This window comes from Phaseolus vulgaris, chromosome 8, assembly GCF_051622355.1.
Source record: "Phaseolus vulgaris cultivar YP4 chromosome 8, ASM5162235v1, whole genome shotgun sequence".
NCBI lineage: Eukaryota > Viridiplantae > Streptophyta > Magnoliopsida > Fabales > Fabaceae > Phaseolus > Phaseolus vulgaris.
The window spans coordinates 5,397,010-5,467,597 of NC_143505.1; the positions used below are offsets into that span (position 1 = coordinate 5,397,010).

The 70,588-nt window shown below is 32.1% G+C and overlaps 7 protein-coding genes across 11 annotated transcripts; 5 read left to right on the forward strand and 2 right to left on the reverse strand.

Moving 5' to 3' along the window:
- Window positions 1-4,368: 4,368 nt before the first annotated feature.
- LOC137825784 (cysteine-rich receptor-like protein kinase 29) lies at window positions 4,369-7,505 on the reverse strand. 2 transcript variants are annotated; one of them, XM_068631570.2, is made up of 7 exons: window positions 6,598-7,505; window positions 6,355-6,480; window positions 5,910-6,040; window positions 5,603-5,813; window positions 5,261-5,498; window positions 4,991-5,141; window positions 4,369-4,897 (listed from the first exon to the last, which is right to left on the reverse strand). In XM_068631570.2, the coding sequence occupies exons 1-7, from the start codon at window positions 7,400-7,402 to the stop codon at window positions 4,553-4,555; spliced, it is 2,007 nt and encodes a 668-aa protein (XP_068487671.1). In that variant the 5' UTR covers window positions 7,403-7,505; the 3' UTR covers window positions 4,369-4,552. The 2 variants fall into 2 exon arrangements, with proteins under 2 accessions (XP_068487671.1, XP_068487670.1); XM_068631569.2 differs by having other exon boundaries at window positions 5,910-6,043.
- A 6,037-nt stretch (window positions 7,506-13,542) lies between these two features.
- Window positions 13,543-16,747, forward strand: LOC137823571 (putative wall-associated receptor kinase-like 16). Its single transcript, XM_068628758.1, has 3 exons — window positions 13,543-14,448; window positions 15,109-16,160; window positions 16,727-16,747. The coding sequence occupies exons 1-3, from the start codon at window positions 13,602-13,604 to the stop codon at window positions 16,745-16,747; spliced, it is 1,920 nt and encodes a 639-aa protein (XP_068484859.1). The 5' UTR covers window positions 13,543-13,601.
- A 2,140-nt stretch (window positions 16,748-18,887) lies between these two features.
- Window positions 18,888-26,935, forward strand: AN (NAD(P)-binding Rossmann-fold superfamily protein). The gene is made up of 7 exons (XM_068633526.2): window positions 18,888-19,587; window positions 21,769-21,922; window positions 22,021-22,151; window positions 24,834-25,607; window positions 25,768-25,815; window positions 26,021-26,134; window positions 26,628-26,935. The coding sequence occupies exons 1-7, from the start codon at window positions 19,030-19,032 to the stop codon at window positions 26,697-26,699; spliced, it is 1,851 nt and encodes a 616-aa protein (XP_068489627.1). The 5' UTR covers window positions 18,888-19,029; the 3' UTR covers window positions 26,700-26,935.
- Window positions 26,936-30,154: 3,219 nt separating this feature from the next.
- LOC137827255 (protein REVEILLE 6) lies at window positions 30,155-35,769 on the forward strand. 2 transcript variants are annotated; one of them, XM_068633528.1, is made up of 8 exons: window positions 30,155-30,491; window positions 30,824-30,881; window positions 31,914-32,037; window positions 32,361-32,537; window positions 32,664-32,792; window positions 33,653-33,762; window positions 33,888-33,950; window positions 35,170-35,769. In XM_068633528.1, exons 1-8 carry the CDS (start codon window positions 30,331-30,333, stop codon window positions 35,266-35,268), a joined length of 921 nt encoding a protein of 306 aa, XP_068489629.1. In that variant the 5' UTR covers window positions 30,155-30,330; the 3' UTR covers window positions 35,269-35,769. The 2 variants fall into 2 exon arrangements, with proteins under 2 accessions (XP_068489629.1, XP_068489628.1); XM_068633527.1 differs by having other exon boundaries at window positions 30,158-30,491; window positions 33,891-33,950.
- Window positions 35,770-37,612: 1,843 nt separating this feature from the next.
- Window positions 37,613-44,968, reverse strand: LOC137826620 (chorismate synthase). Of its 3 annotated transcripts, none has more exons than XM_068632660.2 (13): window positions 44,693-44,968; window positions 44,255-44,566; window positions 44,069-44,144; window positions 43,866-43,964; window positions 43,512-43,708; window positions 43,128-43,321; window positions 42,834-42,939; window positions 42,381-42,682; window positions 41,190-41,220; window positions 40,831-41,045; window positions 40,299-40,380; window positions 38,616-40,184; window positions 37,613-37,934 (listed from the first exon to the last, which is right to left on the reverse strand). In XM_068632660.2, the coding sequence occupies exons 3-13, from the start codon at window positions 44,128-44,130 to the stop codon at window positions 37,783-37,785; spliced, it is 3,009 nt and encodes a 1,002-aa protein (XP_068488761.2). In that variant the 5' UTR covers window positions 44,131-44,144; window positions 44,255-44,566; window positions 44,693-44,968; the 3' UTR covers window positions 37,613-37,782. The 3 variants fall into 3 exon arrangements, with proteins under 3 accessions (XP_068488761.2, XP_068488762.2, XP_068488757.2); XM_068632661.2 differs by having other exon boundaries at window positions 40,299-40,377; window positions 44,693-44,961; XM_068632656.2 differs by having other exon boundaries at window positions 40,831-41,220; window positions 44,693-44,961.
- A 6,511-nt stretch (window positions 44,969-51,479) lies between these two features.
- LOC137824232 (Ribosomal L5P family protein) lies at window positions 51,480-54,733 on the forward strand. Its single transcript, XM_068629769.1, has 3 exons — window positions 51,480-51,937; window positions 52,519-52,719; window positions 54,187-54,733. The coding sequence occupies exons 1-3, from the start codon at window positions 51,674-51,676 to the stop codon at window positions 54,526-54,528; spliced, it is 807 nt and encodes a 268-aa protein (XP_068485870.1). The 5' UTR covers window positions 51,480-51,673; the 3' UTR covers window positions 54,529-54,733.
- Window positions 54,734-55,743: 1,010 nt separating this feature from the next.
- On the forward strand, window positions 55,744-68,258 carry ATSTE24 (Peptidase family M48 family protein). The gene is made up of 14 exons (XM_068629488.2): window positions 55,744-55,908; window positions 57,124-57,271; window positions 57,428-57,512; window positions 57,588-57,683; window positions 58,010-58,075; window positions 58,205-58,303; window positions 58,507-58,620; window positions 59,156-59,266; window positions 60,298-60,360; window positions 60,923-61,015; window positions 65,833-65,946; window positions 66,949-67,020; window positions 67,236-67,301; window positions 67,839-68,258. The coding sequence occupies exons 1-14, from the start codon at window positions 55,878-55,880 to the stop codon at window positions 67,953-67,955; spliced, it is 1,275 nt and encodes a 424-aa protein (XP_068485589.1). The 5' UTR covers window positions 55,744-55,877; the 3' UTR covers window positions 67,956-68,258.
- Window positions 68,259-70,588: the final 2,330 nt, after the last annotated feature.

The window sequence follows — 70,588 nt, forward strand, 5'->3', positions numbered from 1 at the left end:
GTTGTACAAGTGGCTTGCTCGGAGTAGGGTCATGTCCAGGCAATGCGGCGGAGTGTGCTAGTAAAGCGACAGATCGTGTTTCACGACGAACAGGTGTAGGTGCTTACGGTGAGCGAGACGGCACAGAGGTGCAGTGTGATGGTAGTGACGGAAGACGCAGGGTGGCGCGTGCATTTTTCTACTGGTGCAGTAGTGACGGTGCGGTGCTAGACGTGGGGTGTGGCTGTTTTTCGCTGTGGCACAAAGTTAAGACAATTCAGTTACTGAGCACATTAATAAAATGAATTCGATCTTAGCCAGACTTATGTCAGTGGGCATTAAGTTCGATGATGAAGTTCAAACTTTACTACTGTTATTGTCTTTGCCTGACAGTTGTTCCGGAGCGGTTACAACAGTTACCAGTTCAACGGGATCTAATGGATTCACTTTTGAGAAGATTCGTGATCTCATTCTTGGCGAGGATGTCCGAAGAAGAAATTTTGGGGAATTATCTAGTGAATCGCTATATGTCATCAGAGGTAAGAAAAATATAAGAGATAGTGGGAGCAAGAACAAAAGAAGGAGTTAGTCAAAAACTCGGAATTGCTAAAGTGTAATATGTTGGAACTGCAAGGAAGTGAGGCATTTCAGGAATCAATGCCCAAATGATAAATAAGTCAACATTTCGGAAGACTTCACGAACGAGGACCTTTTAGTCTGTTACGAGGATAACAGTGTGAATTCCTGGGTCATGGATTCTGAAGCATTGCAGAATCTAGTTATTGGAGACTTTGGAAAGGTAAGACTAGTGGACAACAGAACTCTTGATGTTACAGGAATGGGTGACATAGTGTTGAAGACACCAGTTGGTTTCTGGACTTTGAAGGATGTTAGAGTTGTTCTAAGCTTGACGAAAAGTTTGATTTCTGTTAGGTAGTTGGACGGACAGGGCCATGAAGTGAAGTTCGGAAATTAGCAATAGAATGTCGTAAAGGGAAATCTTGTCATGGCCCGCGAAAGAAAGAGAGGTTTGCTGTATATGGTCGGATTACCGTCTGAGGGAGTAACCATCCCAGTTAAGAAGATAAACAAAGTCCGGTTCACAGAATCTCGTAGGCAGAAGAGGGTTGTTTTTACAAGAGAGAAACCCAGAGTCATAGGTCAGATTCAGGATGAACGAGCATGTAAAGGTTCAGGTAGACCAATCAAAGGTACTTATGGCAGTGGGAGCACGGGTCGTGCTTCAGCTGAGGTTCCTAGGCGACAGTGTGGGTTAGGAGAACCAGTATTCTAGCTGTTGAAACTTCTCCAAAAAATTTCTTGTTGAATATGGAGAGTGTTTGTTCTCAGGTTGTTCCAGGATCCGTGGGAGCCGGTAGGAACAGAGAACGGGTCAGTGACTGACGTGTTGAAACTCAGGGGAGTTTTAAAGAAGTCTTCAAAATGATTAAGAAGGCTGGTGGCAACTAGATTGAGTTTCGTCGACAGATTACAGAAGTACATGTACACAGTTGAAGCGCAAGTGAACATTGTTCCGTGACTTCAAGAGGGAGATTGTTGGGTATGAAGTCAAGACCAATTGGGTTGGGCTGACTAGACACCATGTTTAGTGAGTGAGCTTAATCGTTGTACACAATTGAAGCGCAGGAGAACATTGTTTTGTGGCTTCAAGTGGGAGATTATTGGGTATGAAGCCATAACCAATTGGGTTGGGCTGACCAGACACCATGTTTAGTGAGTGAGCTTAATCATTGTGTCCCTTTTATAATCTCTATTTAAAGAGATCATTGTACTTGTAATTGGTGTGCTACATGGTAGAATGAAAACCTAATAGTTGCCCGTATGGATATAGGTTGCAGTTGGCGACCGAACCACGTTAGATCTTGTGTCGTTTATTTTTCTGCAATTGATTCGTGATTGTGTGTGTTGCTTCCGCGTGCATTTTTTCCATCAGCTTGACCTCAATCCACTTAGTGAAGTAATCTACTCCAACTAAGAGGAACTTTGTCTGCCCTTTACCATGCTGAAGGGGTCGATAATATCCATCCTCCATACTACAAATGGTCATGGAGATACAATGTTATGAAGTGTCTCAGGCTTGAGATGAGATAAAGGGTCATGCTCTTGACACTCTATGCACTTTATGCACTTCTTCACGTACTTCCCAAGTGGGTAGGAATATAGATAGTGAATCACAACATTTGGTTCAGTTTACTTTGCTACAGTTTGATGCAAAGAGGAATCATGTGTGAAAAGGCATGTGGATAGCAATTGTATGGAGTATCTGGAATCAAAGAAATGGGGTGCTTTTTAAAGGAAGGAGGGTGGATCCAGACAAAATTTTTACTCTAGCACAGCTACAAGTAAGATTATGGATGAAGAGGAAAGTAATAGATTTCACCTTTGCTTATTCTGAATGGGTGATGTATCCTTTAAAGTGTCTACCATCTTTATGTTAGTAGGTTTATGCAAGACCTTCAAAGCTTAAGTTGCTGCTCTGTGTGTCCTAAACAGGTACTACTGAGGGGTTTTCTTTGTTTGATATAACATGTTAGTAGTAAATAATAAAAAGAAGGGTTAAGGATTAGAGTGAGGATGGAATAGAAGAGAATGGAAAACAGAATAGTGGAGGCAACAAAATCTACTTTGGAGTTGTGATTCAAGGTGTTGTCATTGCTTCAGCACCTAATTATGCAAAAGTTTGGGAACGTGCTTTTTGGCTTGAAGATCCGAGAATGAAGGTGCAAGATGGAGCCAATGGAAAGGATCCGTAGTGCACAGGTCTAGTTTATTTTTGCTAGCACGATATAGCACAACTCTTATATTTAGCTAAAGTTATATCTGTGTAGGAATGGAGATGCAGATATAATGTTGATGTTAGTATTTGTCTAGTGTTTTAAAATAAAACAGGTGCTGCTTACGGTTTTATTTATGGCTGCAGGGAGAAGAATACAATTTAGGTGGGAATTAACATTGCAACTATGAACATGTTAACATTGTTTTTCCTTTTTGTGATGTCTGTAATGAACTTCTGGTCTTGCAAGTTAGATGATGTCTTATTTTATTAATTCTTTGTTATAAAAAAAAAGTGTAAAGAAATAAAAAATTTCACAAAATTGAACAATCTAAGAATATTTCATTGAACTAACCTTTATTTTTATAAATTTCTCAAAAGCTTACCATACAATACATTGGCGATTAAAGGTTACTTCGATTTTTTTTCATAAAAAAATAAAAAAGAAGTTTTCTTTCGTTAATTAAAACAATTTATATATAATTTAATTTATAGAATTATATTATATAATTCTTTAAAAAAATAATTTTTAATTTATATATATAACCAGATTTCATTTTATTAAAAAATATTTTTATTTTCTTGAAATTACTTGTGGAGAAAACAAAACCTACGTAAAATATAAATTTTTGTGTTATTTAGATTAAGACTACTCAAAGAGATTACTCAATTCCAATTGGTTCTGATGTCAAATCTTGTCATTTGAAGTGCAAGACACTATAGTTGAAAAGAGAGAAAAAAGTTACATTATTATTTAATCACAAATAACATAAATAAATTAAGCTTATTGAGTTTTACAATAATTTTCTTAATATTGATACTAATAATTTGTACTCGAATTACTATGTAAGACTATTTTATAAATCAATGCATACATATTAAACCTGTAGTTCATATAATAATTTATTGTTTAAGCATCAGCCTTAAGAAAGTGGTTTTCTGGAAACAATTTTGTGTGTGTAAAATTTTGGTAATATATATCTTCCAGAAGAAATAATCTCAAATTGAAAAAAGAAATATTTAAATTCAAAATTAGTGATTGTATCATAGACCGGACGGTTATGAGAAGTCTCGGTATTCAGTATTAACTAAACAACGTGTTTAAAATGTAGTAAAATTAAAGAATGATTAACAAAGAAGGTTAAGTTGTATATGAAGAATTAGATAATACACTTTTGATCACAATGTGTTAATTTCAATTCAATAGTGTTATGGTCAATCACAGTAATTTAAATAGGCACAATAATTAAAAAAATATACGTTATTATTATGCATTTATGATATTGAATACCGAACACTTACTTGAGTGTCTCAATATTTTTTGGGTATGTTCTTTCAACCAAAAATCCAAGGTAGCAAACATGATGGAAGGAAGTTAAACCCCCGAAAGCAAAGGAATTGGAAAAGAAGGAATGAAACGTAAACGTTAATTGTTCAACTGATTGGAAGTTCTTTCAATCCTTTTGTAGTTTGTACGAGAATAGTGATCAAATTGAAATAAAGAAACAAATCATTTTGCAGTAAACTAGTGATAAAACTAATGCTGTGTGAGATGCTAACAATTGCATTATAGCATTAAAGAACAACAAGCAGCAGCATGAGTAGCATAATATATATAATCAAACCATGCAGTTCAGACCAACAGAACTTTGTCTTATATATTCATATATTATTACTTGAAATTAATCACAAGTTTCAAAGCATTGTAATGTCACATGATAATTGGTGTGACTTATCTTCATAGTATTTGATAATAAATGTAGCACTGACCAGAAGAATCTAACGAGGGTATAATTCAGTAATTGAAGCCTCATTCACTGATTCCTGAGCTGATCTACCACTGGATTGAGTCCCTCTTGTTGGCCATGAATCTTCCCATGACATGTTTGGAAGGCTTCCAGTTGCACTATCTATGAAAAATGCAGGTTTTTTAGGCACTGGGAGAGTGATAGAACAACTATTAAGCATGAGTGCAACGTTAGCCATGGTTGGTCTGTTGTTTAAATCTTCTTCAACACAGAGTAAACCAATGCCAATGCATCTTATCATTTCATTTTGTGAACTATTCTTCAATGTTGGATCTATAATATTTGTAACTGTCCCCTCTATCCAGTTTCTCCATACCTGCAACAATTTGCTCAAAACAAATAATTAACCACATCTTATAGTATTGGATTTCTTCATTAGTTTTGTAGTATTCAGAAAAGTAACACTCACAAAGCTTAATAGATCTTCCCCATTCTTCTCATCACGAACACCATGGTTCTTTTGGCCACTTACAATCTCAAGAACTAGTACACCAAAACTAAAAACATCTGATTTCACTGAAAACTGTCCTTGCATTATGTACTCAGGTGCCATGTATCCACTGCATAAGAATATTTTTTTCTCTCAATAAATTATCAACATTTGACAAGCTAAAATGTGAAATAATTAGTTGATTAATCTTATGATGATTAGTAAGCACTAATATATCTTAAAACTTACAAGGTTCCAACAACTCTGCTGGTATTTTCTTGTGTTTGATCTGCAGTAATTAATCTTGCCAAACCAAAATCTGATATTTTAGGAATCATTTCTTTGTCTAAGAGAATATTACTTGCTTTAAGATCACGATGTATAATGCGTAATCTGGAATCTTGATGAAGATAAAGAAGACCTCGAGCAATGCCTTTAATGATTTTGTAACGTGTATCCCAATCCAATTGTGCTTTCTCTGTTGGATCTGTTTGTGTCAAAGCAATGAGTTTCAGAACATTTAGTATAGTTGGTCTTTTTCATGAAACAGAGATAAAGTAAAAGAGAAAAAATGCTAATATTTAAACCTACCGAATATGAAGTAATCAAGACTTTTATTAGGAACAAATTCATAAACAAGTAGCTTTTCTCTCCCTTGCAAACTAAAACCAAGAAGCCTAACTAAATTTCTGTGTTGAAGCTTAGCCAGCAAAAGGACTTCATTCTTAAATTCCAAGTCTCCTTGACCAGAATTCCTTGACAACCTTTTGACAGCAATCACTTGTCCATTAGAGAGCTTTCCCTAAAAATATATATTAGTATAAGGTAAATTTATTTGAAGTTCAGTTTATAGGTAAATATACCATGTTTGATGAAAGAGGTAACAATGTTATCTTACCTGGTAAACAGATCCAAACCCTCCTTCTCCTAATTTATTAGAATCAGAAAAGTTACTTGTTGCAACTTGTATTGTGCTTAAGTTGAATTGCAATGATTCAACCATTTCAATTTCATCATCATCTCCATCTTCTTCTTCAAATGTGATACAAAAGCACAATATTATAGTTAGCCAGTTAAAGAACATCAGGAGATATAATTTATGAAAATTTTGCTTCCTTTTTTTTCTCTTTTCCTTTCTTTCAAATGTGGTGACTAAGTTCCCATGCTTAGAACAATATTATTGTAAAATTTTCCATTTTGCATTTACTTATTATTGTATTCATTATCTACGCTATGATATATACTTGAATATTCTAAATAGATTATATGTCCATTTACCAAGACTCATTTTGACATATAGTTGAAAATAGAAAGTATCAAATAACTAATACTTAGACACATACCAGCTAGAAGATTTTTTCTTGCTTTCCTTCTTAAATATCTGCTAATAACAATCAGCAGAACAAGAACAACGATAACAGTTGGCACAACTATGATGATTGCAGTCCGCAAAGAGTTGCCATGATCTTCTGCAAAAACCAAAAATCTTCTACTCCATTTAAACCAAAACATTTAAGAAGGAATGACTAGTTTATCATAAGTATTTGTGTTAGTAACTAGTATAACAGGGAAAAGGATAATGATACCTTGGTGAAGCGGAAGTGATGCAGGTGGTAGTGGAGGGTCTAATATGACGGTAGAGTTGTAGAAGTTGTAGATTTCAAACCTAAGATTACAACTGGGTAGAAGAACTAAGGCACCAACCTTGTCTTTGGCAAACGTTGGGATAGCTGAGATGCTCCAATCCAAGCAGTCACCGCAATCTTGCCTTGACAAGTCAGGTGTACACTGCATAAGACCGTGTATGGGTTGAAAATTATCAACAAATGCAGTGTCCGTGGCATACTTACGACGAGAGTCACCCCCTGCAGCTTTCTCTCTTAGATTTCTCAGTAACCCACCTAACACTTTATTGAACTCATCCACCTTCGTTGCATTCTCGTCGTTGTTCGTGTAATAGGGAGGAGAAGTCTCCATGGTGTGAAATATTGGGCGGTTGGAATAGCGCAGCATGCACTTTTCTTCCCACTTAATTGCCTCTTTCTGGTTTGGACAAAGCTGTCTGAGATTGGCTTGAGAGGAGTTGATGCAGCTGCGACACTCATCTACCTTAAGATCTCCTCTGCACAACCCTATGGCGTATACTTTGTCTGAGTTTTGGCCATGTGAGAAATTGTAGAAACCGTAGTTGATTTCTTTGTGGGAAGTGAGGGTGGATAAGAGGGTGTGGAGGTTAGTGCTGAAGGTGCTATTGGCTGTGTAGTTCATACTTGAATCACAGAACTTGCTGGTTCCGAAATCTGGTCCGAAGGTGGTTTCACATGCTGTCATTATTGCATGGAGCCAAAAGAGAAAGAAAAGCAAAGTAGAAGAAATAGTAGCCATTGCCATGGTAAGTAAGTTTTTTCTGTGACTAAGAACTTGTATCAGTGCCAAGGTGTTTATTTATAACAGGCATATTCATGAAGACAAAATAGCACAGAAAATTTGTTCATCGCCCATTGTCACGTTGACTGACCAAGAGGGTTTATCAGACAAGTTTTATCGATTGTTAGGTGTGTGGAGAAAATTAGCAACGGGACAGCTTACTTTTGTTTTCAATATTTCCACTACCCTTTCATAATTTCCACTCATTTAACATATTTTAACTATTTTTACTTTTAACTTTAATTTAATATATTATAATATTTATAAAGAGTTCTTGAATGGTGTTGAGTGCTAACATAACGTTTTCCTATGGGAAGACTCTCATGTTAGGTGAAGTTTTTGACATATCAAATATCACATTGTCACAATTTTTTCATAATAAAATTATATTATATTGATATAATTTTTTTATATTTATAATCGTTCTTGAGCGGGTTGGAACTAAGAGAACGATTGTCCTTCTTTTCGATTTGTCGATTAACTTCTCATTCATTCTTTTTTAGACCGTTTTCGTGTTCTCCTTTTACTCCCTTGCTTTTCATCTTTGTGAACTTCAAACTCGGATGGTACCTGCAAAAGGCACTCCGACTTTCAAGTGAAATTTTGATGTCTGACATTCAGTGCTATCAATACTGAATGGCGACTTACCTGGTTCTTGAAATTTGTGTCTATTTATATGATTATCATGAGTTCTTTGTTATGGGGTCGAACTAGAGTTTTGGATCGTGAGTAAGAGTGTATTACCTAATAATTGACTACTGATTAGTTTGTTGATCTTATGTTTGAGCATAATGATTTAGTCGTGTCAGTCGGCCTTAATTGGGTGTTGAGCCTTTAAGTGTGGTACGGACCCCGACCGGTATAATAATATTTTCAAAACAAATCTTATTTTAATAAATAAAATATTTATAAAAATTACTAAAAAAACATCTGAATTAATATGGAATCCATATACAAATAAAGTTTATATAAAAAATGAGAAAGAGATTAATACAAAACATTCCTTTTTAAGTAAACGTGTATTATTAGAAAACATCAAATCTGTCCTGCCTTATAATTATTCCCAGAAATTTAACAAACCGGTCGTACACACTAAAATGTAAATGTTCATGTGTTTATTGAATTTTTTTTAATCTATACATTGATAATCCATTTTTTTATCTATTATATAATTTTTAATACTACTATTTTAGTAATTTTTTACATAATCTCATTACAAATTTATTTTTTATTATATATTTTTTTTAAAACTATCGCATGTTATATGCAACTTAATTTATATACGGCTATGTGGTTGTCAAAATATAATTTTTTGTTTTTTCCACTAATAACCGAAGATTAAAAAAATAATCTAAATGCTATTTAACAAGGATAACATTAAAATTTGAATGTGGGTCATCTGAGAGAGTGCATTTTGGAATATAAAGTGTGCACTTACAATAGTAAGCATATATTTGATAAAATATAAAACTAATTACGATCTCGATTATTTATTTTCTTTTAATAATTATTTTACATTTTATCTTTAAAATGTATTTTTGTCACTTTAATTGTGACGTTTTAAATTTTTTCTATTTCCAAAACACCCGTTATTTTTTACACTAAATAAATATTATTGTCAATTGGGTTTAGTAAATTTGTTCATTTTCCAATTATTGAAAAGTCTTTTTTTACAACTTGTTGCATACTTTGAAAACAAAAAGTCCAAGTCAAGTCATAGTTAACAACAAAAATTCATATAATATTTTTCCACAAGATTTCAATATTCAAATCCTCAAATTTATTTTCTAAGAAAAACTAAATTCTAATACAAGAAAACAAACTATTAGCTTCCAAATATTTGTGTGGGTCAGCAACGGACGTTAATATCGTCGGCTAAAATGACGCAAAAATGACGTACTTGTTGATTTAATTTTTTTTTTTTTAAAAAAATCAGTTTGCGTCAACCGCGGCCCACGCATGTTTCACGTTCCCCACATTAATAATAATAATAAGTATAATACAAATCATATTATGACAAAAGAATTTGTTTGGTGTAGTGGTTAAAACTTTTTCGCCACCGATTTTGACTCACTCTATATCCTTATTTTCTTGTAGTAGGATGTCAAATTATTGATAATATAATACTAGAGGAAACTACAACAATATCCTTTACAGTTTTATTGTAAATACACTTGCACCTCACAGTACTGTTACCTTACCAGTCAACTTTGGAAAATAGTTCAAGTGTACTTCTAAGATATGAACAGAAAATAAAGATTAAAAAATATGAGAAAAATCATACACACTCAATAATATAAGAGAAAACTATACTAATTAACTTTAAGAGGTTTTAAAATTCTCTTCGACATCTCTTCCTTTTTTAATTCATACATTCATTCTTTTTAATTATTTGGAAAACATCATACTAATACTTAATATACATTATATTTATTTTTTAAGATATTTTAAAAATCACATGCGTACACTTTAAAAAGAAACATACGAAAAATTAGAAAACTATGTGCAATATATTAAGAAACTTTACAATAAATTTGTGTAATTTATTCTATTATAAAATATGTCGAAGGAAATAGAGAATTTAAAATAAAGGGAAAATGAATTAAAGGAAAAATAAAATATAATCAATAATTATAAATATGGATAATAATTTTAAGCAAAATAAAAATAAAAATACATAGAAACATATATTAATTGTATGAGTGTTTTACTTGTAAATCTTCCAAGAAGAAGGTGTGATTATTTGTATATCCTCATTTTTAGTTTTTCTTATAATCTTTTAAAACTTTTGATATATAATCAAAAGTGATTTTATGTATTTCCGAGACACTATACACTTGTGGTTAATCTTTCGACATATTTAAATACTTAGTTAGAAATGACAAGAGTAAGTTTATATAATTAACTAGAAATGACATTGTTTAGTTATAAGGAAAGATTAGTGGATACTCAGAAAAAGAAAAAGTGACTTTGTATGTTATTGTAAACATAATAAATAATGTCAATATTTATAATTATGTTTTGATTAATAATTTGTAGTTGAAAAAGTATTACAGTAAATGAAGATGAATATTCCTTGTCTGATGTGATGCTTTAATGTAGCGTACGTAATCGTAAGGAAGAAAGAGAGGTTTTGATGAATCCTAATTGTAGAGAAAAATAAATATAAAAGAAATTTGTATTCACTTGTATATTAGAGAGTAAAATACATGATGTATATATAAGAAAAAGATAGCTGAAACAAAAAAAGAAAAGTTGGATCAAACAAACAAAACCCAATAATTTAAAATAGAAAATTAAATATATTAACAAAAAGGATAATTGAATGCAACTAGGACCGATATAAACTAAAGTATTCATTAATATTTTTTTACATGAGTTGGTTATTTTTTGCAATTTTTAGATATTTGCAAAAATATTGTAAACTTATTTTTAAAACTATCATAGGACTCGAGTGTAATAGAGTTATTCATAAAAGATTTTTTAAAATGTTTTATCAACTATACTCAAACTCCAATCTTTCTGAAGTTAAACATTTACAAATGAGCTCAAATTATAATTTGACATGTAATTCAAAGTTTGATAATAATAAAAGATAGATAAAATAAAATCTAGTGAATAATGCATGTGACATAATCAACTTTCAATAAATGTTAAAATGTGTGTGTTTGCTCATCACTCCAACCAAATAGACATTTAATATTGATCAAAAATAAACACAAATAAGTAAAAAAAAAGAGTTAATTAGTTAATAACATTATATTTGTGTCTTACATGCAACAAAATCTAAAATCATTGATATTAATCTATTAGTGTCGACTTTTGAAGGTAGACATTAATTCATCACCAATTTTCAAAATAATTTTTAGTTAAAGTAATTTAGTATTGTTTAAGCCAAAATTAATACATTTTTTTAATTTAGCATTCATTCGACGCTGAAGAAAATCTATTTAAAAAATGTTTCTCGTACAACATTTCTATTATCATCTTCAATAAAAGTAAAACACAAAAAAAAAATACGTTCATGAGTTGAATTGAAAGAAGTGAGTGTGAGTAAATTTATATGAAAAAAGGAAAATGTGTATTTTGGATGATTAAATCAAACTCACAAATTGCATTACATTTACCATTTTTAAATCTACACATTTGGATTAAGAATAATCTATGATTCTTATTCTTTGTCACGAAGATACACAAAATTCATAACATATAAATAAAATTAGTGTGAATTTTACACTATAAGAAAATCATGAAATAGAAACTAATTTTAGAAACAAAAAATAATTAGTTGCTATAGTGACTAAATTAGAGATCATTTTATAGACTAAATAAATTTTTGGTTTCTAAATTAGTTTTTATTATTGTTAAATGATTTCTAAATTGGTATCTAATTAGCCACCAAAGTTTTTGCTACCAAATTTAGAATCTAAATAATTGGTAGATAAAACTTTGGTTGCTATTTAAATACCAATTTAGAAATTATTTAATAATATAAACTAATTTAGAAATCAATTTTTTTTAGTTTCTAAAATGGTCTCTAATTTAGTTACTATTGCAACTAATTATTCTGGTTTCTAAAAATTGATTTCTATTTGATAATTTTCTTATAATGTTACTGACTTAAATATATATTAAAGATATATTATATTAATGTCAGCCTAATTGACGCTAACTAAATAAATAATAAAATAATCAAAATTAGTGTCAGTTTATCCTATGTCAATTTACATGAATATAATTGTTAAAATTAAATAAGATTAATGTGATTTATGTGGGAGCTAGTTAGTACTAAACTTATTATTTATTTCAAGTAATATCTTATACTAATACAAATATTTTTACTTATTAAAAATAATTAACATCATCTTAGAGTTAGCTAAATTGGCTCTATTAGTGTTTTTATATTAAGCATACATTCGTTATTAGGTTGTTCAATTGTGACATTCTATAGTGAGCATCAACTTAATTGACGTATACATTTTACATAATATGAAAATAAATTTAAACATGATTATATATTTTTAATTTTTTTATAAAAATTAAACTTTTGTATCACATTAAATTAAAGATGATAATTGAGTCTAATAACATTTTATTTTGGTTGACACAATTATTTGAAAGCTAATTTGATGTTTTCTTGTTATGCATCTTAAATTATAACATCATTTATATCATGATATCATGAAGTTGTTGAAAAATAGTATTCATAAAAAATAGTTTAATTAAATTTTCTCTAAAAATACCTACCGAAAATGACCCTAAAGATTTAAAGAATGATACCAATAATCATTAATTAATAACACTAATGACAATTTTTCCATCAATTCAAAGAACAAGATGCAAAGCTACATATTCTAACAAGGTTATGAATTTTAGGGACTAATCATTATAACTTTCTAATAATTAATTCTTATAAAACTTACTCTTTTTATCATTTATGTTTATGTGTATTTTGATTCGCTAATATTTCTCTCAATTCATATACATTGAATTCATTTGTATTAGTCCATTACATCGTTAACGTATATCTGAAAATTTTATTTTTATTTATTCATTATTTTTAAAATTTAAAATAATATTAATTATTATTTATATCTTTATTCCTTAATTTTTATTTAGTTTATATATATTGATGTAAAAATAAATAAAGATAAAATAAAAAATAATTAATATATTTTTATAATTTAAAAAAAAAAATTATATCTATCCAAAAACTTCAAACCACACTTTAAAAAAATCTAAAGTAGAACTAACAAGTTTCAATTTGTCATCCTATCAGGTAAATTAGTCATACTAATTGAATCTTCTTCTTCGCATGGCTTGGGAAGTCTTTTCTACTGCTTTGCTTTACATCAAATTGGAAATTTCGGAATCTTATGACATTTCTTCTACTTTGTTTAGCAGAAAAGAAAAAATAGATAAAAAAAAACACTATATAAAGAAATAGTATAGAAATGAATATGGTTTAGTTTAAAAGAAACATAAAAAAATATAATTGAAAATTTGAGATTATTTATTAAAAAATAAGAATTAATATATTAATAAAAGTATCATCTAAGGTAACCCTTTCTGAATCATTCTAATTGCAGTTATTTATTTGCAATTAACACAACTTTCCATTGAAAAAAAAAAATCATCTAAGGCATTTCCTGAAGATTTGTTCATGGAGCTTCTCAATATTCTTATCACAATCCTGCTCCTATATTTGTTCCCTCACTCGCAAAATTGCCAACAAGTATACCTCAACAACACTGTCTATGACTGCTCTAATGACCCTTCTGTATCTAAAGGATATCTTTGCAATGGCCTTCAAAACTCATGCACTTCCTTCTTACTTTACAGGTCCAAATCTCCCTATGACAACCCTGTGATCATTGCTTACCTTCTTGGCTCTGAAACATCTGATATAACCTCAATCAACAATATCTCAGCAACTCACAATATTCCTTCCAATAAGTCAATCATTGTTCCTGTCTTCTGTTCATGTTATGGAAACATCTACCAGTATGACACTCTTTACTCTGTCAAAGAGAATGATACCTACTGGGCGTTGGTAAAAGAAACCTTCCAAGGCCTCACCACCTGCCAAGCAATTATGGGTCAGAATTACTATCCTCCAACTGATATTGCAATTGATGCAGAGCTCAAGGTTCCAATGTTATGTGCTTGTCCCACTGCAAATCAGACTGCAAAAGGGGTCACCTCTTTGCTGGTTTACTCGGTCATCTCTGGTGACACTATTAAGTCCATAGGAGAGGCTTATGGCGTGGATGAACAAAGTATACTAGAGGCCAATAAGTTGTCAGTGCCACAGAGTGCAAATAGCAGCATGAGTCTCCTTGACTTCACACCTATTTTAGTTCCTCTAATAGGGAATAACTGCAAAGAGAACCCAAATGAATTCTACTGTAAATGTTACCGAGAGCCACAAACAGATGGAAGCTCCAAGGGGCTATTATGTGATGAATCTGGTGACAAAGAATTTCCTACAAGATTGGTTGCTGCTTTAGGTAATTTTGTCTAAACTCTCTTCAAGAAGAATCAAGATATATTTGTATTGGAGTTTGGATTTACCATTTTAACATAGCATAACATAACTGAGTTTGGCTCTAACTCAACTTCAGAAACTAGCTCGTGAAGTTTGAGTTGTCTTCTTTATATATATATTATTTTGGTTAAATCACTGAGTCATAAGGGATCTCCACCATGCTTGCTTTTATGTCGAGCATTGTACGCTTCAAACTTCAAGTTTTCACAGGATGGTATATCTCATGTAGAACCCTTTTAGAATTTGACTTTTACAAGTGGAATATCTAAGTAGTTACTCTGAAAATATTTTATATAGTTGATATTTCAAGATAATATGTTTTCCAGAATAATTTATTTATTTCTTAAATTAGATTTTGTTATTTATGATAAATACTCATAATACATTAAAAATCACTTTTTATACATTTGTGGTTTTGGCCAAATTCAATCTATTTGACAAAACTCTATATACATTTAACTTCATAAAGCTAGCTCATGCAGTACGATCTGTGTCCTCTTCATATATACTATTTTTGCCAAATCATTGAACTTCAAACTTGTTATTTAACCATTGTTACAAAAAAGAGTATCTTCATTGCAAGTCTATTTTGCCACCCGAATGAAAAACTTGGCATTTGCAGGTGTTGGAATTGGCGCAGGTTTTGTGTGTTTGTTTCTTTTGGGGTACAAATCATATCAATATATTCAGAAAAGGAGAGAAAGTATTCGTAAGGAAAGCTTATTCAGGCGAAATGGTGGATACTTGTTACAAGAGAAGCTCTCTTTTTATGGAAATGGAGAAATGGCAAAGCTGTTTAAAGCTGAGGAGCTACAGAAAGCAACAGATAACTATAACAAGAGTAGATTTCTTGGTCAGGGTGGCTTTGGCACTGTGTATAAAGGAATGCTACCAGATGGGACCATTGTTGCAGTTAAAAAGTCAAAAGAGATTGAAAGGAACCAGATTGAGACTTTTGTCAATGAAGTGGTGATTCTGTCCCAGATCAACCACAGAAACATTGTCAAACTCTTTGGTTGTTGTCTCGAGACAGAAACTCCTTTACTGGTCTATGAATTCATTCCCAATGGAACACTCTCTCACCATATCCACAGGAGAGACAATGAGCCCTCCCTTTCATGGGAGACTCGCCTTAGAATTGCATGTGAGGTTGCTGGAGCAGTTACATATATGCATTTTTCAGCTTCTATTCCCATTTTCCATAGAGACATCAAACCTACCAACATACTTTTAGACAGCAACTTCAGTGCCAAAGTGTCTGATTTTGGAACATCAAGATCAGTGCCACAAGACAAGACTCACTTGACCACAGCTGTAGGAGGGACTTTTGGGTACATAGACCCTGAATATTTTCAATCTAGTCAATTTTCAGATAAAAGTGATGTGTATAGTTTTGGAGTTGTGCTCGTAGAGCTCATAAGTGGGAGAAAGCCAGTTTCATTCTTAGAGGAAGATGAGGGTCAAAATCTGATTGCACAGTTTCTTTCTCTGAAGGATAACAAAGTTTATGAAATTTTAGATGGCAGGGTGGTTAAGGAAGCAAGAAAAGATGACATGCTTGTCATTGCAAACCTTGCAATGAAATGCTTGAGACTTAATGGGAAGAAAAGACCAACAATGAAAGAGGTTTCAGTGGAATTAGAAGCATTGAGAAAACAATATATGATAGAAAAGGTTTATATTAATAATAAAAATTATTTTATATATTAATAATTTTTTAAAAATAATATTTAATTTAGTAAATATAGTGACTAATTAATTTTTCTTTATTAATAATTTAAGTTTCAAACTTATTTTATTTAAAATCGTAAAATAATTATAAAATAGCAAATTATATTTTAATAGGCAAACTTCTTACTATAAAAAAAGTTGTAATAGGGTTTAGGGTTTAATTAGAGAAGTGAAACAACCCTCCATACCTTGATTTGAATGAGAAAATTAAGGAAATTGTGTCTTGATGATGTAGAGTAAGTTCTTAAAGAAAATATGTTTTTTTTTCTCCTCTCCTCAAAAACACTTTCAAAGTTATGTCTCCAACCTTTTCCAACTTTTGTTCGCTCTTAAACTCACTCTAGAATGCAAAACTTAAACCTAATTTTAAGGCTTGTAGGAACACTTTAATGAATTTGAAATGATGGTGAGAAGTTAGGCTTGTAGGAACACTTTAATGAATTTGAAATGATGGTGAAGTTGGGCTCTCTGGTTGTGTTTTTTGAAAAAATAAATCATAAATGGTTCAGGTATTAGAAAGAGAAGGGTAATGTATCCTAATTTAAAAGAGATAATCTTTAGTGTTGATAATCTTGTTGGAGTGTTAAAGTTTTAGATGTGACTTTGATTAAAAATTTAATTAGAATTACTATCAAATTATCCAACCCATCAATATGAGGTTCTGACACTCTTTATAAATGGCGTGTTCGTGTCGGACATACGTATTGAATATCGACACTCGTATGACACTCGTATAACAAGTATTAGTGAAATGTTCAATTTAAAAAATATTTGTTGGATTTCTAGCAATTTTAGCACTGAGTCTAACACAATTTAAAAAAAAAAATTAATTTTCTAAAAACTTAAACTTATTGTATACATTTTTATTATGATTGTAAAAATAATGAACAAATCATTTTGAACAAGCTATGAAAACACTTATTTCTGCTCCAACAAAAAAGCTGAAACATACTTATTTACATAAATCTTTATTGTCAATTTATATCAATTTATATAATTCATAATTATATAATATATAGATTCGTGTATCTGTAACCTACATTTTAGAGATTGTACGTATCTTTGTGTCCGTGTCCATCCGTGTCAGTGTTGGTACTACATAGCCCATCAATTTCTCTCTATAGTTAATTATAATTTATTATAATAAAAATTAAAAATTGTATTAACATATTAATATACAAAGTTGTGTTTGGGATTTGAGTATACATAACCAAACTCACAACTTAACTTTATTTGATTAGGTTTTTCATTCTTTTATTCAAATTATCCATAACTTACTAAATGAATTCAATTAGATTTAGGTCAAGTTGGTTTTTAAAGATTTTTGGATTATTCCAACATATATTCGCATTTTTTAAAACAAGAAGATGCTATCAAATAATCTAAAAAGTAATAATTAAGGAAGTTTTAATATATTATATATTTAAACATTTTTCAAAATATTAAATTATTTTATTTTTATATAGTAAATGATTTTATATTACAAAATGTACTAGTTAATATAATAAAATTATTCATAAACGTGTTTATATTATAAATATAATGTTCAAAATAATTATTTTAAGATATTTAATACACTGTTAATTATATATAAATAATGTCTTCAATTTAAGGTTTTCTACATATATCCCATGTATTGAAACAATTTTATCACATAAAATACTTCCACTTTCTCAAAAGAGAATGGCTTACTTTTGTCTGTTTGTAGATATAACTATTAATGTAATTTATTTTTTGAGCAAATTGGAAATAAAAGGTCATCATTTCATTAAAAAACATTGGTCAATTTGGACAAAACGGATGGAGAAAGTCATTTTCTTTGTCCTTCTAATAAAACTCTTTTCCAGTTTTTTTGCATTAACTACTTTTTTAAAGAAAAAATTAGGTATTTTAATTCATAAAATAATAAATTCTATGGCTTATATTTCTGTATTATAATGATTGTGGGGGCATGCAAAAGTATACTTTTAAAAATTCAAATTCCATTCCCACTATCATCTCTATATATTAATTATCTAAGCAAAAATTTGAAAAATGATTTCACAAAATTAATGATACTAACTAAATTAACCAACTTTTTTAGTAAGTGTGAATTATTTATCAATATATATTTAGTAACAAAAGGGAACATGTGCTTAACAGAAAAATTACTCTATTTTATAATTTTATTTAGCAAAAATTCAAAAAAGATGACTAAACAATCTCATTATTATTGTATTTTAATGGATTAATTACAGGCTTTGTTGCCTTTAGTAAACATTTGAAAATAAATATATGTGATTAATATAAAAATGTGATATTTATTTTTAAAGTAAACACATTTATTTATTATTAGTAGAAAATGGAGCAAAGTTACTAACTTTCTTTATATATAAAAACCATTTTTATTAAAAAATTTAATTATGTAAAAATATTAAAACACTACTTCATTAATCCCATCTTAAATATATAAAGAAACAAAATTATGTTTCTATTTAAATATAAATAAATTTTAACAATTTAAATATTTTAATACAAGTTTTAAAAATATTAAAATAATTTTTTAACAACATTAGTATGAGTAAACGATATCATCTGACTTCTTGTGTATTAATTGTTTTTATCTTGAAGATTAATTTCTTAAAAAGATTAAAAATATAAAAAAAAAGAGAAGAAAAAAAATAAAAATCCCTTTTAATTTCTTAGAGGTGGTTGAAAATGGCTGGTTCCAAAAGTGGCGACAGAGAGGGTTCTAAAGCGAAAGCATAAGTGAGAAGGCAAAGAGTGAAAGCAAGAGAGGAAGGAAGAGTAGCAGATCCAATCGTGTGTGGCAATGCCTCACCGTAACAACCCTGCGCCTCTCCCTCTCGTCGTCACCCTAAACTGCATCGACGACTGTTCTCTCGAGCTCCAATCCCTTGCCGGCAACGCCGGCGTCGAGCATGTTCCACTCAGCCGCCTCTCCGAAGGCAAGATCGAGTCTGCCGCTGCGGTCCTCCTCCACTCCCTCGCCTACCTCCCGCGCGCCGCCCAGCGCCGCCTCCGTTCCTATCACCTCATCCTCTGCCTCGGCTCCGCTGACCGCGCCGTCGACTCAGCCCTCGCCGCCGACCTCGGCCTTCGCCTCGTCCATGTCGACACCTCGCGCGCCGAGGAGATCGCCGACACCGTCATGGCGCTCTTCCTCGGTCTCCTCCGCCGCACGCACCTCCTCTCCCGCCACGCGCTCTCCGCCTCCGGCTGGCTCGGCTCCGTCCAGCCTCTCTGCCGCGGGATGCGCCGCTGCCGCGGCCTTGTTCTCGGCATCGTCGGAATCTCCGCGTCCGCTAGGTCTTTGGCCACTCGCAGCTTGGCCTTCAAAATGAGCGTGCTCTATTTTGATACTCAAGCAGTACGTATTTTTTAATCTTTCTTTCATTAAGTGAAGAACCCTTCTTCTGTTGAAATTTAAATAGTATTTGATGTTTCTATGCTTTAATTTTGTGATCCACTTGTTGTTTGCGAGACTAGGTGATTAACTGATATTGTAGCATTTGTTTCATGACTCTGAAGCTTTTTTGTTTTTGTGGCGTTGTAACTGGTGTGTAGCAATTTGGGTTATATGGTTGGTGTGTGCAATAACACCGTTGATGTTTAACAAGAAACCAGACAAAAAGGTGGAAATACTGGAACTAAAAATATATTTGGTTTGAAATCATTTCTATGGAAAAGTCACAAATGCTCTTTGACCATTCGCATTGGCCCATGACTGTGCCTGGTAGATGAGAACGTATTTCAGTTTTTGATAGAATTGGCTTAGCATGTATGAATTTGTTGTTTTCAGTCCGTGCAAACAAGCATATCTGTTACCGGAGTAGTGTACATTTGTTATTTACTATAATTAGGTACTACTATCGATAACTAGCGAATTCTTGAAACTTAAATCTTACATTAAGCTCTAGAAGACAAAGGACAGTCTTCAGAGAGAAGCAGAAGGAAACCAAAATTTATGCAATGCTCTGTGGTTGAGCTCCTCTCTTTCTAAGTAGTTATATTACATGTATCATTTAAATTTTACCTCATGTACAAAATTCTCCATCATGACATTTGGTGTCTTCTAATGTATGAAACTTCCATTCCCCACTCATTGCTGTCCCTAACCAGGTCCACTTGATCCCATTTTCATCTAATTTTGCTTTCCTCTTAACTATCTTGGACTGCATTTCCTTTTTTAATTTTGCCTGGCATCATTCCAGCATGTTGCTTGATAAGCACCAAAGCATTTGGAAAGCTCATCCTTAAAAGCTAGATGTCAAGGGGGAAGAACTAAGAACCCAACACTAAAATACTCTCTTGAGCGTCAAATATTACCTTAAGAAATTTTCACACTATGATACTTTACTTGGTGACACTTTATTCAACTTTCTCGTTAGTCATAACTCTTCACTAGTTTGAATCCTTTGCAAGTGGCCCTTTCTCAGACATTGACAATCAGCTCCAGTAACAATTAATAAGCATCCTAGCATTGGGGAACCAAGCCTTAAAGACTACCTGTTACGGGGAAGAACCACCACTTAAATACTTCACCGAGCTTCCCATATCATTCAATGTGAGACTTAAGCACCACATAATACCCAAGTTCCTATCCTTTCTTTTGTCAACTTAAATTCTCTTTTCAGGTAAGAATAAGATACTGTGGTCTAACGTGAGACTTTACTGTTGTCTGGTTTAACTTATTTTAAAGAAATTATAGCTTATTTTGGCAGGTTCTTGAGAGAGCTTTAAAAAAACAAGTGATTATTTCCCCCAAATTTAAGCTAAATTGTTGGTGGAAATTCCTGTGTTTTTCTTAAACCATTGAATTTGTATTTCCTATTTTTGATTTTTTTTATAAATGTGTTAATTGTGAGAATTGACTATTAGTTGGTATAAACCCTTTCTCTGGTTAATGCAAAAGCTTCAATTTTTCTTAATTGCACCTGTTCCATAATAGTCCCTGAGGACTTTTTAAAATAAAAACATGAAATAGTAGTCTGTTCTTGTTTACTTCAGGTTTGATGATTACTAATCAGTTGGAGAGCTGAAGAATTGATTTGTTGGTATAAATCCTTATTGGGTAAATATAATACTAGGGTACTCTGTTCAAACATGGGGATGGAATTTTGTTTAGCTGGTAACTTTGTAATATAGCCATACCATATGCTATTTCTTCATTTTGTTAACATTTTGATCAATCTTTTTTTAAGGGTGAATGAGCCTTTTCATTTCTTCAAAACAATCGTGAAATGTTTATTTGTTTCGGCTTCTTTTTGCCTTAAGGTTTCTGTTGCCCTAACAAACTTGCACAAGGGTACGCATAGACAATTAATTGAGTACCAGTAGCTTCAGGGAAAGGGGGTTACAGAGGCTTTGTTGTTCTATATTTCAACTTCTGAATGTTTATTTCATAGTCTGCTCTCTTTGATTTCCATTCTTTATTTGTTTCTTTGAAACATTGGAACTTAGCATGACTTGTACTAGTCCCAAAAAGCTGATCAAATACTATAAGGTTTTGGCTAATTTAGTAATTTTTCCTTCAACCTTGCACTCACAGGGAAAAGGAAAAGCAAAGTTCCCTCCTGCAGCACGAAGAATGGATACTCTTAATGATTTACTTGCTGCAAGTGACCTTGTATCACTCCATTGTGCTTTAACGAATGAAACAATGCAGATTATTAATGCTGAATGTCTTCAACATGTGAAACCTGGTATTTACTTGTTCATATGTTATATATTTTTCTTTGTTTCTGTTATTTATGGTTTGAGTTATCTTCACAAATATATAATATATCTAATGTTTTCATAGGAGCCTTTCTTGTAAATACGGGTAGTAGTCAGCTTTTGGATGATTGTGCTGTAAAGCAGCTCTTGATTGATGGAACCATCGCTGGATGTGCTTTGGATGGTGCAGAAGGGCCCCAATGGATGGAAGCATGGGTATGGTAAATTTAGGTTTTGCATTCTTTAATTTGCAAGGTATGATGCAGGCATTCACAAATTTCTAAACTACTGATTGAAATTCACAACTTTTTGTTCCTTTACTTTCTTACTTGAATGTTTCGAAGGATGTTAAGTTTTACTTTATAATAGGAACACAAGTGCAAAATAGGAAAACAAATCGGCAAGAGCATCTAAGAATAAATGCATTTGTGTTTGTTAAGTATAGTTTTCATCTTAAGATAAGACAAAAAAATGTAGAGAGGAGAAGGGGATACCTATGATCTCATTCGTTTATTTAATATTGAATCCGATGATTTATGAATTATTGAGAAAAAAAAAATCCTTCTTACCAATTCTTGATGTGCTACACGGATGAATATACATGTGCTTTGGTTTTGATGAGGGGTTCCTATCAAGGAAAGGAAGAGTTATGTCTGATTAGATTTAGAATAATAAAATGCATTAAAAGTTCATAATAAAAGGCGAGGATGAAATTGAAGATATTATTCAAGATGGGAGGAAGGGGAAGATCTTTTGATATAGGAGGATGAAGATGAACTAAGTAATGTTGATCCTGGGGATGATAATTGATCATTAAGTTGTCCATTTGGACTTGGCCATACTGATATGTTGTCATTTTTTTGTGTGGTGGGGGTGACTTTATAGCTTAATTTAATCAGTCACTTTTTTTTTCATTGTGACTGATGATTTAGATCTTTGTTTTACTTGAGAATAAATGTGAGAGAAGGTAAAAGAGAGATTTCACTTGAATCTCTCTTCAGATTCATTTATATATAGAGATATCTATCTTGCAACAGAAGTAAAAAGAGAGAGGAAAAGAATCAAAGTGTAGCAATGACAGATAGATCCAACAAAAATGGATTTATAAAGTTGCTCAGAAGATATTATAAATTATTTTAACACTTTTGAAGTTGTTTATTCTATTTTGTTAGCCATATAGTGAGCCATTTGACTTTTTATGTTAACATGCTCCTAGATTTTTGTTATTGGGCATGAATTTGTGCTTTTATAAATTATAAGTCTGGTAGTTGTACATGCTATTTTTCTTATTGATAATGAATATTACAACTCAGTTCGTGAATCGGAAAATAGGCATTTTGATTCCCAATTTGACTACCATTTTTTATTTCGGACTGCCCCGTTTTCCCCATTCAATACTGCACTACCCCTAACTAACTTGGATGTTGTCAAGTCTCTTTCAAATAAGATGCTCTCTCCTCATGATAAGTGGGAGGTTTAAGCCCGTTAGATATTCACCAACCAATTCCAGCATTTTGATAAATAAGGAACTTCTCACCAAATTAAATGGCGAAATATTGCCATAAATGCATTTAAAGATGTCTTGAGTCACCACCTCTCTATCTTTCAACACCTCATTCATTGTATTTATTTTCTTCATATATGCTCGAATTCCCTCCTACCTCTTCACAAATGATTTCACATTTCTGTTTCCTTAGCATCTTGGATACCAACATCAAATTATTCTTGATCATTTGCCCCTTTAGCTTCCTTTTTATCTTCTAACAGCTTCAAAAACATCTCTCTAACTTCATCATGAATAGATGTGCAAGACTAACATTCTCCTTTATTCGAGCAAAGTGATGTTTCATCCTTGTAACACCACCACAATATATATGTGAACAATACTTGTACTTAACTAAGCCTATGTGGAGGAACACTCACTCTTGCTTCATGTGATATGTCCCTTTTCTTCTGCTGGCCCAATACCCCACTAAAAAAATTAATGCAACAGTAACAGGGAGGTAAAGACTTGAGAATTCATGGAAAGAGACCGGGTGGGGCGGAGTCACTCGAACTGAGTAAAGGAGACATTAATAGAGAGGGCACAAAGCACCAAAAGGCAATGATGGAGTCAGAAAGTTGAACATGTCAGACACTCTAAAAGTAAAAAGTGGGGACTAGTCCTGGGGCTTCAAACTTTAATATTCTGACTTTGGTTCGAAATAGGAAAGGAATTCGTCATTTTTTATCCAATTTTCTGAAAGAATTCAAAAAAAATACTGGTATTGCTATTGCTCAGACCTACCTGATTAGAAAGACATTGCACCTTTTTTGTGATAATGGAATGCAAACATTGGTAATCTATGATGATCTTAGTAACAGGCTGTTGCATATTGACAAATGTAAAATGGGGATTTTCTCAAAACTGGCTCAAGACCCATGCCATTTTGTGTGCTTGACTCGCTTTTCAAGAATTGCATAAGGCACCAATTAGCAATTCCTCCAATAAAGAAGTGATTTACACAATTTAGTAAATGATTCAAAGTAAAAAATGAATTTCCTGACAATTTGTTTCAAACTCTGAAGATTTTGTACCAAATCAGGACACATACAATTCTTGTGATTCTAACCAACATTATGATAATCAGGGTCAAAGTTTTCTTACGAAAGTTATACAAACCTACATGTCAGTGTTATGTATGTTTAAACTTGCCTTTACCTGGAAAAACTGTATTATCAAAATAAAATAGGTTTTACAAAAGTTTGTTGACTTCATGGAATTTGATTTTGTATTTGCTACTCTTAATCATATAACGCTCACTCACACATTAGATTATGTCCTGTCACTGTATAGCAATGATAGTTTAATAAATAGGATAATACCATAATAACATACTTTCGGTATGTCTGCATCAGGTGAAGGAGATGCCTAATGTGTTGATACTTCCCCGAAGTGCAGATTACAGTGAAGAGGTTTGGATGGAGATAAGGGAGAAAGCTATATCCATATTACAAACATTCTTTATTGATGGAATTATTCCAAAGAATGCCATGTCAGATGTGGAAGAAGAGAGTGAGGTTGACAATGAAAGCGAGCAATCTGATCAGCAATACAAAGAAAATGCTCTCCAGATTATTGTTAGAGAGCAAACAGATGATGTTCACTTAAGTCCTGACAGTTCCCAAAAGAAAGTAAGTACTCAAGTGAAAGAGTCTTCATCCCATCATCAGGTTTCAAGTTTGTCTCAAAGTGCCTCTGCTAGGTCTGAAGGAAGACGCAGCAGGTCAGGTAAAAAGGCCAAAAAAAGGCATACCCGTCAAAAGTCCCAACAAAAATCAGAAGATCCTTCTGCACTAGAGAAAGAAGGCACATCTCAGAGAGATGATACTGCTATGAGTGGCACTGACCAAGCTTTGAGCTCCAGCTCTGAAGATTCAAGAAATAGAAAAACTCCAATAGAAATGCAAGAACCAACTAGTTCTCAAGTTATAAAGTCAAGTGCGAGACTTAGTGGAAACTGTACTGAACTTTTGAGAGATGGATATGTTATAGCTCTGTATGCTAGAGACCGCCCTGCCCTTCATGTTTCAAGACAAAGAGTTAAAGGTGGAGGTTGGATCATGGATTCCATGTCGAATGTGTCAAAAAGGGACCCTGCTGCACAGTTCCTCATCATCTTCAGAAGCAAGGTTTGTCATGAAGGAACTTTGTACTTATTCTATCACTTTTATTTTACATGACATCATGTATTTCAAATATTAGTTTAGGCTTTAGAATGGTATAAGATGTATTTTAACTCAAGTGTTCTGCAAATTAGCTGATATTTGAATGTTAATACATTTGCTTCAGGACACAATTGGATTGCGATCTCTTGCTGCTGGTGGAAAATTATTGCAGGTAATTGCATTATAATGCTCAGTTTATTTATTTTATCATATATTTCCTTTAGAATTTATTATTATCCTATATACCAATTCTTTAGTATGCTGTGTTTCTGTTTTTATTTTCAATAAAAGCTAAATATTTAGACATATGGCTAAATCTATTATTTATGTTTCACACACAATGTTTTTTATTTGGTTATAAACTGTCATTTTTGCAGATCAATAGAAGAATGGAGTTTGTATTTGCTAGTCATAGTTTTGATGTTTGGGAAAATTGGACACTGGAAGGTTCCTTACAGGAATGCAGACTGGTGAACTGCAGAAACCCATCAGTAAGTTTTCTTTGTTTTTCTTGTTGCAATCAGTGTTTGATACATTGGTATGAAATTTAAATGGTTCCTTGCAATCTGATAACTAGTTGTAAAACATTTTAGTTGGCTAAATATGGTGTTGAGGCTTTCCAAAATTGGTTGGTTAGAACCTTTTAATAATTGTACAGCCCCATCTTTCTTAATTTTCCTCAAAGACGTAGAGGATGGCTTTCAATGGCTCATTTTGTTTCTTCGCTTGCCTTTTTAGCTTTTCCTATGAACACAAATTGTCAACTATTAGCTTCTTCCATCAGCTTACTACAGCAAGTCGTCTCTCTGATGCATTATAGTATACAATAAATACTTAATTCGTGTTGCTTAATTGTTATATCCATGCTTGTCATTGGCTATGATCATATAGAAGCTGACAATTTAGTTTGTAAAATTTCGGAAAACTGATTGGTTAATCCTTGAACTTCCTCTTATTGACATATCATCCTTGATCATATACTAGGCTGTTTTGGATGTACGCGTTGAGATATTGGCAACTGCAGGCGAAGATGGAGTTACTCGTTGGATTGAATAGAATGATTCTAGGTCTGTAATACTAAAAAAGGAGCTTGTAAATCACTCCTGTCACGGGATTTAATGATCTTTCAAATGTTTCTTTGTGAAAGATTGGAATGTATTTATAGTGTAGAGCATAATTTTTTTCTTCTTTATTTTGCTTCTTTTTCTTTTTTATTTATTGAGGAATTTCATGAGATTTTCACCTTGTGATGGCACTTTGCCCTGGTGTGATGATGAATGATCTTTTGGTTTTCTCCTGTTGCAATTTCACCTGTAACCCCTTATCATTTCTGAAGTATTGCACCAGTTTAATTGATTTAACTGATTTAACTTTTTAGTATATAATAATATTATTTATAATCCAGTATCATTAATTTTCGAAAAAAAATATTTAATCTTTTAGGTTGAAAGCTCATTATTCTATTAATGTTGAACTCAACATGTAAAAGTAATATGTTAAATAAATTTAATTTGATAAAAAATAGTGGGTAAAAGTATCCATTGAAATTTAATCCAAGACACAACATTAGAAAATAAAAATATATTGTATTTATTTTGAAGGGAAAAATTAATTACAATAAAATAGCGTTGAAGCATTAGCGTATGTTGTATGGTTTTTGTCAACTAATTCTATTTATTGGTTTGGTACGTTATATATTTAATTTATTTTATAACGTTAGAGTTATGTTCATACTTAATTTTTTTTTGTGTTCAGTTTCACCTTTTTAACATTTAAAAAAAATCCAAAAAAATGTTCGAGAGCCAATGTAAATAGATATATCTGTAGATTACTATCCAGAATCGAAATATTTTATTAAATATTAAATTGTTAAAATTAAGAAGCTCTCTTCTACAGTGAGATCAGTCATCATGAGGTTGAAAAGGTTTTATCATTCATACAAAGATGAAACACTTAGAACATGCCTTTGAATGTCATGGACATTACATTTTTTTTTCATGAGTCACATGCCTCTAATGTCATAGTCATGTCATTTTGTTGACAAGAAAAATAAACTTTCCAAAGAAAGTCACAACTATGTCTCTTGATATCACGATCGTGCCTTTTTTTTTATGAGAAAAATAAGGTTCTATACTCTGAATTTCTATAATTCATTCTTAAAACTTGAGTTTTCCTCCCAAGAGTTCTTATAGCTTCTTTTCAATAGATTAAGTCTTCTTGTCAACAAAATTTTTCCTGTTAGACAAATATACCTAATAAACAAGTTTGAAAATTAAATCCAAATATGCAAAATGTTTTACTTTCATATTCTAAATATCATGTAAAAATAATGTAAAATGTAATACATCACATTAAAAAATTAGGAGAATTACTAATCATTATTCCATCTTTTACACATTGCATACTAGATAACCTAATATATAGTTACACAAGTTATATGTAAATGAAAAATCTTGAAAAAATAATTATTATAATATATTATAATAATATAATAATGATAAGAGTTTTAGTAATAATAATAACAGTGAAACTATCATGGTAATAATAAATAAATAAATTATATAATTTAAAATAACGAGAAAAAATAAGACTTTTTTCATTATATTCAACTTTAAAATACATCAATCATAAAAAAAAGAGAGCTTTTATTATGTTAGAAGAATATTGAAATATTAAGAAACTCGTAACTATATTTATTATCAATTAAGATCTTAATAGATGTAACATATTTTAACATAAAATAATTATAAAGATCGATTTTTGCATGTTAATAGTATAATTTATATCATTTATTATAAATATGAGTAAAAAAATATTATTGATTTGAACAAGTCATGTTTCATTAGCATGACTTTATGTGTGAGTATAAAGTTGTGAATTGTTTCAACATAATATATTTGTAATTAAATTGCGTCAACGTGACACGATTTTACTTAAGCTTGATCTCACCCTTAGTCAAAGTTGTGTAAGTCCCCCATAACTTATGTACAAACTCATTTCAACATGAATCTCTCCTTGTATGAAAGTCATGTATACTATGTATGAATTTTCTGTATAAAGACTAAAATTGTATACATATGACACGACTTCAACGTGAATCGCTCTCTGTATGAAAGTCATGTATATTATGCATGAATTCTTCATATAAAATTGTGTGAACAAGATACTACTTATCCAAATTAATAATAATTTTTTTATCTATATTTTTAATAATTGATGAAAATTCAATAATAAACATGAAAAGCTCACAAATATCTATTGGATATAAAAAACAAACAATACAGATGAGTAATTTGCACAAACATGTTTAATAATATTATTAAGACACAAGTTTTTTTATCATCATATTTATGTGACACGTGTCACAATGCTAAAAGAAACCTATATTTTAAATAAACTTAATATACACTAAAACATATTTTATTTTTTAAATATCAATAAAATACCTAACTACATCATCTCTCAAATAATTTAAGAATTTCTTAGTATGTTCTTATTTAAACATCTCACAAATGACAATTGATAAATAAAAAATTTAAATGACTTAATCACACAGATGTAATTTATCCTACATATTTTGTTCAACCATAATTAACAGACAATAAATCATAACTATTTTTCAGTTTCTTTTTTATACATCTTTTTTCAAATTATCATTAGCATTCCTTTATAACTGAGTAGACTTTTCTAACTTCAGAGAAGATAGAAAATCAATGTTTGGACTATGACAAAAAACAAGTTATTCTAAGCTAATAAGTTGTTTTAAGTCCTTCAAAAAGTTAATGCAATGCCAAACCTAACCCCTAACCCCCATCTCCTCAAAGAAAAAACATAAAGTCATGTTTAATGGGTAATATATCATTTTTATAATGATGAAAGTCAATTTGGAATATTTCAAGTTAATGTTTATTACACATCAAATTAAGTGTAGTATCAACACTTCTCCATGCCATTTAAGAACTGTTTCATTCTTTGATTACAAAAAAAGATATTGTCACTTCACTATTAAACATACTTTCTAATTAATGACATTTTATTCTAGTAAAAAAAATGCATCAGTGAATCAAACTACTTTAATTAATAAGCCCAAGAAAAATATTTTAAGAGGTTCTACATCCATAATTTAAAACTGATTTTACTATTATCTTGTGCTACATAAAGAAAATCTATTAAAAACATAATATTAATAGAAAAACAAAAATATACAGTTTTACTATTTAAAATAAAATTTATACATTAAAAATTCGAGAAACAAAAATGAAACCATTTTCATAAATAAACGAACATGTTAAAATAATGAAGTTAAAAGTATATTTTGAGTGAAAAATAGCAGCAATGGCAATAAACATTTACACCAAAGTTGTGTGGTTTTAAAATTTGAAGATATGGAGTGCATATGAATTTGTGTGAAAGAAGAGAAAAGGAAAAAGAAAAAGGTTGTGTTTTGAGTGAACCTCAAACGTTGTTTTCTGAGAAAGAATAAGAAGCCACTAACTGTTGCCACATGTCTTACTACCATGTTGTGTGTCTGTATATAAAGGAAGAGAGAAAGGTCGGTTCCAATAACTTGTGGAAAAAATCACTGCCTCTCATTCTTCCCACTCAACTTCTCTAAGCTAAGTTACCAACAAACACCAACACCAACAACACTTGAAAGAGGTTGTTGAACTCAGTGTTAGTGTCATTTATGGTGTCCCTCAACTCAAACCCCCCTCAAACTTTTCCCTTCTTGGACCCCTTCAACATGGAGGATCCCAATAAGAAGGTTAGAAAGCCTTACACCATTACCAAGTCAAGAGAAAACTGGACGGACACGGAGCATGACAAGTTTCTCGAAGCTCTTCACTTGTATGTGTTTTCCTTTTCTTTTTGCTCTTTAACTTGTATGATCCATTCATGCTGTTGAAGTTTCGTTTTTTATCTTAAGTTTCAGTTCTTGATATAGTTTAAGACTTGTTTGGATGCTCTGTTGTCTTTTGTTATCCATGACGGGTTAATTTTGGGTTCTGTTTGTGCAAGGATTTTGTGTTTGTGATTTTTGCTGCTGTGGAGACCCTTTTGGTTTTTGGGTTGTGCTCTGGGTTCTTTTTTCAATTGGGGGTCTAAAAAAAATTCAATTTTGCATGTTTGCATAATTTTGCTTATTGTTTTCTCTTTGTATTTCTCTTTACTGATTTCAGATTCGACCGTGACTGGAAGAAGATTGAAGCATTTGTGGGTTCAAAAACAGTTATCCAGGTATTTTTAGACAAGTGAGAAGAGCGCTTGTGTATTTGAAAATTCACAATTGGTTATTTCACATTTTTTTTCATTCCCATGTTGGGCATTTGGGGTAACTATTCAGTGTTAATGACAGTAATGGCTTTAAGATTGGCTTAAAAAATGAGAATATTGGTGCACACTCTTCTATTTATTTAAATTCATTTGAAATCAGAGTTGTTTTGGCCTCACATCTTATTTTATAAACCTTCATCATAATTTTTATAGTTTTCAATAAATTCTAGCTAACAGTAAAACAAATGTGTTCCAGTGGTTCTAGCACTTGTCCTCAAGAATTGTCAGTTAAAAGTCCAGCATAGTTGGTAGGGTGATCACGTTTCCTAAATATATTAACATGAGTTTGATTCCTACCTGATCGTGTGGATAAAGCTTAGTTAAGAGAACCTTTACAACTTTAGTGATTTTGTCCATCTTAAAAGGGTCTGGTTCTGGTTGTTGGTTTGGAATATATACCATTGATGTGCACACACACACAATAATATATATATATATATATATGTGTGTGTGTGTGTGTGTGTACTAGAAAACTGATTTAACTTTTTCCACCAAATCAATAATTACATCTTAATATGCATTTTTTAAATTAAATAAATCTATTCATCTGTGCTTTTCTTTACATTCCTAGGGGCAGGGGATGTGAGATGTTCATCATCTAGTGAAATATACATATTCAGTGTGGTTTTTCTATTTCCTTCCTACTGTATTTGATCCTTCTATGCAAAACTTCTTGTTGAAAAGAGGCTAGTTGTCTGGTGATATCTATGCTCAGATCAGATAAAAAGAAAGAAAAAATCTTGTAAAAACTGTTTTTCGATGTATTCTGAAATGTAGGACAGATTCTCGTAGTCTGAACTTGACATCTGAATCTTCTCTTGTACTCTTTTTGCAATCTATATATATGCGCTACTGCTGCTGAGTGTTGAGATTATACTTATTCAAATATTCAACACTTATGAATTCATTGTTTTCTTCCCTTCCTCTTTTTGGAAGATAAGGAGTCATGCACAGAAGTATTTCATGAAAGTTCAGAAGAATGGAACAAGTGAACATGTACCTCCCCCTCGTCCGAAAAGAAAAGCTGCTCATCCATACCCACAAAAGGCTTCTAAAAATGGTTAGTGTGACTAACCTCATTTCAAGTATATGTGACCTTAGGTCTTGTTTGAATAAAATTTCAATAAACACTTATAGAAGAAAAAAAATAAAAAAAGTTTAATGAATTAAGTTTCTTCCATAAGTTAAAATTAACTTTTGAGAGAAGTTGAATGAGATACTTTCTGTAAAAGTTGAAGTACATAAGTTGATTTTAACTTATGAAAGAAGTTTGATTTATTTTATATTTTTTTTTCTTCTCTTGTGAGTGCTTGTTGAGAAGTATATCCAAACAGGGTCATAATCAATGCATGAATAACTCTACTATTTTTGGCATTTTATCAGCTCTCACTATATCCAAAGTTACGAGGCCTTTGCAATCTTCATCTGCTTTGTCGGAATCATCATACATTTATAGGCCAGACTCATCATCTGTGCTAAGAACTGCAGTTGGCAGTGTGCCATTATCATCTTGGGGTTATAATCTTACGCCACAAGTTGTTCTTCCTGAAGTGACAAAAGGTTTTCTTTTGCCTGAACTATATTTTTTAAAATCTTAAACCATGTGTGTACCTTTTTTATGTATTCTATGACAAATTTAGATATGTGGAAATTTATGTTAACATGCATTTTCACTTTTATGGTTAGATCATATGGTGTCGAGTCAAAAAGTCAACCCCTTCAATTACTGCTACAGCAGTAGTAATGAGAGCACTCCTATGGGCTTGCCAAGTAGCAAACAGACAGATCAGGGTGACCAAGGCCAAACAATTAAAGGTAGGAATACGTTTTTTACTAAAATTTTAATTTGATACAGCCTAAAACTGACTAAAAAGCATGAATAGTGAACACCTGATGTTCATTTGGATTGTCACAAACTTTTATGAGTACATATAGGTATGTTTGGATAGCTTTTTTAGAAGAAAATAAGAAAATAAAATAAAATAGGTTTCTTTATGGGCTAAAATTAGTTTTTGTATAAACTAAGATCACCTTTTAAAAAAACCAACATGAGAACTTTTACGAATTAATTTGTGTATAAGCTAATTTTAGTTTATGGAGAAAGTCATTTAATCTTTTTTCTTATTTTCTTCTCTTAGAAGTATTTATAGAGAACTATATCCAAAGAGACCGTTTTTAATTTCATACATCCATTTTTTCTATAACTCTTTGTACCTTATCTATTCTTGTTTGTGTTCTCATGACATTTCTAATAACTAGGTCTGTTGGGGGTAGTACTTCAATTGAACAAATTTAAGCTATGGCAGTTTATAGGAAACTGGCCTTGGGAATCCATGGTGTTGCTTGTTAAAGCTTTCATTTCAAGGAAGTAAAAAAAAGTTAAGATAAAGTATCTTTCAAAGTTTCCACTTTATTCATTGAAAAGATTATTCAAGAACCATGCAGACCACAGCCAAAAAACCATAGAAACAGCCCAGAAGGATCTAGAAAGAAACTAAATAGAAGATCATAAAACAACCACTTGGATATGGGGCTGTTAACAATTGTTCAAGTACTATTGTTAAGTTCATCATGATGTGTGTCATGCAACATGCCTGGTGTTTCCAGTGTTCATAATCTGTTTATTACTGTGTTTTCATGCTTTGTTTGACAAATTCACTTGTCCTATTAAACAGCAATGCCAGATTTTCCAGAAGTATATAGCTTCATCGGAAGTGTGTTTGATCCAAATGTGACTAATCATTTACAAACACTACAACAGATGGACCCAATAAATGTGGAAACCGTAAGTGGCCTCAAGTCCTTTATTTTCTTTAGCCCCATATCATTCTTTTATTTATCTTTTTCCCTGATTTCTTATAGCTTAAATTAATAGGCCAATGTAGATTTATATGGCATTTTTCTCTTTAGCAGGTATTGCTGTTGATGAGAAACCTCTCCACCAATTTAAGGAGTCCTGAGTTTGAGAATGAAGTAAGTTTTCTTCCTAGCATACTGCATTTCTTCCGTTGGTACCTTTTGGTCAGTCTATTACTTTTTTGCACATATCTATTTGGATGCCTTTTTCATCTTTCGATCTTCTACTTCATTTATTAGATATTATGATGCTTGTTGTAAGATGATGTTTTCTACTGTCGGATTACGTTAATGTAATCAAAATACTGATTTTGCAATCTAGGTAGTTTGTTGCTGGAAACTACAGAGTGTAAGATTTAGGCCTGGGACTACAGAACTTTTTCTCTTGACACTTATTTTTATAGGGCTTATGATTCAAAATTGAGCTTTGATTTTTTATATTGGACGCTTTTCTTTGCTTAAAACAAAAAGTTCAATTATTTTTTATTATGGTTGCCTATGTTTTAGTGTTGAATGTCAACAATGCAACATTGTTTTAAGCTGACCATAATAAAATAAGCACTTCCATTTCTGATATTGTAAATGGAAGATGAATTACTGTGTCTAACAATATCTTGCTTTAATCAGTATTTAATAAACTATATCAAATACTTTTAATTACTTAAAAGTAAGTTTAAAATATTTTTGCACTTTCAAAATAGTAATTATTTCCCTTATCTTAGGCACAATCTACTTCTGTTTTCACAACTAATGTCCTAAGGGCACCCTATAGCATTTTCCTTAATTAGTTTGGATAGTTTTTCTTATGACCATTTGGGCAGTAGGATAGAATACAGGGTAGTGATAGTAAAGAGACTTAATTAGATAAAAAATAAGAAACTTAGAAAAGTTCTTAGGTGTTGTTATCAGAATTAGAGTTTCACTAATATACATAATTTGTTAGTACATACTTTTACGACACTGATTGCTGAGGTGAAATTTCAATCTTAATTGAAGAACAACTCTAACATCACTTAGGAACTATATCCAAGTTTTGTAGTTAAATATTAGATATATAAATGCTAATAGTTGAGAAAAGAAATTCAAGAAATTGTATTTCAGAGAGAACCGAGTAAGAGAATCTCCTTTTTTCCCTATTCAGGTTCCTTCGTCCAATAAAGGTGTTCTCTTCATTCCATATGTTCTTGTTTTTCTGCCAGAAGTATTCATTCTCATATCATTTTGCTGAAAAAATCTTAGAATCTGTATTGGTTTATTGAATTCGACTTAACATAGTATGACATCAAAATATATACTCAATGATTCACTCTTCACCAAACATTTGAAATGAATGCAGAGAAGGATGCTGTCATTGTACAATGCTAACTCGGAGAGAACAAAATCATCTCAGCCATCTTTAACTGACAGATCAGAGAGTGTTATCCTATCTGCTTAAGGTGTTACCAGTGGTTTTGCATGAACACAAATTTTAAATACTTTCTTGAAACAAAATAAGCTTCCCTCTCAGCTACCAACATAACTCCAAATGGTGAAATATTGGACACACCAGAGGAGCAAGAATAAAAGTTCTACTAACAGTTTGTAGGGTGAATATAGTAGGATGTGCACCTGCATGTAATTTACAGTCATTTAGGTTTGTGTGCATCTTATAAAGATGGTTGTCCTAGGAATGCAGGATAATGGGAATCCTGTTGAGGTAACCTTTGGAGGCTATATGTACAGAGAATATTGAGAGCTTGTGTGTGTAATTTAATGCCTTCTTTTTTACAAATTAGCATATAAGAGAAGAAGTGCTTTTAGTTAGGAGGTGTTGTCTATGTTGTACATAATCCAATAAACAGCATTATTCTCCTAAATTGTGATTGTGGTTGTTGTGTTGTTGTTATGTGAAATTATTTGCGTCCAATGAAAGTAAAAATGAGTAAATTTGTAATTACTCTACTTTTTTTTCTATATATTTTACAATTATGTTTACATTGTAATCACAATATCTGCAACACACCACTATGAGATGTTTGGCACTCCCTTCTGATATCTCACTCTCACAAAATCACATTGTTCAATCATTAACACTTAAAAGTTGGAATAGATGACTGAAAATTAAAGTTACATTGAGACTCTGATGTAACTCTATTGTGGCTACTTTGTGTGATTGGGGACCACCACAATTTCATATCATGAATAACATATATGATTGTGCAAGTTTATACTTTTGTTTTTTCAACAAAACAAAGGTTTATGCTTTTTAAAAATATGCATCTGAGATGAAGATGAGAACTTGATTTTTTTTGTCTTTCACAATAACAATAGAAGATTGGATCATTGAATAGCAGGATGTAAATTAGTTCAAAAAGATTAAATATGATTTGTCTTTTGAAATGGGATAGTATTTATTTAGTCTACAATAAATCATTCTTAGAGTCCTTTATTTATGACGGGGAAATGTAAGGGGTATGCTTCAAAAAACTGACTTTGAAATGAATTTTTTTAATAGATAAAAAAAATTATTCATTTATTTTAGAACTGTTTGAATAAAGTAATTAAAATTCTTTATCTCTAAAATGTCTTATTTTGATCTTGGAAAAACTCTTCTAAAAATAAAAATATAGAAAACTAAAATCGACTTATTCACAAGTAGAAATGGCAGTGTGAGATGGATATATATTCGTAATGAATATTGAACCAGTACTTATATGTTTATATAAATTAATTAAGTTTTGAGCCTTTTGTACAACTTTTTAATATTTTTAGTTAAGTTTCTATTAAATTCTTTTGTATCATGAGTATTTGAAATTTTATTTTTTTAATTAATTTTTTGTTGTTTAATTTTTTCTATTAATAGGTGTTTTATCATATTCCATCACCTTGTTTATTTGTGAAAAATGATCATTGAATAATAAAACATTAATTACACTAAACTTCACATTCTGAAATCATAATAGTTTAGTCATACTGAAGAAAAATTTGAGGAATTACCGAGAAGAAAACTAAAAAAAATGTTCTGTTTTACGAACTTATCCTAGAGGGAGACTCAATTGGATTTATGAATTTATAGGTTTCTTTGTTTTATGAATCTCATAATTATATTATATCTCAAATATTGTTCATAAATTCTCATTTTTAACTTTTAAAATGTTCTTCTTTTGTTTAATGTTCTATCACGAATTCATTTTTTTCATATTCTTTTTAAGAAGTTCAAATTTACGAGGGACTTGAAAATTAATTGACCATAATGATATTTAATTAATTGCAATTCAATAATTTTTATAATTTAATCTTATAATCTATGTTTTTTATTTATAATTATTGAGTTGAGATTATTTAAAAAAAAATATTTTAATTATTTTTCTCAATAACATTTGTCTTGTGTATTATAGAATTAAGCACGACTGATATCAAAAGGTTTTACAAATCATTTTAATTATAAACTTGAGGAAAGCAAACAAACAAATATCTTCTGAAGAAAATATCCAAGGAAAGAATTTTTCAAATTTTTAGTTTCTAATAATCAACTTAATCATCCGTAACTTCTTTATATATTTTTCTATTCTCTTTATCCTGATCCTATCACACCATCTTCATCATTCCACAAAAGCACAACCAGACAGAACAGACTTTACAGCTCTGCTACCTAACGACTTTCCTTCCATCTGTCTGGCCATTAACATCCCCAAAACATGAAATAGCCTTACTCCTCCTGAATACAACATTAGTCTTTGTTCTAAAACAAATGTTGGAAGCACTTTGATTATGTTAACAAAAGGAAGGCAGGCAGCAAATTGAAATCCCAGTAAAATGCAAATTGATGAAAAATCATTAATTACATAATAGCTATTTTTTTTTCCAAAGAAAAGCATCATATGAAACCCAACATCCATGCAGGAGGTAGATCAGCACAACATTAGGTGAATACAATCTAGTATACACATCAACAAGGATGGATAGTACACTATCTATACCCAAAACCCAAGTCTAGCTCTTGACCATACATCCCCTGGCTGTGACCTGAAGCATGGATTGACTTTGGGTTTGACCTCAGCTCCATCTCAAAAAGCCTCTGAAGTGCTTCTGGATGATTTCTTCCACCACCAACATCAGGAGCTAAATGAAATGGCCAAAAAGTATATCAAGAATTGAAAATAGATCGAGACTAAAAAATATAGATTAAAATTTGTCATGTGACCCGACAGCAGTCGCAAAACAAGAAAACAATAATCACTATCAGACATGATATCTTCCACCATAGTGTATTAGACTTGGTTGTAACATCCAAAAATTGTTGTATCACCGTGAAAAAAAACAGAAGTACTTGCTGCTTAGAGTGTGAACGTGGAAACAGAATTAGCTACCTTTAACACTACCACCCCAAACATAGCATACATGGCTTGAATAGGTATTTTGTTCACAAAGTAAAAGCAACTGTGTAAACCAGAACAGAGCAAAACCAATGATATGAACCGGAGGATGAATGTTTATGTGAACGCGGAAATGTATCTGAATCCGTGCATTGTGTCTATCTCGTGTACACACTTAAAGTTAAGTGTACAATGTTTTTGCTGACATGCTCATGGCAGACAGACTAAAGTGATTAACTAGCTCTTAAGACACCTACCCATTAAGATGAATGAAACATGGGCAAGCAGAAGAAACTACAATGAAGATCAACTGTGATCACCAAAATGTACAATAGTAAGTACAACTGTGCATTTTTTTATGCATTCAAGTTAGTCACAACAATCATACAAAGGCAAATACAATGCTAATGTACATCAAATGTTTTACCTTGTAATTGCATTCCAGGGCCAGCAAAAGAAGGATGCTGGTGACCACTAAATGGGAAGCCTTGGCCTTGCATTGGGTTTGGTTCCTGCATGAAGCCAGTCATCGGATTGTTGGGATGAGGAGGCACAGGTCCACCCCTTGGGAATCCACGCAATAGATGAGGTGGTGGGTGGTTTCCTTGCATGTGCAACTGTTGTAACATAGAATGATGAACAGGAGGATCAAACCCCGCTAGTCCACTGCTTGGTTGATGGAAAGGAGGACGAAGCATATTTCCTGGAAATTGATGATTTGGTGATGAGTCGTGATGAATCATGCCCTCAGGATTTGGAAGCCTCATATAAGAACTGATGTGTGGAGCATGAGAATCCAGTTGATTAAACATTGGGCCACCATGATTCAACTGGGGGTGGATCTGTTGAGATCGTTGGACATTAAGATTCTGATATGAAATACCAGGCTCTCTCATATCATAAGGACCACCATGAGGGTATGCTGGGCCTTCATGATTTCTCATAATAGGTCGGTCATCCCTAAATGCAGGATTCAGAGCTGCCAGTTTTCTGGTAATGTCAACTGTTGTGTCTTGGGACATATCTGTTTTAACTATATTTCCAGCAGATAAAAAGTTTTGCAGAGGATCACTACCTGTAATCAAGTTATCATCTTCGGGAAGGTGAATATCACGAGGCCCTTTGAAACCACTAGCTTTGGAAAATTCACTCTGAAGCAACGATGAATTAACATCTCCCTGGGAATCAGAATAACCCAACCACTGTTCATCAAATCTATTAGTTTTGGGTTGATGTGTTTGTTCTGGTGGCAGGACACCACTTCCACGCCTGTTCAGGGTATGTTCACCGGTGGGAGGGTGAACATTGTCTGCGGTAGGGAAAGGAAACAGAAGAGACTCTGAAACATCAGCCCCTGCAGATCCAACTGAACCCCTTTGAACAGAAAGGGGCGCTCCAACTGATTGAAGCTCCTTCATAAAAGCTGACCCAAAAAGTGTTTCTAGTGTCAAATTATTAGATGAATTGGAAACTTCAGCATTTTCTTCTCCAGGATTATCCAGAACATGGCTGGTAGTGAATACATCAGTATTAGGAACCTTGTTTGTAGAATCTAGAATAGATGATAGTTCCGTTTCATTGTGTGAGGTTCCTTTTTGTAACAAAGAAAGGAGGTGTAGGGATGCATGATTATCAATTGAAATAGACTGCTCAGTTTTTGCATCAAGATCTTTGTCCTGACTGGGCTGCTGATGTGATGATCCATTTTCACTAACTTGTGATAAAATTGACTGTTCCAGATCTTCACAGGTAAGAACTGCTGCAGAAACCTCAGGTTTATCACTCTTGGACAATTGCTCAGAGTTGTCAATAGTGGTATGTACTGCATTTGATGCCATATGCTCACTAACTGGTTCAGGATTTAGGAGAGAAAAATTAGATCCAATATGCCCGGTAGTTTCTACATTAGAAGTCTGCAAATCCCCCTTTTCGCCACCAACAATAAGTGAGAGCAAGTCATTTGGCCTCTGTGTCATCTCATCCACCCGACTCTTTTCTGTGGTAAGGTGAGTGGGAAATTAACAAAATAAGTTCAAATCAACTCAGAAAGTACAAACTTAAAAACCATAATAACATTGAAACCACTAAAGAACTTTTAACGTCTGTATACCTTCTTCAACAAACCAATGAGCAAACTTGGAAGATTGGAAGGCATGTGGACTCCATGTCACATCAGCTTTATGATCAGGCTGCTATAAAAACAAGAGCATAATTAATCAAACTCATAGTAAAATTGTAGTGTAGAGGCAGAAAATAAAACACTTGTCCAAACAACTATATTTTGAGTCAAGCAAGTATCTCTCTTTCACAAATATTCACCAGTTGAGGTATATCTACTTTTATAACCCCAAGGACACGAGACATAGTTGAATGAAGATTATAAGTTCAGTTAATGTGTTCTTGACATTGCTAGAAAGAAATTCAGTAAGTTCTACAACAATTACCTCGATAATACTAGTAGATTTATCACTGTCTACTGTTGAAGCATTTACCAAGGTAAGTATCTCTTTTTCACAAATATCCAACAGTTGTGTTTTATCTATTTTTATAACCCCAAGGACACGACACATAGTTGAATGAAGATGATAAGTTAACACATTCTTGACATTACTAAAAGGAAATTCAATAAGTTCCACAATTACCTCAATAACACTAGTAGATTTGTCACTGTCTACTGTTGAAGCATTACCAAAAAGCTTGTATAGAATAGAATTTGAATTGTCTGGATTGAAAGCTCCCACAGAGTCCTTTCCTTTTACTTCAGCATTCAGTTGAGATGCTTCCAAGACTTCTGAAAGAGCAGATCTCTTCCTCAATTGATCACCCGTTCCAATTGTAATGTCGGGGACATCCAAAACTGGTGATAAATTTAAAATGTTATCTTTAACATGGTTAATTGAAATATTAAGATTTGTGCTTTGGAGATTCTGTTGATCATTATCCATTTTCTTGGTTAATAATTCTCCTTTATTGCCAGAATTTATACTGAATACATGGTTACCTCCAGTATCACCAGGTGCAGGTTGTCCAGCCTATCCAAGCATCCGGATAAGAAAAAAAAATGTATTAAAAAAGAGTCAAGAATAATAGCACATTAAAGCACACATTATTTGTAAGTGATAAAGTAACATAGCAAGCAAAAGAACTACAGGTCATTTGGTGTCCACGTGACACGTTTTATAAATAACATTCTATGATTGTAATTATTAGCTAAGTAAAAATCTAGGAAGAAATCACACTCCTCATATTAAACTGAGTTCTCAAGTTCTAGGCTTTCAGTCTATAAGGAGAGAATTATGTCCGCAGGTAAGAAATAATGCAGCAAAATCCTACAATATCCTCTTTCATATTGATTCAGCATCCAATACGAAAAAAAGAGGCAGAACCCTAAAAAATCGAGGGTAGAGACTGTACTTATGTACCTTTCTGGTTATACAAATTTTGAATGTTGACATTGGAGTATGATACTTGGACATTAAAAATTTCAGCAGGATGTTGTTTTAAACATATCCCAATCTAGTATCGTGTATCCTCTCTTACAAGGTTATTAGGGACAATCAAATTACAGATCACTCTTCCTTGATTGGAGGTTGCTCTATAAAAATCTTGAAATCTCTAAAGCATTTTGTATTTTAACTAATAATTAGACATGAATCTAACATTCAAACTAGATAACATCAAATCAAAATTGGCTGCAATGACAGAATCTAAGTTTTGGTGTCTTGAATAAAGCCATCATTCACTTCAACTATTTAAGTTTATTAGATAAATGTCACTCTTCAGACAGCCAGGACATTTTATAACCACAGTCCAACCATCACTTTGAAATAATAAAGTCCTTTAGTGATTTCTAACATTTTTATGCCAGTAGAGCAGTTATGGTTGATTAAAAATACAAAATTTCATCTATGATTCCCATCTCAAAATATCACATAATAAAGAACTTAGTTCTCAAACAAGAAATATCAACTTTCTATCATAACATTAACAGTTACAAAAACAACAAATTCCCTACACAAAGAGAAAACATTTTAAAAAGAAGATATCAAAAATAAAATACAAATAAAATCAAGTTGAATGCCCAATTCAAGAAATTAATCTTTTCCCTTAACACTGAAATAAAAGCTTCTAAGAATAACTAGACTACAAAATATCACAAGTAAAATATGAATAAAAAATGTTAACTAGTTACCTCAGTTGAATGAGTGCTAAGGGGTGTTTTGGTTGCAAAATTTCGTTCCAATTTTGTACTTGCAAAACCAGGGGGTACAAGAGGTCTAGCTGCTGAAGGAGTCTGTGAAAAGGAAGAAGATTTCTCATCATTGCTTAAAGCTGCTTGAGTCACATGAGGCTCCACAGACTCATTGCTCCTACTAACTAGCCTTTTCTCATCGTCTTCAACAAGTGAACTTATGTCAAAATTATCGTTATTCTTGTCTGGGTTCAACTTATGCTTATCTTTATGCTGTTCCTTTCTCATCAGTTCAAAAGAAGCTGGCAAAAAAGTTGTCATCCATTTAATAAATAATTCACTAAACATTAACTTAACAATGATCCTAAATACAAAGGTAACAGAACCTCTAAAGACATAAATAATAAGAACAAATACTGACAACCACAGTATCTTCTAGAAAAGAATAGTTACCTCTTCTTTTTCTTTCCTCTTCAGCCCTGTCCTCACTTGTATACTCCAAAGAACCAAATGTTTCATCATTATAAGAGTCATTAGTCTCCCGCCGTGAGTGAGGTGCCTGGAAAGCATCCAAAGCAAAAGCAACACCAGGCATTGAAGTTAATAAAATTAAATATGATTTCAGTATTATCCATGGCATTGCCACAAAAATGATAATCATACTTCAAAGTTAGGAATTGTTGGAAGTAATCAATATTGCAATGTAGCCAGCATACAGCTGTCTGACATATAACAACTTCAACTAACCTTGTAAGGGCGTGGAGGATGATAAGGCTCATTAGACCGATTTGGCTGGTAGTTGTCATTAGCTCGAGGTTTGGGAGCAGACAACCCAGGGGTATACCCAGAGGGCCGAGGAAAAGAACCACTACCTAGAAGCCCATCATGCTCAGGACCTTGCCAAGATCTACGCGACTGGTTGCCAAAACGTTTTGCAGAATCTGCAAATAAATACAGATAATGAAATAGATCAAAAAGAACCTTTTACAGAAACTTCTACTTCAACACACTAATCAATGAGTCGTAAATATAAGGAAGAAAGTCATCAGTCTAGACAGTTGAACTTTGTATATAATTAAAGATTCTTCCGTTAAAAAAACAGGATTATTCTTGCTGATCAAGTGTAAAAACCTGAATCCCATTCCGATTGAGAATCACTGTCTTTATCAGACCGTCCAGAAGATCGAGTCTCCCATTTTCCATGGATTCCCCGCGAAAAGCTATCACCTCTGGTGGGAGGGGATGAACCATAGTCATTACGTCTAAAGCTCTGCATTGACAAACCGCCTGAACTTCTCTGCTTATCTTGAGAAACATCTTCGAGTTCACTGTTTTCCAAATAAATACATAATGGACAAAGATCACCATCAACAAAAGCAAACCATAACACAATAACCGAAAAAAAATCCAGCAATCCGGCACAAGTTCATTGACTTGCGTCCATCATACGAGTAGAAACAGATGATGCAGCACAACAAACTTTACCTTAAAAGCGATTGATCAAACCCACTAGGGAACTCTCTGCATATATCCAATCCACTTAGCGATAACAAAAATTCCCTCGTGTATGAAATTCTTATCTTCCTGAATCACCACCCACAGATTAGTGTTACAACACGCATCTTATTTTTTATTTTGATGGAAAACATGTATAACAAGCAACAAGATTATCAAAGAAGAAAGGTTACTTTGGAAATTCTTGATCAGTAGCCTGATCCAACAAACTCGGCTTTTCACTTTCAAAGCTCATTTTGTTCTCTCCACCTAAGAATTTCTCTCCACAAAGTTGGTGAAAATAGCCAAATATTTCCAACCAATTTGCAATGCAAAGAATCAACCACAAAGAGCACTAGTCAATAGTCATCATCACTTACACAATTCATAACGCAAGCTCACCCATCTGAGAACTAAAACCAAAAACTCTTTTGCTCCCAATACCAAACACGGAAAAGGTAAAAACCCTCAAATATTATTATCCTAGTGTAAGCACAGGGTGAATTCCTGTTTATTCATCGCCCACTTCTACAATCTATGATGTGGAAATCTTCAAAGCCAAGAAAACAAAGAACCCAGAACCAATATACACAGGCAAAATTCCAGTCACTGATCCAACTCAATCAACGAGACCCACTATCCAAAACCCGCCCAAGCTCCCTCCTTTGAGAAAAATTCGCAATACCCATCACCTAACAAGATGAAAACCACTCTCCTCTTCAATGAAATTCGTGAGAAATATATATACAGTTCATCACCCAAAAATCATAACGCAGATTCATTGTTAAAAGAAATTCAATTCAAAATTTGTGGAATACCCATGAAAATTGGCTCCAAGGGAAAACAAAAGGGACCGTAATCATTGAAGGGTTTGGGCCTAATCTAAAGCTCCGCCGTGAAACTAAGAAAAGGAAATGAAAAGAAAAAAACTAGGGTTTTTGGATTTTTACAGAGGACCTGCGTGGATCGAGGGTTATGGAGAAAAACGATCACCGAAAGAGCGTGGAATCGAATCTCGGTGAGTTATGCAGTGATGGATCGCAAAAGAGGAAGAGGGAGTGAGCGAGAAGAGAAAGAGATTTGAAGTGAGAGAGAGAGAAAATCGTTACTATTATGGTGTTATAATTATCTACGCCAGGCATTGGGATAGGAATGCTTTTTTTTTTCTACGATGATAAACAAATTAGTAATAATTATAATTAGTGCCTTAATCTCTCTCTCAAAAACATCACTTAATTCTTACTACTTTCTAATAATTATACATACATGTATCAGTAATTAAAGGATTTTTTTTATCATTATCACATATTATTAAATGTATGATAAATTTGTTTTTTATCATACTTATGATATAATAAATCTTAATTTAATTGGTATAGTTTTGTACTTGTTTAGATTGGGATTTATCCCAGATTTTAATCTTTTTTATTGCATGATTCGTATTTATTATTTCATAGTAGAGCCAGAGATAACTAATTTTTTAGTGTAAAATATTTATTTTTTATATATTTATTTATTTTTAGTGTATAAAATTTGTATGATGTTTATTACATACAATTTTTTCAAAAAAAATCCTACACGAACATAATATTTAAGGTGCAAATAATTTAAAAAAATGCAGCAGTAAGCAGATGACATGACAATTGTAACTTTTTTATTTGCAAATATGTTATTTTTTTTAGCAAAATTAAAATTAGTTCAAATTATAATTTTTATGTATTAGTTAGAAAAGGAACTAAAATGTATAATTATAAGTGTAAATGAATTTTTCTTTTAATTTGGTATAGTGAATAAAATAATCATAAGTGGGATTATGTTGGTTTTGAGTTAAAAAATATATTCCATGAAAGTTGACGAGGAGAGGAATAATGTCTATACTTCCTATAGAAAATCTTTATTGTGATTAAATTTATATTTAATATATATTTATACTTATAAAATAAAGGAATTTTTTTATTAGAACTCTCTGTAATTATTTTTTATTTTTCAATTTCAACTTAAATTTTTTTTTTATGTACTATATTTTTATCATCATGAAAATTAAGTAAAAGATGAAAATATGGATCTATGTTTTTACTAGTATATATAAACGTATTTTGTATTATATGTAGATAAAATCTGAACAATAAAAAATAAATTAAATAACTTTTAAAAATATTGTGACTTAACAAAATAAAAAATAAAACAATCATTAAAAAATAATTAATTACAAAAATATATATTTAATTATTAAAAATTAATTATTTAAAAAGTTTCTAAGAAATAAGAAAAATAAAAAGATAAGATAAGATTACATTTAATATTATTTACTATCAATAATGAGATTTTTAAAAAAAAATAAATGAAGAAATAAGGAAAAGTGAGAGGTTGAAATTTGTTTATATTAATTTTAATAAATTTATGTGAGTTGACATTTTAATTATTTTAAATTATATATTACCTTATTTTTTTGTTTTTTATATATATATTATTTAATTTATCTTAAATTATATATCAGTCTTATTTATTTATTTATATCATTGAATTTATCTTCTATATATTAGTTTTATTTATTTATTTTTAATTTTATTATTTAATTTATTTTTAAGTTATGTATTGTTATGTTTTTTTATTTTTTTATGTTTTTATTATTTATTTTATTTATATTTACGCATTCATCTTATTTATTTATTTATTATGCATTGGTTTTATTTATTTATTTATATTTATATCATTTAAAAATTGTATTTATATTAATTGTATTTATATTAATTGTATTTATATTAATTGTATTTATATTTATATAATTTATTTTATTTTTAAATATTGATTCAGTTTATTATTTATTTATATTTATATCTTTTAATTTATTTTTCATTAAGTATTGATCTTGTTTATTTATATTTATTAGGAATGACAGAGTGGGATGGGTCGTGCGGGTCGACCCGCTGAAAAAAACCCCGGGTTGCTTATTTCAACCTGTTGGCCCGCATAATCTGCAGCCCACACGGGCCAAGTGCGGAGCGGGGCGGGTTGGCCCGCATAACTTTAAAATGTATATTTTTTTTTTTTACACCCTCATATTTTCTTCATGTAGCCTCATATTTTACATTCCGAAATTTTTAATAACATCTTACAACGCATGTTTCATGAAACTAATATTATGAAACCATTACCTGATGCATTTAAATAAAAAGAAATCAAACTTTTTATTTAAAAACTTATTTTATTAATAAATAATTCTTATGCGGGTTGTCCCACAGACCCACGGGCCAACCCTTATGCGGGACAAGTTAGAAAAATCAATCCACAAATTCTATGCGTAGAGGGTCTATGCGAGACGGGACAGCGCGTATTGCCACCCCTAATATTTACATATTTAATTTATCTTTAGTTCTATTTATTAGTTTATATTTTTGTTATTTTTTTTAATATATTTATTCATATCTAAGTATTTTAAGTTTTTTGCATTAATTTTTATTTTATTTTATATTATTTGAATTTTTTTTTATAATTCTTATAAATGCATAAAGAATACTAAAAATAAAGTAAAACTAAATATTATTATTTTTATTTAATAAGTTTGGAAAAAGAAAGTTACCAATATGTTTTATTTTATTTTTATAGTTTTTATATATGTTTGAATGATGTGTTTAGATTAGTAGGACGAATATAACGTATCTTAATAGTTATCATGTTATGTGATTACTGAAAGTGTCAAAGAATATGTCAGTTTAGAAATAATTATAAAATTCATTGCATTTTGAGACCATGCTAATTATGGGTCTTTTTATTTGGAAGTCAGATTTTGATGCACTACAGGATGAAAGATAATGATCATGGTGTGTGGTATAAGGAAGTTGTCAAGTAGGTGAATATCTAGATAGTTTAGAGCAACGTCCTACACTGTGATATTTATAATGGGATTATTTGATACATGCTCAGCATCGTCAATATTAAGTAGTGAGTATATATCTCTTTGTGGAGTAATAAATGACTCAACTCGACATCGGTCCGGGTCGACTTGGCTCGTCATGGGTCTAGGCCAAATAGACTCGACTTGGGCTCTGACCCACTCAGTTGGACTTGGGTCAAGGTTTACTCGACTCGACTTTAACTTGGGTCGACTTGGCTCGACTTTGGTCCGAATCGACTCGGCTTGACTTTGGTCTGGACCAAATCGACTCAACTTTGACTTGGGTCAACTCGACTCGACATGGACTCGGACTGACTTTGTTCGACTTGTGCTTGGATTTACTCACCTCAACCGAGGTCGAGGCTAAGTTAAAATCCAATCCAAAATTCATTTTGGATAATAAAAAATGTATCCAATTCATATTTAATACATATTCAGTTAAATGAATTGAACTTAAAATCCAAAAATATAATTTTGGAGTTGAGATAAATCCATTTAAATAGATTAAAAGTGATATAAATTTAGATAATTATGGATTGAATATCACAATTTAAATTTTTTTTACATCCTTGTATATAATAATAATAATATTATTATGACTCTGGAACTCACGATCTCTCTTTCCCCTCTCTCTCTCAATTTCTCTAATATCTCACACTCATTATTCATTTCACAATCTCTTTTTATTTGTCTTTCACTTTCAATCATGACCTCTCACTTTTGGTTATGGTCTTTCTAGTTTCTCACTTTCAATAATTAAATATTAATAAGATGTATGTTTTATCATTTTTTGTTAACATTATTATTAAAATTGGTTATAGGTCATAATATGATAATTAAAATTGTCTTAGTAGTTTTAGGTTTTATGTTAATTCGCATATTAGTGTTTACATACGTAAAACACTTAACAAATAGAACTTATAAATACTTAGACATAATCAACTTTACAAATTAACTCATAAAATAAGATTTAAACTTATTTATATACTATATTTTAGCCATATTTATAAATAAGATGATATTTTCAATATACTATTTCATATTAAAAATTTAATATTTCAAATATGTACTAATTATTTTGGAAATAATTTGATAAAAACCTAATAATGAGTAATATTACAGACTCAATAAACTTGTTAAATACATTAATATCATCTTATAATTTACATTAAAAATTCGTTTAAGATTGTAAAATTCGTTTTGAATATAAAATCTTCCTATTTATGTACTATTTTTAGACTTTATCTTCAATGAGACTTGATTTTTTTAATAAAACATATAAAAACATTTCAGCAACAAAAAATAATTGCTTCTCCAAAAACTTTGCTTAAAAGTGTACAATGACACTAATGATCAATTTTCACAATATCTATGTCCATTATGAATTGAACAAACCCATACTTATTTTTAGGAATGATTATTCTTCTAACGTCTCTTGAATTTAATAAATATCATTTATAATAATATTTTTAAATTTGTAACTAAAATATTGTTAAGTTATACTCTAAAAAATAAATGTTGCCACAATAATCCTTAAATTTAATAAAATGTTAAAATTTTACGTTAGATGTCAAATGAGGTAATTAATTAATTGAATAGTTGTGACTTTAGTCGTTGAATTTATATTAAAATGACCACTTTAGTTATATAACTTTTATAGAGTGTTTTTAATAAAACATGTGTAATTAATACGTACAATATAAAAGAATGATTAAAATAACGTCTTATTCCGTAATGAAAAGTATAGTACGAGAATAGATAATCATAAAACTAAGTTAATTTAATATATTATGTATATAATTAAAACTAAAATTATTATTAAAAACAATGTATTCCTACATTTAAAAATCATGGGATTAATTCCCCAAAAAAATATATTTAATAGCTAAGAAAAGAACTCTTCATCACGCATGATGTATTCATTTTGTTTGTATTGATAGGAAAACAATCACACAATAATTAAAAGTATACCATTGGTAGAATTCTTTAAATTTGTAAGAATTTACCATTAACAACAATATAAATAAAAAACGACAATAATAAGTATAAAAGAAATCAACAATATTTTTAAAAATAAATAAACTCTTTTAATATGATAAGTAAAACTTTAGTGACACAAGTCAGTCAATCAAAATTTATTAAGATAAATAAAAATATAAGAAATTCACATTTAAATAAACAAAACAATGCATCAAAATAATAATGTTTTCAAATTTGATGAATAGAGAAAGAAAAACTTAAAATAGAGCAATAGTGTGCAACTGATTTCTCCAACCACAAACTTTAAATCGATGATCACAATGATTAAAATGAACACAATATTTTATAAACATGCAGTAAAATTTTTAGTCCAATCCAATGTTGAACAAATTGTCAATAGTAATTTTGCTAAAGCTACTTGGTGAATATGAGAATCAAATTTTCTCTCTCCCAAATACTTTAAAAATTAACACCTTCTCTTGACTTACAATACCCATTTTCACTTAGGTTAAATGAGACAAAATAAGCTTGACAAGTTTGAGTTTTTTTTATAAACGTAGTTTGAGTCCAACCCCTCGCAACTATATGGAGGTGACTGCCAATGTGACGATCTCACAACAAGTCTTAAAGCTTATGTCTTGACAATGTCTTAGTCATCATATCAACACCATTGTCATCAATGTGAACTTGATCCAATACCAACAACTTAGCATCCAAAGCATCACCTATAATGATATCTCACATTAATATGTTTGGACCTAGAATGAAAAGTTTGATTTTTACAAAGATGAATAACATTTTGACTCTCCACAAATAAGGGACAGTTATTGTGCACAAAATCATACTCTTGCAATAATTTCTTTAACCATAAAAACTTATTGTATGTGTATGTAAGACAATGAACTTTGCCTTTATAGTAGACAATGTTACACAACTCTGTAGTCTTGATTGCCAAGCCACAATCCCATTCAAACTTAATCCAATTGGAATTTATAGAGTTAATGTCTCCAATTATATCCGAGTTTGAGTAACCTATAAAACCTCAAATCATTAATACTTGTTGTAGTTGTATTTACAGTAGCATTTTTGTTATAGTATTCCTTATACCACATTTATTCTACTAAAATATTTCTATTTATTGATTAAAAAATAAAATAATAAATAAATAAGAGTTTTCGTTTAGATCACTAAGAAATAAAAGTTTACTTTGATAAACGATAAGTTTCCTAAAAAAAAAATATTACTTTGCGTATAGATAAATAATTGTATGTTCAGAAAATTTGAAATACATTAATAATTCTTTTTACAATAACTAAAATATCCAAACCCTAAATAAAAGATAAAAGACATAAATTTAAAAAATAATATATTTCAAATTCTTACTTTTAATATTTCCTATACATAAATAAATCTTATAAATTTTTATAATTTTAATTTATTTTAAACTATCATTTTCAAAGAACATATTTTTGTTTCATATAATATTTCAAATTATCCATAAAAAATATATATCTTTTAAAGATTTTCTGTCCTAAGAGTTAAGGTAACATTAAAATTTTACATGAAAATCCTAACCTAATAAAACGTTATTGATAATTTTATTTTCTAAGAAATCAATTTATGTAAAAAAAAAACTAGATAACGAATATAATATATTGTTTTTCAAAGAAAATTATTATTATTATTATTGTTTTCTCAAAAATGGTAAAACGGTTAGTTTTGGACTCCTTATCCATTCTTAGCTTCTTACACTCAAACAAATAAACACAAGTTCCTTGTATACGCTTTGGTTGGCTAAGAATTTCTCTCATACCACGTTGTTCATCTTCGTAAATAGGATTCAACACAAGGGGCATTTTTCAACACTGTTCCAACGCTATCTATCCATAATCAGCTCAGAGTGTGTGAGCACTCAGTAACCACCATGGCCACTGCTCCTTCGCTCCTGCACTCATCTGGGTCCTCATTTTTCTCTCAATTTCGTGCCTTTCCATTCTCTTCTTCCTCTTTAGTTTTCCCTCACGGAAACAGACATGGGAATGCAGTGGTGTCTGTGAGGGCATCTGATTCGGCAGTTGTGTTGGTGGAGAAGTCTGATGCAGAGAAGGCCAATAGGCTCAAAACAGCTTACAATGAAAAAGTTGTTCCCTTGCTCATAGAAGAGTTCTCTTACCCCAACAAGCACCAGGTTTTGCGAAGTTTTTGTTACCTTTGCTTAATGGGCGTATTGTTAAGATAGCTTGACATTAAAAGTTTGAATCTTTTTTGGTTTCGGTTGATGGGATTCTGCGGGTTTGGTATCATGTGGTGGGACAAATGTGATGGGCGTGTGTTTTATGTGGGTTGTCTATGAAGTTTTGTTTTGTTTTTGTTGTTTCATTTTAATTTTCATGGTTTAGGGTTGATGGGGCTTGCAACTTTGGTCTTACACAGTGGGGAAATTAAGGTTAGGCATGATAAGTTGTTTTGGTTCATGGTGAAATTTCAGTTTTCCCTGGGGGCTGATTAGGGGGAAGGGGGACTAATGGTGTGGAAAGAAAACAAGGATGAGGAGAAAATGGTAGGGAAGAAAGTATTGAAATTTTGTTTATAGAATGTCGATGTTTTTCTTCTAAACCAAATGTAAGAAAATGTGTCTTTATCTGCCCTTTCTTGTTTATACTCTTTTCTCTCCCAAATATACCATAAGTTTCAATGTAATATAGTGTGAAAAATGATCATTTGGTTTTCCTTCAATTTTTGCAATGTTGGGTTTTATCTTCATTTCAGGTGCCTAAAATTGAGAAGATTGTGGTTAACTGTGGTATTGGAGACGCTGCACAAAACTCAAAGGGTTTGGACGCTGCAATAAATGATCTAGCAATGATCACAGGGCAGAGACCTGTGAAGACTCGGGCTAGGGCTTCCCTTGCCACCTTTAAGATCAGGGAAGGTCAACCGCTTGGGATTGCTGTGACACTAAGAGGAAACGTGAGCATGTTGTAGCATTCGATTTATATTGTTGATTGGCATGTGATGATTTAATGAGTTTGTTAACTCTTTTTACCACGACTGTAGATGTTTTCCAATTTGTAGATGATATTTTAGATCAATTTGAGTATCATGATGTTATTGGCTTCTGGTACTGAGCTGCTACACTGCTGATACATGGATCTATTATTTTCTTAACAGTGTGGTTGTTTTGCTGGTACAATTACAAGTCTTGCTATAAGGAACCTTCTTGACTAGTGCTGATATAAGGCTGGAAATTTATTCTGAAATGTGTTGTTGCTACAATTTTTTAATTTGACCATTATCTGCGGCTAAGGATCTTGTGTAAGTTTTTAACATCCCTTGAGAGAAAGAGAATAGAATGAGGTGCAAGTATTGGATTGGAATAAAGTTCCATCGGGATTTATATGATTATGAAAGGGTATTAATTATTTACCGAGGCATTGGTAATGGATACGTGGCCAACAATAGAACTTGAGAAGTTAAAATAATCTTTTGCAGATGTGCGGATTCCATACTGATAAATGTGCTGCTGTTTGTTAACTTGTCCTTATGTGCGACTAGGATTGTATATGCCTTTTGACATCCCTTAAGAGGCATAGGTATAGAATGAAGTTTGGAAATTGGAATATAGTTTAATGGAGAGTTATATGATTATGAAAGAATTTCATTTTTTTACTAGGGCATATTCGTTTGGTCTGGGAAGTTAGTAGCATTTCTGAATAGTTGTAATCAATAGGTGGCCAACTTAAGAACTTGAGAAGTTTAAAATAATCTATGGGAAAAGTGTGGATTTATACTCAACACTAAAAGGTAACCTACAACATAGTTGCTATTTAGGTTTGGAATATATGCTTTCATTTTGCAAATTGGCAATATTCTTTGTTGACATAATATGCTCCCCATCAATTAGAGATTGTCTTGTAACAGAAAATGTTTACCTAGAAAACATTATTCTCCACCTATAGGAACAGAAGGTAACATTATTCTCAGATATCCTGAACTTGTTTCTTTAGAATCTGAAAGTTAAAGTAAATTTTGGCCTTTTATTTTGTTTTGGATGTGTGTTTATGATGGTCAAAGTTGTTTTATTTCGGATACCTACTCTAATCATTATTGTTTAATTTTCATTGTCCCCTTCACTTCAATAAAAAGTGTTGTAAACCGGAATTTGCTGAATGAACTATCTACGCGTTTGAAAACATATTTTACCACCCAAAATTCACATCTTGGATGTAAAAATCTGAAAAGTACAAGCCATTAACTCAGATATGCCTATCATAATCCATTTCATAAACGCAATGGTTTCTGATGTCATGCAATATATGCAAATTTGATATGCATTTGAACTTACATTACAGTTCTGCATTGACTACCGAATCCTAATTCTGATATTATACATAGTCCTGCTGTATTTTTACATAGCAGAAATTTGATTTTTGACAGATTATGTACTCATTCCTAGACCGAGTCATCAACTTGGGACTTCCGAGGACTAGAGATTTCCAAGGTGTGAACTCCAACAGCTTTGATGGGCATGGAAACTACAGCATTGGGGTAAAGGACCAGGGTGTATTCCCAGAGATCAGAGCTGATGTTGTTGGCAATCCTAGGGGAATGGACATCTGCATCACCACAACGGCTAATACTGATAAAGAAGGTCAAAGATTATTGGCTCTTATGGGTATGCCCTTCAGAGAGGGAAGTGGTTCTGCCGCGGCGGCACCGAAAAAGAAGCTTAAGTCTCATCATTTTGATTCAAAAAGGGGAGGAAGAGGAAGGAAGTGACACAGTTTTGATGCAAAATCTTAGGATTAAAGTAAGGTTGGAGACCAGAAGAGACTGTGCTGTATTCCTTGTTTCATTCAGATGTAATGTTAATATGTTACTGATTCTTTTTTTTGTATGAAGCATTTCCATGCTTTAAACCATGTCTCTGATGGATTTCATGCAGATCCTGCTTTCTAATGGATTTCCATTTATTTCCTGATTATGTGGTTCACTCCACTGTTGTTTCAGTGTGCATTTGGTTCTCTATTCATTTAGTCTACAATTAGCAATAATCCAAAACACCCTAAATTAGTCAATAGAGGCATGAATACTTATCAGAACTTTCTATTACATTTAAAATAATCATTATAGAAGTTAAAAACTTTACCATTTACAACACTGTAAGATTTTTATATTGTTAATTTAACTTCATAGAATTTGCCATTGGTTAGAAAGAAAACAGTTAAATCCACAAAGGGGCTTAAATTGTTAGTCTGAGATGGATCTCACTTTCTGTTTTCCATTATTGATTAATTTTAAACATACAGTTGTCTTTAAAAATATAAAAATCATGCAATATTAATAAAAACAAAGATATCAAATGTTGACTTTAGTAATCATTTTAAACTTGGTCAGCACGTTGATTGAACATTAAAAGCTAATTAACTAGTGTTTATGGAATTAAAACTTGGTCAGAAATGTTGATTGAACTTGTTCCACTGAATCAATGATATATAACTAGGAAGAAGGTTGAAAGGTTGGACCATAAATGTAGAATTAGTATGATCCAACCAAAATTTAGTTTTGAAGTGAATAACTGTAATACACTTTTTTGAAATGGTTGAGGTACAGTGATTTTCTAAAAATTTCCTAAAGTATAACAGTTATAATCTGTAATTTATTTGATTTTTTTATTATAAACTTTCTTCTAATTTAATAAATTGGATATTTTTTAAAAACAATTTAGCAACAAAAGTACTTACGTAATTAACACTATTTTAATCAAGTCTTTAGTCTATAAAATTTGAGAATGAATCTGTTTTATTTTTTCAAATAAAAAAATATTTTGATCCCCATTATTTCAGAAATTATGTATTTAATTTTTAAAGATTGATAACATTATTTTTGTTTGTATATGAAAATTGTGAAAACTCAAATATTTTGAAGTTAAAAAAAACAAATTTATCCTAAATTTTACACTCTAAAAACTTAATTGAGTGGATAACATAACACCCAAAGTTGGACCTAAGGGGTTTTAATGCCAAATCCGATATTCGAAACAACTCTCTATAAAACCCAATGATCTCTCCCTGTTTCTGATTTATCACACTTCATTTCTTGTTGTGTTCAGCAGTTTTTGTGTAGCCATGGCGTTTCCCTACATGGAAGCGGTTGTCGGTGAGCTCTTTCTTCTCTCTCTATTGCCCCTCTTATGCATTCCCCCCTTTTCTTTCCTCTCTCTTATTTTCCACACTAAAAAACCATTTCTTTCAGCTATGGGTCATGTTATTGTAAATCAAGATTTCTTTTCCCTTGTAATTTGATTTGGGTTTCTCATGAGTTTGCCATTTTTTGAGTTCATCGTGTAATTTGACCCCTTTATTGGATTGAGATAATGCGTTAATTGGAAGTGCTGTGGTTATTCACTAGAGGATTTTGAGTCGCAGCCCCCTCTTTTACTTGCACTAGCATTGCCCTTTGAAATTGGAAACCCCTTTGGTTTTTGACCATTAACCAGTGTTGGGGGGAGATACGAATAATGTCGATAGACATTGTGCTTTCTTTTCTATTAAGTTAATTATAACTTGAGATGAAGAAACAAAGGACAAAGTAGGGTTTTAAATGATGTTGTGGAGAGCCCAAATGGACTTGCAGCATTCGAAACTTCACTGATTGGCAGTTATACTGCGATATTTAACAGGAATTATTTGGTTGTAGGTGGTCTAGATAGCTTCAAACAAACTTTAGGAGTAAAAAGTATGATTATTTTATGCCTATATATTATGTTTTTTGGGCATTTTAGCTAGGTTTTTTTGTTTTGCGTTGATTCTTCGGTGGATGTTTTTAAAACACAGTTGTCTTGCCTTAATGAAATCGGGTGTTTGGTAGTGAACAACTTCATAAGTATGTCAAATTTGATGGATGTAATGGAACATGTTAGGCAGTGCTTCATGACTCTACACAGCTCTTTTCGTGTGAAAACTTTTTGTGTGTTAATGAAAGTGTTCTAATCAAGTGAACAAATATAAATAGGGAGAAGAAACAGACATGAAACATAATGTGGATCGATCTATATATACAGCAAACTATAAGATTATACTTGGGCAAAAGTGAAACTAATAAAATGAATATTACAAGGAGTAGCTGCTTAAATCTGACACCTAATCTTGATGCATCGTAATACTCGCTGTTGTTAAGCTTCACTGGACCCTACAGCCAATTTGTCTAGCCCCTTCGCTTTTTTCTAACATTTGGTTTGGTCCAGTTTTGTCTATTTTATATTGTTTTCATGTACTGTTTTGGCGGCATTCCACTGCTTAACCTTGAAAAATTCAAAATGAAATGTAGGATATAAATGTTACTGATTTTCTTCTGATCTATTACTATTTTCAGGGTTTATGATATTGATGTATATATTTGAAACTTACTTGGATATGCGGCAACATAAGGCCCTCAAACTTCCAACTCTTCCAAAGACTTTAGAAGGGGTTATCAGCCAAGAGAAATTTGAGAAATCAAGAGCCTATAGTCTTGATAAAAGGTTTGTTCTTTTTGTTCATGTGAATTTCTTTCATTAGATAATGATATCTTACTCTCGCAAAAGGATTTATCTGGTATTTTTTTTTTCGTAATTGTGTATTTGTTATTGTGTCCTATTAGCATTCTTACACTTGACTTTTGTTTTTACTTTGTCCAGCAACTTCCATTTTATTCACGAGTTTGTGACAATAGTGTCAGACTCTACAATTTTGTACTTTGGGGTATTGCCCTGGTTTTGGAAGGTAAGAATTTGATGTGGTGTTTATGAAGTACAGCTTCTTCTCTACCATTGTAAAGTTTATATCTATTGCTTGCAGAAATCAGGAGAATACGTGACAACAGTTGGTCTCAATCCTGAGAATGAAATACTGCATACTCTTGCCTTTTTAGCTGGTTTGATGATTTGGTCACAGGTATGCTTTTGACACTTTTTATTGCTAGGGAATAAAGTAATTCTTGGGTTTATTGTGCATGATTGAGACCATCAGTTTTACTCCATATTCAACTTCACGAAGATAAACTTGGATATTTTGTTTTTTTGTTTTTCTTTCTTTTTGATATCATGTGCTGAAACATTAATTTTTGGAATAAGGTTTTCTTTTTTAATTCCTTTTTTAGTTTTGGCAGATCATGGATGCTAGCTTTTTTATGCTTCTGATATATATGCATTTTGAATTATTATCAATCTTATCGCTGACATTTTAATAAAATCTATTATGCACTTTTACATTTTCTGCAGATAACTGATTTGCCTTTTTCTCTATACTCAACTTTTGTGATTGAGGCCCGTCATGGTTTTAATAAGGTTCACATTCTTCCTTCAAATTCAATCATTTATGTATTATTTCATTGACATTTTTCACACCTGACTATGTAAGTTTCTGTTGCAAAATTTATATATGCCTGTATCCTTACATTTATGACCTTTATACAGCAAACACCGTGGTTATTCTTTAGGGACATGGTTAAAGGAATTTTCCTTGCTGTAATAATTGGTCCACCTATTGTGTCTGCAATCATTGTAATAGTACAGGTAAATCTTCTGCCATTCAAAGTAATCATTGCTTGAAAACTTAGCTTTGATGTTTTGGATTTTCTAGTTGTTCCTAATTTCTAGATATTTTGGGATGTGATATTTACTACATTATGTTTTATGCTCTTTCTGTCATTTTGTTCGCGGTGATGGATAGATGGTCTCATTGTTTTCTATTTAAACATTAATTTTAATTTTTGCAGAAAGGAGGCCCATACTTAGCCATCTATCTTTGGGCGTTTACATTTGGGCTTTCTATTGTGATGATGACTCTTTATCCAGTACTAATAGCTCCACTCTTCAATAAGTTCACTCCTGTAAGAATTTCTCATCATACAATATTTTAGAAAAAGTATATATGTACCATGTTTTTTTATTTTAATTTTGGGTTGAATTCTTCTAAGGTTAGTGCTAATTACACTTGGAGTCTCTTCTGTTGGGGATTGGGGGGATGACATTGAGGATTTGGGAGAGATCAAGCTGATGGTGGTGGGTGCGGGCAGTGATGGTGGGGGGGATGGGGTGATTTAGAGCATGGCTTTGATAAGAACAGTCTGTCTTGACTTTGGGAGAAACATTCTAGAGGAAGGGTGCAGTAGTCTTTTGTTTAATTTGTTTAATTTTGCTTAAACTAGAACAAAATTGAAATCACGGGCATGTTCAGTGCCATTAATGCTTTTCACAGACAAATAACTGCCGGGTTAGAGCTGTAATCATAATTAACACATTAATTGAGTTGGGTTTGGTTGTAATTGTGCTAGTGCAAATTGAAGGGGAGATCAATGTAATTTTTTTCTGCATTTTTCAAATCACACTTTATTATCTTTGTTCTCACGATATTCTGGTAACTAGCTTCCAGATGGTCAACTCAGGGAGAAAATCGAGAAACTTGCTTCCTCCCTCAACTTTCCATTGAGGAAATTGTTTGTTGTTGATGGCTCCACAAGATCAAGTCACAGCAATGTAAGGAAATATTGAACTCCTGTAAAATAAAAACCAATGTGATACGTTGTGTGATGATGCATATTTACTCTAATCTCAAATAGATTCATTGACTTTAATTTATATTGTCCATTACTTACACCTGTCTTTGAGGTCCAGTAAGTCTTATTTTTTTCTTGTCTGCTGCATGCAAGCGGATGATTCAATTTTTTTTGTAGCTTGTCAATCATGACTTTTTTTTATAAAATGCTAATCATTTTGAATTTTCTTATGTTGTTTGTTTGTTTGTTTGTTTTCTTTTCTTGGCCTAGATGTTAAAAAATGTGTAGTTGTCTTTTTATCTGTTTTTTTATTCCCTTCTTGGGATGATTATACTTTAGCCGTCATATGTGCTCACAATCACTTTTTTAATACACAATAAACTATTTTGATAAACTTTTTCGTGTTGCCATATATTGAAAAAGGGTCTTGAATAATGGCTTCAATATGATTTGCTTTTTTTAACCTTGTTTATGAAGGTTAGGTGCATCCTATTTTTGTGATCATTTTTGTTAAAATTAATTTGGTATGACGTTGTTTTGAACACTGCACCTTTCCTTGCAGCTCAAATTTGAAATGGAAGATCAGGCCTTTATATTCTAGTACATTTATTTCTTTTAACTGAGTTTTATATGGGTGCTGATCAATCAAAGCTGAATAGCAGTAGGATTAGGTTTCAAATACTGAGCATTATAGGCAGAAAGAAGTCATGAGGATTTTTATTGCATGCTCAAATTTTGTCATACCTCTGTTGATGTAATTATAGGATTGTATTTGATGTCAGTCTATTGTATTTGTGATTTTCAATATTGAGTTGCTTAGGGGATGATTTCTTGGAAAATCTCATGATGATGGCTTATAAGGGAAGCTGTTTATTTTTTGTATCTTGTAAATTTTTTGAGTTGGATGTGATCACACTTTTTTATTTGCCTAACCTTTCTTTAGTTTCTTATGTCATAAAGAAGAAAGTATAGTAACTAATCTTTCACCGTTTTTTTAAATATATATTGCAGGCCTATATGTATGGATTCTTCAAGAATAAAAGGATTGTGCTTTATGACACATTAATTCAACAGGTTAGGAATTACTAATAACTGTAGAAAGTTATTTTATCTTTCAGGTTGTTTTATAGCTCAAGTATTATTCTTTTAGAAGAGCTTTCTTTGTATATAATTCTTACTCTTTATGTTTTCTGAAGCTGCATATTAAAAAATAATCTTGAGTGAATCTTTGCATTTCTCGCTCTCCCAGCTTTCCTACATTGTAAAATTTCTATTTTAAATTTATTCCGCAATTAACTAGAAGTCTCCCCCCCCCCCGTCATTCAATGAAATGGTACCTCCGCTTCTGTTTAAAGTGGGGTAACTTTTTTAATACAGATGTGGTTTTTTCCAGGTAGTGGTTCTGATTCCAACATTATGTGACTGTCTCTATATTTACTGGCTCCCGTAGCGTGAGAATTATGGAAATCTAATGTTGCCATTTTCTGCATAAATGACTGGTCCTTTGCAATCTTTTGAATTTACTTAACTCTTGGTGGCATTAATATATATGAGTACTTTGTGAATGTCCATATGAAGTTCTCAATTTTAGAATTGTGGTTGACTTATCCTTACATTAACAAATGGTGTTGTACAGTGCAAAAATGATGAGGAAATTGTTGCTGTTATTGCTCATGAGTTGGGACACTGGAAGCTCAACCATACTGTGTATACTTTTGTTGCAATGCAGGTTTGTTTAATACATTACTGAACTGAAATTGAATACTTGATTGCCTCTGTTATTTTAATCAATAGAAAGAATGCTATTGCATCACTATAGATGTGGTAATTCTAACCAATTTAGCACTACAACCTTTACCTATCATATGCAGTATTTTTAATACAATTAAAAGATAAACCAAAACCCAGCAAGAAAGTCTGTAGTGTGGGCAACCATATCTATCTCTACAAAAATCTGGATAATACAATGAGGCACTCCATCCCACCAAGTAAAAATTAAAGTTCTAAGACTATAGGCAGCCAAACTATCTACACACCTATTTCTCTCCCTTAATAAACTTCATAACATTATTTCATCTATTCCTTAATTTCCAAAGAACTGAAGAAGTATCAGACAAAGCTTTCCAAAGACCACTCCAACCTATTTAAATGGCCTAGATAACACCCAGGAGTTCAGCTTCAAAAGCTGAATTTGCTTGTATAAATTTCACAAACAACCCATGTTCTTAGGTCTTGAATTCCTAAAAATTCCCCCACATGCTACATTGTTGCCACAACTAGTGTAAGCTCTATCTGTATCACATTTGATTCAACTTGCATCTGGAGGAAACCAATCCATCTGAATAATATTATCTGCTTTCCTTCACCTGCTAGTAATAGTAAATGCTTTAAGAATTTTAAACTAAAAAATGTTAGATTTCATATTACCTGCTGCTATTGATCCAGAAAGATTTACAGCAGTGAAAATTCTATTATTAATATGTTGATACTGTATTTTGAAGCCCCTCTGATTTAATCTTGTTTCTGCTACTATGAGTAACAGCAGATAGCATCACTGCTGGTACCAAATTACTCCAATTCCTATTGGAATGTATAAATGTTTTAATTGTTGAAGTGTCCAGCTGCTGATCTGTGATGCTTTGAAGCCAAGTCCATAATGTAATTGCAAATGGACAAGCTAAAAAGGATGATTTTCAGTTTCAAAATCATTCTAACAATGAGGACAAAATGATATCACATTTACGGTAAATGTCTAGCCCATATCAACCCGAGCTGGCCCGGGCCGATATCGAGCCGAGCAAACCCGGGCGGATGTCGAGTCGTCGGGCCCGTGCCGATGTCGAGTCGAACAGGCCAGGCCAATGTCGAGTAGAGCAAGCCCGGGCTGATGTCAAGTCGAACGGGCCAGGCCGATGTCGAGCCGAACGGGCCCAGGCTAATGTCGAGTCTCCCGTGCCCGGGCTGATGTCGAGTGGAGCGAGCCCGAGCCAATGTCAAGCTGAGCAAGCCCGGGCTGATGTCGAGCCGAATGAGCCCGAGTCAATGTGAGTCTCCCATGCCAATGTCGAGTCCCCTGGGCTCGGGCCAATGTCAAACTGAACAAGCCAAGGCTGATGTCGAGCCGAACGGGCCCAGGTCAATGTCGAGTCTCTCGGGCCCGGGACGATGTCGAGTCGATTGGGCCTGGGCCGATGTCGAGTCTCCTGGACTCGAGTCGAATGGGCCCGGGTCGATGTCGAGTGGAGCGGGCCCGAACCGATGTCGAGTCTCTCGAGCCTGGACCAATGTCGAGCCGAGACGGCCCGAGCCAATGTCGAGTCGATTGGGCCCTGGCCAATGTCGAGCCGAGCGGGCCCTGGCCGATGTCAAGCCAAGTAGGCCTGAGCCGATGTCAATTCGTCCGGGCCCAGGCCATTGTCGATTCGTCCGGGCCCAGACCATTGTCGATTCGTCCGGGCCCAGACCAATGTCGAGTCATCTGGGCCCGGACCGATGTTGATTCGTCTGGGTTCGGACCAATGTCGAGTCGTTCGGGCTCAAGCCAATGTCGAGTGGAGCGGGCCCAAGTCGATGTCGAGTCGAGTGGACCCTGGCCGATGTCGAGTTGAACGGGCTCGGGCTGATGTCGAATCATCCAGGCCTGACCATTGTCGATTCGTTCAGGCTGATGTTGAGTCGTCTGGACTCGAGCCCATGTTGAGTCATCTAGGCCCGAGCCCATGTTGAATTGTTCGAGCCCGGGCCCATGTCGAGTCGATTGGGCCCAATCCCATGTCGAGCTGAGCAGACCCTAGCCAATGTCGAGTCTCCCGGGCTCGGGCCGATGTCGAGCTGAATAGGCCCGAACCAATGTTGAGTGGAGCGAGCCTGGGTCTATGTCGAGTTGATTGGGCCTTGGCCAATGTCGAGCCAAGCGGGCCCGGGCCGATGTCAAGCCGAGCGGGCCCGAGCCGATGTCGAGTCGTCTGGGCTCAGACCGATGTCGAGTCGTTCAGGTTTGGGCCGATGTTGAGTCGTCCAGGTCCGGACCGATGTCAAGTCGATTGGTTCTCGACTAATGTCGAGTTGAGCGGGCTCGGGCCAATGTCAAGCCGAGCGGGCCTGGGCTGATGTCGAGTCAAACAGGCTCGGTTTGGTGTCGAATCATCCAGGCCTGAGCCATTGTCGAGTCGTCCGGGCTCGGGTCGATGTCGAATCGAGTTGGTCCGCGTTCAAGTTGAGTTGGCTTAGGCCCGGTTCGAGTCAAGTTAGTTTGTGTCCATATCAAAATGGATTTAATGTAATTGACAAAGTGGATTTAATCTAATTAACAAAATGGATTGAATCTAGATTTAATCCACTTTAAATGGATTTAAAAAAGATCCATTTAAATTTGATCTAGTTAAAACGGATATGAATTTTAAATCCAATCCATTTATTTGGATTTGGATTGGATCTAGATTGGAATTTGAAAAATCCAATCCATGCCCACCCCTACATTTACCCTACATTTCCTAAGTAGCTCATCCGTAGGCAAATTATTATGTAGCAATCTCCGTAGGATGAAAGTTTTAGAAGAGGGAATGACTTTGCTCCAAATTATTTTCCCCCAAGAAACCTGTGGTTTAGAATGATGAATATGTAAATAAGCATCTTTAATGGTTAAATCACCACTTAAACATGCTTTCATCTAATCATATCCTGGGAATTAGCAATGGAAATCACAATCTGGTTAATTTGTTTTACAATATCATGTGGCAAAATATTATTAACTCTCCATTCCTTTTGAAAAGTAAACTCAGAAACCTTTGGATTAAGCATATTATGTATGCTCCTATCAATGTCTCATAGAATTAACAATTGGTTCAATTAGCCAAGTATCAGTCCAGAATTTGATATTTCGCCCATTTCCAAGTTTCCAAGCAGTGTGATCTTTACCTGAGTATATATATGCTTAATACTAGCCCATATAGATGATGCGATTGTTTTTTTAACAATAGAAGCATTTTTCAATAAAATTCTAGCAGCCAGAATACGTGATCAATCCATTTCATGCTTTGATTGAATCCCAACATAACTTAACCATATATGCTTCATTTACAGCCCTAATAGATATCAGCCCCAGACCACCTTCATTGTATTCAGAGCACAACTTATCCCAAGCAACAGTGGCTACCTTGACTTTTAAAATATCACCACTCCAAATAAAATTCCTAAACCAGGTTTCCAGCAGACTAAGCAGCAGTTTTGTTCATCTATGTATTTGAAAACTATAGAAAAGCATACTATAAATAACTGGTTTAACAAGAAGAACTCTCCCCATGTATGACAGCAATGAGCCTTTCCATTTGGCAACCTGAGCTTTAACTCTTTCAACAACTCTTCCAACTATAGGCATCAAATGAACCTTCTTAGGTTTCCCTTTTAACATAGGTACACCAAGTTAAACAAAAGGCAAAGAATCTTGTTGGAAATCCTATACGATTTCTGATTCTGCTAATTTTCTGTCTTGAGAAATTGCTACTGAGAATTTAGACTTAGTACTATTAACCTGCTGCCTTACTATATTGTTCAAGCGCATTTGTTATGTTAGATAGATTCCTTTCAGTGCATCTACAGAAAATCATTTTTATCATATCATCATATAGGGCATGTGTACGAAATTTAGATTTTGATCCCATAATTCTCAACACCTTTCCTTCTTGTGCTAGTTTAGTAATATTTTTTACTTCCTAACTGCTCTTCTGCTAGGCAAAACAGGATAGGTGATAAACAATCTTCTTGTCGCACACCTCTAGAGCATGGCTCTGTTTCAATTACACGTGATAATGGAATATACTTGTGTGGTCCAATTTGTGAAACCATCATGCACAACATCACTTAGAATTTACTGTTGCATTTGGTGTTTTAACTGTAAATGATGTATATGGCAATGGAATATTCTGCTGTAAACTTGTAAATTCAATGAAATCCCCCTCTTTTGTACGATACCTTTAGAAAATCAAAGGCATGCTTTGATTGGATTATCTTAAAATTAAAATACATTAAAGGATAAAGTAAACTTTCCTTCTCAAAGAGATGCTTAAATTATTTTTCTCAAGTCTTAAAACCTTCCAATTAGAGATGAAATATGTTACACTTTGGTCCAATTTAATGAAAATGAGCCTGTTGGAGATATTTTTCTTTCTGCAATTTGCAGTGTTGCTTACAGCTAATTTTGAGCTTCTTATTATTGATTTTAGGATAGGCAAATTGATGTTTTGATCACCCTATTTGTTTGGAACTTCAAAACTAACCACTGATAATGCTGAGTGTCATAAAGAGAAAAAAAAGGTCATAATAGGCTCATTCACATTAAATTATATTGAAATTTAATGCGTTAATCTTTCACGAGAGTGGATACTAATTTTTAAAATAGAAGGAGGGGAGTGTAAATTACTATTTTGTGTTCTGTCTATCAAATGGCTTGTGTTTTTCATCATGTCAAATATAATTAAATATTTAATGGAAAAGGTAATGCAATATTTCTCCGAGTTTATGTTTAGTGCTTTGATATTATTGTTGTAGATTCTTACCCTTCTGCAATTTGGAGGATATACATTGGTGCGAAATTCAACTGATCTGTTTCGAAGTTTTGGGTTTGATACGGAGCCAGTCCTCATTGGGCTCATCTTATTCCAGGTACATTTCAAAATTGTTGTCTTATCACCTAAAATATTGTTTGCTTGATTTTGATTGGATGTACATCTTTCTGCAGCATACATACAATCAATTTTTTGTGCCAATGATTGGATAATATTTGTTTCTTTTAAGATAATCTATGTGGTACATATTCAATTAACATGATATACTAAATTTTTAAACATTCAAAATTGTTAATGCTAAATGGAATATGTATTTGAGATGATGCCTTTTGTTCGCTAGCCATCCTTTTATAGCAATTACGAATTCAATCTACAATGTGGTGGGTGGCTTAAATATAACACTTATGCTTGCTCTTTGGCTTGCGTACCATCTCATGGCACTATAAAAGTTGTGCTTTTCTTTGTATCAAGGAGAACTGAAATTGAATATTTGTTTATTTTCTTCGGATGTTGGGGCCTTGGAGCAAGAAGCCTTTTGAATTTGAAGATCAAAAGATGACTAATGAATCACAATTTTCTTTTAAATATATTTTTTCTTGACTTGTATAATTTTAGGCCCTGCCCTGTATTCCTGGTCAATCAATACCGTGGGTGTTAGCTGTATTGAATGCTCAATTGTTTTAATTCAGAGTTTTTTTTATCATTGATTTGGCCATTCAATCATCTCAAAATGTCCATATAAGGAGCATAATATGTTGTATGATACAGATCTACATAGCCATATGCTTGCATGGGAGGCATCCAAGATTGTGCTTTGGGAACCATGTTTAATTACTAACTTTCAAACTCATTTAGCTTTACCTTCTCAGTCATTCTCTTCTACTGGTAAAAAATAAGAGGCCCGTAACCCGTTTGAATTCTTTACATTACAACCATTGGGTAGCTTTAAAACACTAGTGTTTGAAGCCACTGGGGGTGTTGTTTAGGTAGTTTGCAGAAGTCCTAAGTTCGAGCCTTCATGCCATCATTCTTTCTATAGCTTCATGAAAGATTTTATTTACAAAGCACTTAACATACTTTGACCTGGATTTATTTGCAGCATACTGTAATCCCACTTCAACAATTGGTCAGCTTTGGTCTGAACCTTGTCAGCCGATCATTTGAATTTCAGGTTACTTTCCTTTTCTTCTTCTTCTCTCTTTTTTGTGCTGAATACGGATTAGATGAAAATATATATGTACTTTGTTTGCAGATTATTCTGTCCGAATAATTGTCATTTCCACCTACCCTTTTTAACTCTAACTGGGACCTAGCATAGACTTGATCTCCCATGTTTTGTGTTGTCTGTCTCCTTTTGACTTTATTTATGTGTAACATCCTATGCAGGCTGATGCCTTTGCTAAGAAGCTTGGATATGCATCTGAATTACGATCTGGGCTTGTGAAACTACAGGTGACATTTTATTATATATATGTGCTTGCATACTATTATTTTCCTGGTTTGAAATGGGTTTGCTTGGATAAATTTTTCAGTAAGTAGTAGTTAAATTGAATTTAACTTTTCCTTTAAGTTAAAATAAACTTATGTAGAGACCCTGCTTAGACCATAAGCATTTATAAAAGTAGAAAATTAGGAGAAACGATTAAGCTTCTTTCATAAACTAAATTAGGTTATGCATGGATTAATTTCTAAAAGTTTTCTCATTAACTTCTTCAAACACTAATTTTAACTTGCGCATTAGCTAAGGTTAATTTCTGAAAAAAGTTAATTTATTATTTTTTCCTTTTTATTTTGTTCTCTTATAAGCTTTAATGGAAAAATTTATTTGAACATGGCCAAAAGCTGATAAGTACAAGTTAATTTTAACTTAAAAAAGAAGTTTGTTTTGCTTTTAAAAAAATTCACTTTTGTTCTTCATGTTTATTATGTGTAAGAAGTAGTTTTGTTGCCCATCATGGAACTAAACTCCTTTAATGGCTGAATTTTCAGGAGGAGAATCTGTCAGCTATGAATACAGATCCTTGGTACTCTGCTTATCACTATTCTCATCCTCCCCTTGTTGAAAGATTGGCTGTGCTGGACGAACCAGACAAGAAGAATGACTGAAAACAGCAACTTTTAGATGAAGAGCAGCAAAATTTGGTTGTGCTGTACCTGCAATGCTTGAGTACTATAGCTGTAATATGTTAAAGGTGACATGTTTGTGTAGCTTAGGTTGATCATGTTTTGGTCCAGGATGCAAGTGGATGAACACCAAATGGCTTAGATAAGATAGCAAGAGCGAAGGGAAATAGGGAATATTTTGGTCCATTTCATAACTTTTACTTTCTTTGTCCATTTTTTTTTCATACTACATTTTCAAATGTTGACCTTTTGGTAATTTCTTAGTAAAAAAACTAGTTTACAAAATTCTTCCTAGAATTGTGGTAAGTCATGTGTTTGATGAATTATAAGTTGTTTACACAATGATTTGTTTATATATATTTTTTTCAATGTTTTTATCACGTCTGTGTTTTTTTACAGTCAAAAAATGAAAACTCTTTTTAGAATTAATCAGACCATGAAAGGACAAAAGAAATTCGTTCTAATCAACTTTGAAATATATTTAAAATTTTAAAATTACTCTGATCATAAGTAGGCTTCAAAAGAACAACTTTTATTCGATCTTTTTGCAACTCTAGAATAATTTATATCCAATTTTTAGAAATGAAATGAAAATTTTATTTGCGTTTTTGAAAATGATTAGTTAGAGAAATTATTGCTTACTATTTAAATTTTGTATAGGAAATAGTGAAAATGTGATTGATTTTTTTTTATAAAAAATATAAAGAATGTAATATCTATTTTTTGAGATTAAAAAATAATGTAATTTGAATATCTTCTAACGTCTATATAAAATTGTAATGTGTTTTATTATATACTTTTATATTCAAAAGTGAATATCTTTTAACGTCTATATTATTATTATTATAATTTATACTTACCAGAAAAGTATATATTATTTAATCTATTCAAACATAGAAAAATGTCAACTTGTGGTATAATTTTCCCCTGCTAACAACAGAATGGTTGAATAAATATAAAATAAACTCACTAGTCTAATCTACCTTTGTAAATCCACAGAAAGCGATAATAGATATCATCTTTATTATAATTTGATCAGTTATTAAATGAAGTTTTGAAATGATGAACATTTAAAACAATTGAAGGATTAAGTGTAAGTAATTAAAGTTAAAGAAGCAAAAACTGTAGGTGGCTAAACCCTAAAACTAAAGCTGCAATCAAGTCATGAACATGCAACCTATGATTGCAAAATTATAACAATTACAAATGTGGATCATATGATTTTCATTATTAATTAAGTTATCAAAGTGCTTCCTTAAACCCATCCCATTAGTTTTAAAGAGTTATTATTATTATATCTACAAAATAATTATGATACTACAAAATAATTATGATACTATGATGATGTGACTATTTTTTTGTTTATTGTTCTTGAATTGTGAGAGTAGTTTTTTCCACAGGAAGAAGTGTAAAAGTGTGAAAGTGTGGAGCATAAGTAAAGAACTCAACTTCCTTCTTTATTCCCTAATCCATAAGAACTCAACCTCCTTATCTACTTCCCTTTTAATTCCATAAGTTCAACCATGTACTTTAACTTTTAATGTTTCACAAATTCAACCAAAAACACCTACCCCACTTATCTTCTTCCTTTTTCTTCCAAAACCATTATGTTTTCCACCAATCCAATTCATTACACTTTAACAACTCTCATTCAAGTCAATAATGCCAATAACCTTCAAACTCATTTTTAATCTAAGTAAAATTACTATATATTTGATTTTGATTTCTACTATGTATGGTATTAATTAGTGTTTTATATGTTGAACAAAATACTAAATGGTCATTTTAAGTGACATATACTAGTGTTATGATATAATGTCAATGTGTAAAAAAAATCTTGATATCCATGAAATAAATATTATTTATCCATCTTAAAATGAATATTTGAATTAAAAAATAGTGATTTGAAATTTTAAATGAAAGAAAATCTGAGAAAAAAATTTGTACACTAAAATCCATGTTTTTTAAGAGCTAAAAATAGTTATTTCAAAGGAATAAAAATGGCTTTTTATTGAAATTAAAAATATATAAATTACTTAAAATTTAATCGAGTCGATATTTTAACATAATATTTAATGAAAATAAAAATATAGTTTAAATATTTAAATTTTAAAAGACTTTAAAAAAGTAGTAACTTGTGTGAGAGAAATGAAAGTGATAATTTAGATGGAAGTGGAAGAAGTAATAAGATTTGTTAATTGAGGAGACAAGAGGGAGAAAGCATGTTCTTAAAGAAAGGGCAACTGTGAGAAGACAAAGAGATTGACTTTTGACAATGCCATTGCTGCATTATGCTGTCTCTCTCAATGCTTTATTTTACTACATTTTTATATTCTTCATTCAATCATGCATTCTTAGCACAAAAGAAAACCCAAAAACTCTTATTCTTACACTCTCATTATCCTTTTTCTAATCTTACAATTCTTCCACGTTTTATAGTAATTGAATACTGTAACTTCAACAAATTTTTCAATATCTTTTTCTGATATTTGTAGGGTCGGGTCGAACGAACTTGTGATATCGGTATTATAAACAGTTTGATAGATTAAAATAATGTATCAGTTGGGTCGGTATGATCGATTTGAATCCTAGCATCTGGTCAAGATCAATCGAGA

Excerpts from the sequence above, each read along its gene's own strand:
- LOC137825784 (XM_068631569.2), bottom strand. The coding sequence starts at position 7,402 with ATGGCAATGGCTACTATTTCTTCTACTTTGCTTTTCTTTCTCTTTTGG. Across the intron at positions 6,481-6,597 it reads ATCACTTCCGCTTCACCAAG|AAGATCATGGCAACTCTTTG; the intron begins GTATCATTATCC and ends TGGTTTTTGCAG. Across the intron at positions 5,814-5,909 it reads GGTTTGGATCTGTTTACCAG|GGAAAGCTCTCTAATGGACA; the intron begins GTAAGATAACAT and ends ATATATTTTTAG.
- LOC137823571 (XM_068628758.1), top strand. The coding sequence starts at position 13,602 with ATGGAGCTTCTCAATATTCTTATCACAATCCTGCTCCTATATTTGTTC. Across the intron at positions 14,449-15,108 it reads AAGATTGGTTGCTGCTTTAG|GTGTTGGAATTGGCGCAGGT; the intron begins GTAATTTTGTCT and ends TGGCATTTGCAG. Across the intron at positions 16,161-16,726 it reads AACAATATATGATAGAAAAG|GTATTAGAAAGAGAAGGGTA; the intron begins GTTTATATTAAT and ends TAAATGGTTCAG.
- AN (XM_068633526.2), top strand. The coding sequence starts at position 19,030 with ATGCCTCACCGTAACAACCCTGCGCCTCTCCCTCTCGTCGTCACCCTA. Across the intron at positions 25,608-25,767 it reads TCATCATCTTCAGAAGCAAG|GACACAATTGGATTGCGATC; the intron begins GTTTGTCATGAA and ends CATTTGCTTCAG. Across the intron at positions 26,135-26,627 it reads TGAACTGCAGAAACCCATCA|GCTGTTTTGGATGTACGCGT; the intron begins GTAAGTTTTCTT and ends ATCATATACTAG.
- LOC137827255 (XM_068633528.1), top strand. The coding sequence starts at position 30,331 with ATGGTGTCCCTCAACTCAAACCCCCCTCAAACTTTTCCCTTCTTGGAC. Across the intron at positions 30,492-30,823 it reads TTTCTCGAAGCTCTTCACTT|ATTCGACCGTGACTGGAAGA; the intron begins GTATGTGTTTTC and ends TACTGATTTCAG. Across the intron at positions 30,882-31,913 it reads GTTCAAAAACAGTTATCCAG|ATAAGGAGTCATGCACAGAA; the intron begins GTATTTTTAGAC and ends TCTTTTTGGAAG.
- LOC137826620 (XM_068632656.2), bottom strand. The coding sequence starts at position 44,130 with ATGAGCTTTGAAAGTGAAAAGCCGAGTTTGTTGGATCAGGCTACTGAT. Across the intron at positions 40,381-40,830 it reads AATCTACTAGTGTTATTGAG|CAGCCTGATCATAAAGCTGA; the intron begins GTAATTGTGGAA and ends TTGTTTTTATAG. Across the intron at positions 40,185-40,298 it reads TCATTGGTTTGTTGAAGAAG|AAAAGAGTCGGGTGGATGAG; the intron begins GTATACAGACGT and ends ACCTTACCACAG.
- LOC137824232 (XM_068629769.1), top strand. The coding sequence starts at position 51,674 with ATGGCCACTGCTCCTTCGCTCCTGCACTCATCTGGGTCCTCATTTTTC. Across the intron at positions 51,938-52,518 it reads CTTACCCCAACAAGCACCAG|GTGCCTAAAATTGAGAAGAT; the intron begins GTTTTGCGAAGT and ends TCTTCATTTCAG. Across the intron at positions 52,720-54,186 it reads CTGTGACACTAAGAGGAAAC|ATTATGTACTCATTCCTAGA; the intron begins GTGAGCATGTTG and ends GATTTTTGACAG.
- ATSTE24 (XM_068629488.2), top strand. The coding sequence starts at position 55,878 with ATGGCGTTTCCCTACATGGAAGCGGTTGTCG. Across the intron at positions 55,909-57,123 it reads CTACATGGAAGCGGTTGTCG|GGTTTATGATATTGATGTAT; the intron begins GTGAGCTCTTTC and ends TACTATTTTCAG. Across the intron at positions 57,272-57,427 it reads GCCTATAGTCTTGATAAAAG|CAACTTCCATTTTATTCACG; the intron begins GTTTGTTCTTTT and ends TACTTTGTCCAG.